General features: G+C 40.1%; 2 protein-coding genes across 2 annotated transcripts in view; both read right to left on the bottom strand.

The window, feature by feature from the left end:
* Positions 1 to 357, bottom strand: part of TSPAN13 (tetraspanin 13) — a 17,885-nt gene extending 17,528 nt beyond the window's left edge. The window contains exon 1 of the mRNA XM_005418544.2: positions 15 to 357. Within this exon, the coding sequence (XP_005418601.2) occupies positions 15 to 357 (343 nt within the window). The remainder of the gene's footprint in view (positions 1 to 14) is intronic.
* A 16,982-nt stretch (positions 358 to 17,339) lies between these two features.
* On the bottom strand, positions 17,340 to 53,573 carry BZW2 (basic leucine zipper and W2 domains 2). Its single transcript, XM_005418545.2, has 11 exons — positions 53,509 to 53,573; positions 47,218 to 47,394; positions 46,022 to 46,125; positions 42,873 to 42,938; positions 36,852 to 36,987; positions 32,753 to 32,862; positions 30,806 to 30,976; positions 30,263 to 30,409; positions 25,969 to 26,107; positions 19,426 to 19,548; positions 17,340 to 17,797 (listed from the first exon to the last, which is right to left on the bottom strand). The coding sequence occupies exons 1-11, from the start codon at positions 53,564 to 53,566 to the stop codon at positions 17,769 to 17,771; spliced, it is 1,260 nt and encodes a 419-aa protein (XP_005418602.1). The 5' UTR covers positions 53,567 to 53,573; the 3' UTR covers positions 17,340 to 17,768.
* Positions 53,574 to 56,808: the final 3,235 nt, after the last annotated feature.

The following is a 56,808-nucleotide window of genomic DNA, read 5'->3' on the forward strand; positions in this document are numbered from 1 at the left end:
CGTCCCCCGCTAGCCGGCGCCGCGCGCCGCGCGGGCGGGGTCCGTTGCTCCGTCGTTGGGCCCCGTTCCCGTGAGGACACCAGCCCCGGTGCCCTGTCCCCGTTCCCGTGACGACACCAGCCCCGGTCCCCTGTCCCCGTTCCCGTGACGACACCAGCCCCGGTCCCCTGTCCCTGTTACTGTGACGACATCAGCCCCGATTCCCGTTCCCGGTTGCTGTGACGACACGAGCCCGGGCCTGGGCCCCGCCCGCCGGAGCCGCCGCGGTGCCGTTCTGTTCCCCGCACGAGCGGCGGCGCCTCGCCGGTGACGGCGCACCCCTATAATCCATGGCCTGCGTGATCCCAAGGAAAACATCCAGGGATCTACCTGTACAGACTGTGAAAGTGTTCGGAGTGCTGGTAGTTCTGCCAGCGCTTCATAGAATCATCAAGGCTGGAAAGGACCATCAGGTCCAACCGTCAGCCCAGCACTTCTGCTGTCATCTTATTTCTATTTTTAACATATTTTATTTATCTATTTATTTATTTTTACTAAGTCATCTTTCTACTTCGCCTCCTTACATGTGTATTTCCTTAGTTTGAGGGTTAAATATTTTCAATTACAATTATTCTACTTTATAAAACCTTCCACCTGTATCGAGAGTTTCCTGCTATTCGGTAGCTAGTTTTTATTAAATGTTCGTACTTGGCTTGCACGGTGTCCTGGTTCACTCCAACCATCCAAAATCCTGTCTTCACCATCCCCATGGGCTGCAGCCTGCTGAGTGATGCTTTATAATAAATAACAACAGATCTAGTATCTGCCAGCTCTTCCAGTGTGGACATGTGTTGCAGGATTAGTGTCCAAGATAGCTTCTTGTCTTTTTTGCTTCACAAAGAAACAAGGACATGCTTGTTCCTCCCTCGGGATGTCCCTAAGGGTACATGGCACAGCAGTTTTACTTTATCAGGTTTTGGTGCCACAGAACTTGTGATGGTCAGTTCCTAGTAAGCGAAGGAAGCTGCATCTACTTTCTGACGAATTCACGACAATTCTTAGTAGGAACTTGTCATCAAAACAGTTCAGGGAGGAAATCCCAAAGTGGGGGGTTTTTTTCTGTAATTTGGCTGCCCTTCATCTGCTAAGGAAGCCCCAGCAGGCGAATAATCCTTGCCAGCAGTGAGACATTGAACAGCAGCACACTTTGTCTTTCCTAGTCTGTTGCTCAGATCTTTTCTTTTTAGTTTTAAACATCTTTTTTCCATGCTCTTTGGTATTTTGCTAGACTTCTCCAATTAAATACGATACACCTTTTTTTTCTCATGCAGTAACAAAGACTTGTTGCTTTTCTATTCATGTATATCTACCTTTCAGCTGCTAGATGGACATCAAATTCAAATTCTGCAATATTTGTGACCACAAATTAAATCTGAATGCTCAACAGCTGCTGAAGTTTTATGTTTCTTTGGTTCTAAACTTGACATCCCTGCTGCTGAAGCTTTGTGAAGTGACAGGAAGCATTAAAAATCTGTGGAGAATTTTTTTCTCTGACAATTAAGCTGACTTAATGTTGTGGCTAATTTGGCCTATTGGGAATGCAGATTTACTGACTGGAGCTACTGCATTGCCATGCTTCTGATCCTTTGGGCCCAACTCTGGCAGAGCATAAACCCAGTATAAAAATCACTTGTTTCAGTGTAATTTTACTAGCAGTTTTACCAACCAGTAAAGACTGGTTTCAGAAATTGTCCACGTGATAGAAAAGTGTATTTTGGATGTATGCCCTTTCCTGAACACAAGCAGCCATCAGCATATCAAATGTTTTTGTTGGATTTTGTTGCAAATGCTAGCATCTAAAGTTACTGTGCCATTGTTTCTTTGGTTATAGTGCTGAATTATTCAGTATGATCATCCACTGCCCTTCATTTTAGAAGATCTCTTTCACTATGAATTATTAAAAGCTGTACCTCTCTTAATTAATGCTGGTGTTTCTAATTAAAGGACCCACCTCCTGCAGCCTGTGGTGGGTGGGAGGTACCTTTTATACATTCCCTGCTTCGTGTTCAGGTAGGCATCTGACCATGTGTGATGCAACGTGTTCATACCCACCTCTTACCATAAACTCTGGGACATAGTTGAGCTGATGTAAGCACTCAAAGGCTCCAATTAAGTAAATAGATCTTTGGCAAATGTAGCAGGGGTCCTCCCTCCATTCCCCTTCCAATTTTGTTCACAAGCTATAGTACAAACTTGGACTAATATGGTTTGGATTTAAAATAACACTCCTGGTGATACAGCAGTCGGCTGTGCTGATGTCTGTAATTTCTGATGGCAGTCAGCAGTGTGTCTGTGCTCCCATTTCACATCAGGCTTCAGCACTCAGCTTGTATTCTGGCTAGAACTAAATTGGCTCAGTTCTCTTAAATGGCTAATTATGACTTGCTAGCTGTTAAAAGACTCTCCTGCAGTTAGAGGGAAATCTGTCATTTTTTGTAGGGAAAATATAGATAGCGATACTTTGATATTTTTTTAAGATTGTTTAAGTACCTGGTCCAAGTGAGGATCCTGGGTATTTGTCTTCTCAGCCCTTGTCTTTACAGGGGATAAATTCTGCAGTCCCATCTGTTACACAAATCTTGAGCTGTCTGACATAACCAAGAGCAGAATATGCCTTTTCCTTTTCTTTCCTCGCTTTTTTGTCTTTCTGGTGCTTATTCTCCGCTTCCTTGCACAGTCTTTGTTCTCCTGCCCTTCTATGGTGTGTTTCAATGGCAGTGCTGGTGGCAGGAGGAGCTACAAACAGTGTGGATTAGTTTTTCTTTCATGGGAAACTGCAGTGGGGGGAGAGTACACTGGGCACTTGTGATGCTGCTGACGTGTACTTACAAGACAGTACAAAAAGTAAATGCTTCTGCAAAGGGAGAGGGGAGTGGAAACACAGAGTTACTGGGGCTCAATGCTGGTACACTTGTTACTAGTCCAAAAAGCTTAAATTGAAGCTGTTTGGGTGGTTTACTCTTCATTTCCCAGTAAACTCACATCAGCTGGATTGTTTCCTGGAGGATTGCTGCACGAAGCCTTTTACTGTAACACACTAAATGAAAACTCAGCTTATAGCCAAATCTGTTCTGTGTCTGTAGACTGTGGATCATGTGGGTACTGCTGGTTTCTGTTACCTATTATGTGCCTGAAATCTAAAGGCCTGTGCCACTGCTGAGGCACAAATTTGAAAAGTGAAGGCTTAAGTATGCACAAAGTTCTCCTAAAGTGTAAACTATTGTCTTAAAATTGAGGCAATGTGACCTTTTTTGTTACTCTCTACTATTATGGAGAGTCTAAAATGTTGTGAGTGAAGCATTGTTTCCAGAAATTGATTTTTATCGCATTATTTTTCCCAGGTTTACAATAAGTCGTTGACAGCACTTTGGGTATTTCATTTCACTCTTTGTTTTGTAAAGTAATTTTTCCTCTCCTCATTTGTACAAAGTCTCTCATGCACATCAAAATCAGGGAGGGGGGAAATAGGGTTTAAGAAAGCCAGGTGTTTCCAGGAGTATATTTATTGTGTGCAGTTGACAGATTTAGATGTTAGTCTTGAGGTGAATAGTGTACACGGACAACAGGACAGGGTTACAGCTGGCTTTACTTGGAATAAATAAAGTGCTTATCCTTCCTTGGCAGTTGACCATTAAAGCATGTTCCTGTGCCAGTTAAGTATGCCTGAAGTTTGGTCATGACCATAGAATCTGTCAATAAAGGCTGTGAAGTAAAATGCTGCTTATCATCAATCGTTTTTCTCTGTGGATGTAGAATTTCCAATGTCCAGTCCTTTCTTGTGTCACTGGGCAGGAAAATCTGAGTCATCTCAGTCACCTGAACTGCCTCAGTTATTGAGTCATGTCAGTTAGTCACCTTAGCTGTAACCTATGACTGAACATATGGAATCAATTAAACATACATTTAAAACATTATCTGCTGTAACAATCAAGATTGTTTTCTCAAATTCAGCACAAATGTCCTGTGGACATACCCCAGTTATTTCCTGAGGTGTTAGTAATGAATTGGCTGTGCCGTGGTGTTTGCTTGCAGTCATGAAATTCTCCCTGCTTCCTGGAACAAAACCAGTTCCCAGCAGTGCTACTGCACTTGTGCCATTCCATCACCAGCCTTAAAGAAGCCCTTTCTGGCACTAGGCAGTGAGGAGCAGCATGAGTAGGCGTAGCTGTTGCATGGATCTTTGCTGTCTTACAGGTTGACACACAAGGTGTTGTGGTGCTGTGTCTTGTCAATGATCATTACGAGCCAGACACGGTGGAGAGGCGAGCCTGGCATACAGAATAAATTTGTCTGTGTTCTTTAGAATCTTCTCTATGGAGAAAAAAAAATGTACAAAACTGTTTGGCATTTTTATTTATTTCTTTAGTGAAGTGGAGCATTGTAGATTGAGAAAGGGAAATTAGGACAGGAAAATAGGCCATTTAAGTAGTGTGGCTAGAGAAACCCACAACTAGGTCAGAAATTAGCTCCTCCAAAAGCACAAAGACATAGCTGCTGTTCAGTTTAATAAATCTAACAAGTGGTTACAAAGGAAGGAATGGTTTGTTCATCTTTGCTCTTGGAGAGACAGATAATGAGTGTATTCTTTGACAAACTTCTGACCAAAATCCAAATGGCATAAAGCTCTTGGATTGAGCCCAGAAGTTAAATTGCTATTAGGAAACTACCTAGAAGGGAGACTTACTCAAGCTGAAGCAGCTACAGGCAAGTGCAAAAATGTTGTCCTGGATGGGGTGGCTGTATGCCCAGCTTTGCTTTTTGAGCCATTCTTTATGATTCCCACCAGATATACCATGCAATGGTGGAAAATAACATTGGAGAGCAACAATGGCATGTCTCCTTGTTAACTCGGTTGATGCCCATGTCTTTTGAATTGTCTCATGAGTAGTGCTTGCCAGAGAAGACAGCTTGGTGACGTTTGTCCCTCTAAAGTTTGTGGACAGGTGAGGGGGAAAAAGCAAAACTACAAAACAAAGAACTAAAATAGCCTCAGAATGCAGACTTTAAAGGGAAACTGTATTTCAGAGGCCAGCCTGCTAAAAATAGTAAAAGAGGCAAATACTTATAAGTTCAGAAGCTATGTCTTGGGATTTCTAAATATCTTAACGGTAAGAATTGCCTTTCATCACAATTAAAATCCATTCTGAATTAAGCTGATAGAGGATTAGGATAAGGACAGTTTGTTACATCCAATGTATTAAAGAAACAACTGGAAGCTGAAAATAGCAGTATAATGGTATAGTATAAATTAGCAGTATAATTTTGAATAGTAATATATAAAAGTCCTCCCATTCAGGATCAGGATTCAGAAATGTTCTGAAACTGGCTGCTTTTAGTTAAGCCTGGAAGAAAAAAAGGCAGAATTCTAGATCCTGGAAGTGAAGTGGTCTAGGGCTTCCTTCAGACAAATCCAAACTTACTTGGCCTGTTATGTATAAGGCACTTGTGTGTCCCTCTGGAGAGGTGGATAACTAGCAGGAAAGTAGCTTCTGGGAGACTGTGTGTATCATACTTTATTTCCATGGGAAGGGGATGATGGCAACGTGCTGGTACCTGACCCACTGCCACATCTCTTCTTCAGGTCTGAAATAAACCCAGGAAGCTTCAAGGGCAAATATAAGTTAATAACTCTGCAATTAACAGAACATTTTTTAAATGCTTGTGGACTAACACTGGGGTGTAAACTATGGGAGAATAAAAAGCTTTCAGATTAATTGCAGGTTTTATTTGGTTTATTTTATGTCTGCTGTGGGTTCTCATTACCATTGCATCCTGAAGAGTTCCCATTTATCACATTCAGGTGGGAACTATCACCTCATCAAGGGAAAATGGATACCACCTGCTGCATGCCCTTCCAGGTGATTCCCTGGAAGAAATTCTTAGAAGCAGAAATCCTAACTCTTTATAAGTACATAGCAGAACAGAAGAGGATGGTTTAACCTGAAGTGTAAGGGTGGGGAGAAAAGCTGTGCAAAGGAAATTTGAGCACCAAGGTTCTGATGTAAGTTGATTTGTTAAGTTATTATCACTAGGTGTGTGTTTTGGCTGTGTCACTGTTCCTCCTGTGCATGTGAGCTGTGTGATGAGCTGTGTTGTGCCTGTCACAGAATCATGGAGAACACAGGTTGCAGGGGACTCCTGGGGACCATCTAATCCAATATTCAGCTTGAAAGCCAAAGCAATTTTCCCAGAGAAACATTCAATCAAATTTTGAATGGCTCTAAGGATGAAGGGCAACCCCAGCTTGTTCCAGTGGTTAAGTACTCTCACTATGAAAACCTTTCTGTTATCAGAATTAGCCTTGTTGCCACTTGTGGCCATTGTCTTGCTCTTTTGCTCTATCAGATGAGAAGCTTGGCTCTGTCTTTATTTTAAGTCCTTTCTGGAGTTAGAGGAGTCTTCCGCTTTCTGGAGTGAAAGACTGCAGTAAAATCTACCCCCAGGCTTCTTCTTTGTAGACTAAATAAACACAGTTCCATTGTCATTCCTACTTCATTTGTCCAGGAACCAGAACAGTAATTTTTTTCCCTGTGATATCACAACTGGTACTTTCCTTTAATATCCTGCTAAAGAACAGAAGAGAAACAGAGACATTTCATCCAAATCAGCAATCCCCCAGTGAAACAAATTCACAGTGCAAAGAGAAACACCAAAACTTGGTATTCTGTCTATCTGTTATATCTTTCTGTGGTTTCTGTAAAGCACAGTCAGTGTTCTCACCCTGCTCTATTAGCATGTGGTAAAGGTATTAACTGGGGTAAAGGTAGCTGCTGTGCTCCTTTGGTGAGGTAAGAACTTTACAGAAATAGATGATTTGGTTATGAGCAAAACCTTGAAATCATGAACAGTAAATGAGTCAAAATTCAGAAGTTATTTAAAGAACCCAATTTCTTTCCCAATACCAAATCTTAAACCAGTGTCATAAGTAATTTAGACACCTGACATACATTTTGAATCAGTTGGTTCAATGATAATGCTATATGCCTCTAGCAAGTAATTTTTCTTTAAAATATCTCATTAGAGTAGCCTAGCTTCTTTTCCTGCAAACAGAAGACCTATAGCTGTGAGCTGCCAGTAATGTGAGTTCAGCCCTTTTGAGCGTGCGTGAGGAGCATGTAGAAAAAGCTCCAGCCCTTTAGTTAGGAATTAACCTGCTGCTGCTGCCAGCTCTGCTGCATCACCACCATCATCTGTGTGCAAGCTGGGGACAAGCTGGGAAGTAATTTCCTCGTCTGGTCTTTTCCCTTGATGGCACTAAAAGTGTACCAGGTCCTCACTTAAAAATTTAAAGCAACAAGAGAGCTCACGAGTGTGTTCATCTATAAGAACAGCTCTTTATTTTCTAGTAGTCTTCTTGTAAGCAGATGACACTAACAGCAGAATGGGTATCTAGTAACATGGAAATAGAAGAAACAAACCTTGTTTGTTACTTGAAGTGTCAGATGGTAACCCAGGGTTTGTCAGTGAAACCCTGGATTCTCATGCTTATTCTGAATTCTCTGCTTTGCTCTTGAGCTAGATAAATTCAGCTCCAGTACAGTGGCAGACATATCACTGTGAAAATCAGCCCATTTGTATTGGTGTGGGGTGTGTTTCTGGCTTTATGTAAGCTAAGCAGTATATAGGCTTACACATTTAAACTTAGCTTCCTATTTTATCCTACAAGTTAGCTGCTTATGGAATCTACTGCCAGTGCTTTTTGCTATCAGTGCCCAAACATGTGCATTAGGGACATTACACAAGCTGACAGTCAGATACTGGTATCTGCAATAAGTAATTAATCCCTTAAGCACACAGGAATTTTCTGTCAGTCGAATTGTCTTGGTACAATTTCCCTAAAATAAAGATAAAGCTGATAGGTCATGGCTTATCTTTCATCAAAGTTTCTTCTTGGTGTCACAAGATTTGTCTATTTTTACCATCTGCCTTCCCAGTTTAAGGTTTGCCCTTTTGAAGCTGTAGGTTTCTGTCAGTGCTGATCAAGACAGCCATCAGCTGGAAATGGTTTTATATTAATTGGCCAGGTTTGGTTTGGTATTTTTTTAATATGCATTTGTTTTTACTATACAGTTTATACACACAAAGAGAATTGTTCTGTTGATGTGGCAATACAGTTCCTAAATACACATTTAATTGTGTATTTCACATAGGTCAAGAACCCTTCTACAAGAGGGTAGGAGAAACAAACAGTTAGGAATGAAGGAAGAATAAAGTGGGTTTTATACTGTTATTATACTGTTATTACTGTTTTTATACTGTTCTACTTTATTTTTTTAAGTAAGTGAAGAATTCTAAAATAGAGTATTTGCAGTTACTGTGCTTTACAGAATGTACACTGAAATCTAAGCAAATCTAAAGGTAGTATCCTAGTATCAGCTGGAAAGTGTTTTTGACACCATCCTGTGTTTTATTTACACCTTCCATATATGAGTGAGAGATGGCAGCTCGGGGAGCTGCCAGCCTGTTGCCACAGGGGTGGCTTTTCTCCTAGAGGTGTAATATTGAGACTTGATGGCACAGTTTCTCTGGAGCAGCCCAAGTCCTGGCAGCTGGCAGTGCACTTGGTGCTGCTTCCTTGTTGATGCCACTGAGACAGACACAGCCACTGACAAAGCAATAACTGGGGTGCTGATGGAAAACAAGGCTGCTTCAGCTGTAGGAAACCATTTTAAATATGAACCAGTCTTTTTAGAGGACTCAGCCTTAAATTAATACATACTCTGAATAAAGTGCTCTTGAAGGCTGCTTTTCCCCAGGAAATATTTTTTCCAGTGATTTAGGGAGAGCAAGCAGTCAGTCATGTTAGGGGTGGAGAGATCTGGAGCACAGGCACCTCTGGGTGCACTGTGGTGCTGCCTTGCACCTGTTCAGTGAGATTGCTGGGATGAGGGATAAAAGATTGCTATTAGGTAATACAAGTGGTGATAGAAACATGCTGACAAAAGTGGAACAGACTTTATGGTCCTCTTGTCAACAGCAGCAGGCCAGGGTTTGTTTCTAGTCTCAATTCTGGCTATGGGTGCAAAGAAGCTTTTCTTTGAGAAAGAAAGGAATGGAGCTCAGGTCTCTTGCCTGTTTCTCATCGGTGTACCTGTGTTGGGGCTGAGACAGAACCACTTCACCCTGCTAAGTCTCTGCTGCCAGAACTCATCCAGCATTTACAGCCATCTCAATGTCTTCCTAAAGTGTCATCTCCATTTCTGAGTCAAAGGACAGTAAGGTCACAGGTCTGACGGAACAAAGATCCCTTAAAGGATTTAATACAAATGCTGGGTAAATCCTTAACTACTAAGACAATTCCTCATTTCATTATTTTATTTGACACTCTTGTGTCAAAGGCATGTGCCCTTCACTAACCAAATGCTGCACTAACCAAAGCACTTCCACATTTAGGGTAGAGTACGCTTGATATTTTTTATTTAGCAGTAATTTTTTTCCCCAGTGCTTTATCACTTTATCTGTTTAATATTATTTTCCTGAGCTGGATGATTTCTTGGGATTTTTTGCCTCTGAAGAATTTATTTCTATCCATTACAGACTAGCACAGCAGTAAAAAGTGATTGGTGAGAAGTGGCTGAGTAATATAATGATCTGTCTCGAAACAGGAAGGTGTCTCTGGCTGTGATGAGAGAATCCTGTTCATCTTGGGGATTATCTGGATTCTTCCATTTTAAGGGCTGAACTAAAACCCCTGAGGAATTCAGAATATCTCTGAGTTCCTGATATTTTAAGTGACTTCTGGTGAGAAAAGTTAACATGAATTTCAGTATGGAAACAAATTTCCAGCTTAAAGGTCATCTACAGCATGTTCAGACCTCCCACTGTTGCAGGACTGGCAGATTGTTGCTCTGCTGTGTGTTATGCTTGTAGAAGGCCATGCTTTTGTGGTTTTCCTCTAGTTTACATTTAGGTTCCTATCTATACTATTAAAATTGTCCCTAGTGGATTCTTCCTTTGATATGGGAAGATGCTGTCCTTTTGCTTCCTCTCTGAGGATTCGTGTTCCCCAGAAGACCACACTTTTCCTCTGTGCTTTTTTCATGTTAAAACTCCAGGGTTGCTTTGCAGCATCAGCACCACCATGTGTTTCTCTTTAGTCAGTTGCCCATACAGCTTTCAGACCTCTTCCCACACCCTGGTGAAGCCATTTGGAGTTTGGGGTCATGAGAACCAGTTGCTTTAGGACTTCTTTAGTAAATATATCCTTGTCTTTGATTTATCCATGCTGATTCTTCTTGCCTACATCTGATTCTTGCATTTTATCCATCCTGGTCAAGTTTAGTAATGCAAGTTAAGTAAGGTGAAGTTGCACGCAGGCAGAGCATAAACAAACATTTGGGTTTTTAGTACTTGAAGGGAGGATAGTTTTATTCAGTTTAAATAAATCATCCAGATGTGTGGCTGTATCATCTGAGCTGCATTTTGCCTGAAGAATCCTTCAGTTTAAAGGATTACCATGAGCTGCTGTTTCAAGAAAGTTTCTGAAAAAAGAAATTAGTTGCTGTTACAGTGACTAAATTATGGCATAAACATGACAAAAATGCTACAAAAATCACAAAATTATAGCCAATTATTATAAAAATACTAAAACTCACTCCCACAAAAAAAAGACGTAAGGAGAACTGTGGATGTGATTATGCATAAAATGCTGTTAAAAGCTGAAATAGAAAAAAAAAAAGTAGAAATAAAGCATTCTCTTCATCAGTAACGGGGATCTGGTGTGACTGTAAGAGGGGCAACACATGGGAGTGTTACATAAGTGCTGTTTAGTGCAAGAAGAGACAACATATGACCTTGAATGATGCAGGTATCCTGAATTATCTTTCTGTCCTGTTTTTTGCGTCCTATACTTCTATTGGGATTGCTACCGCTCTATCTGTCTCTGTCTTTGGAGTGCTTGCTGGCATTTCTCCTGACAAGCTGCTGGCCTATTTGGGATCTCTAGGGGCTGCATCCCTACAACTCTGGCTGCTGTGATTATTTTAGTGCCGTTGCACATTTCCCTGCAGAGCAGCAGAGCTGTGCCAGATGTGGTCTATGTGCTTCCCCTGGGCCCGGCAGGGAGGCTGTGTGCCAGCTGGAGGGACACCCAGAGGGGGCTGAAGCCATGGCTTTGGTGCCTGCCTCAGCCCCTGGGAAAGGGGGGATCCCCTTCCTCCAGGTGAGGGGCTCAGGACACAGGCTTAGAGCAGACAGCACTGGTTGCAGGTCCAGAAGTTCAGCTGAATGTGACAAAATGCTTTCCCACTCTTTCTGGAAATCTAGGCCAACCTGTGAGGTTGAGGGAAGGTAAGAAACCACAGTAAGTGAGAAGTGATCTGTCTGGGAGCAGAAGACATTTCCATGTTGGATTTATTGAATTATGTGTGGTTTGTGATGGGAGAGAGAAATCAGGACTTTCTTAGCTGGAAACAGGATGAGATAGCATTTGATTAGAAATCAGCATTAATGGGTTCTTCTGGAACAGCTTTACAGGTTCAATGAATCAAACAAAATGCAGAAGATACAAAGTTTGTGATAACAAGAAGGAAAAAAGGTTGTTTCTATCAATCCCAGAATACCATTGTCTTGATAAAATCATGGAAAACTGGGGTTTATTTTAAAAGGTGGGAGAAGTATAATCTTCTAGATCTTCCAATGCTTCCATTTCTTGATACCAGAAAAATTTCTGTTTGTGGAGTAGAGTGTCACCAGGCTCTTTCAGTAGATGTCTTTGCATTGCTGTTATCCCAAGGGCCTGGATTGTAGGGACTGAAAGGAACAGAGTTGATGTAGGGATGGGCAGCACGCCTCATGATAAATTCACCTTCTCTATCTATGTCATCAGTAAAAGAGAGGGATTCTGTGACAATTTTTTACCTTTTCTTTCACTGACTGTCCTACTTACTCCACAAATTGTAAATTATCTGCCTTCTCATTTCTCTTTAGAATATCCTTCAGTGCCACAGATACCATCTATTTTCTCTTGGGTGGTCTTACTGGTACAAATCTAACTAAATTTTAGATCAGTTTTTCACAGTCAGTTTTTATTTTTTCCAAAGCTGCTGCTTCTATTTTGGACCCAGGCAAGGAAGTATAGTTGAAAGCTTATTGATTTTTCCCAGCTAGACTAGTGGGTTTAATAACATAGGTCTGGCTAAAAACCTTATTTTGATAATATCCTGGGATACATCAACAATACTGTTTTGTTATTTCTTCTAGCATAATTTGTGGCTGTCAGTGCTATGCAAATATCCCAGCAATAAGTAGTAATGATATGGAGAGTGCTATGTTAGCCCATTTCATCAGGGAAAAATAAACAGAAAAATCTCAGGTAATTGATGCACTTTGAGATGCACTGCAAAACAAATGTATCTTCTTGTTATGAAGTTGCCATGATACAGTCTTTTGTTCACTGGATTGAATCTATTTTTTTTAATTCATGTGTGTTCCTAAATCAGCGAAATTTGGTGTTCAGGGTGTGTTTCTCCTTGCTGGTGATGTTCCAGAGCAGTTTGCACTTTCCCTGCAGTCCTGTGGGGTGAAGGGTGCTGAACAGCACTCGAATCTTGTAACACCATCAGTAGAAGAGCTGTGGTGAGTGTAGGGCACAGCAAGCAGTTGTTAACATTGAACTCTTATCTGAGGCTATTGAGTTTCTGGCAGCCATGGGAGGGACAGATCCAGGTACCCAAATGTTACCTGTCAGTCTGCAGCTGGGTTATATTAGCAGCTCCAGCACTTGCCTCTTCCCTCTATACTGTCCAGCAAAGCCTGTCCATGAGTGGGGACACATCCTGTATGTCTGAAAAGAGAGCTACAAGTGGGTGCTGCTTGCTGATGGCTGAGAGTGACAAGTGCAATTCTGTCCTGCCCCCGTGTGGGACAGGCAGCAGGAAAACAAGCACATCCCCTTCACTCCCTAATCCGGATCTCCTGCCATGAGCACTGAGGACACTGCTCTCCCAGCATGGCCCCTGGGGCCCCAGGGCAGCAGGCAGCAGTGCTGAGGTGAGGCTGAACCTGCATGGCTCCTACTGAGGTTTTGTAAGCTCAGGACTTCTTTCTCATCAGGGAATCACATTGGGAAACTGGAAAGGAGCATCTGAACCCCCTGCTAGTGTGTGGTGTGATGTGAGCTACCAGGCCTCTGTGGGAGGAAAGTGAGGCTGTCACCGTGGTGTTAATCAGATTCCTGCCAAGAAAAAAATAGCAAATGAGCTATTTTAGTCATCCAGGACAGCAGTGCAGTGGCTCTGTGACATGTACCAAATATAGATTACATGCACAGCCCAGGAGTGCTCGCCTGCCTGAATCGTGTCTTCTGCAGGTGTTGGCAGAACTTCCCCTCCTGGGATTTGTTTTCATTTACATGAAGCTATAAAGGCCCATGGGGCTGGTAAGGAGCAAGAGATAACTTTAACTTAAAATATATTAGTAAAAACAAAACCAAAAGCCTGGTGGTAAAGTGGAAGAAGTCAACTCTTACATTTTTTCCCCCTCCAAAATCAAAAGATGTGGCTTTTTTTGGAAAATACATACTTATGTAATTTGTCATAATTTTGGTTCTTAATAACCAGCATAGCTCAGTGAGAGCTGAATGGTTGCTGCAATTAACCCATGTAATGTTATTTGTGGCTCTTTTTGAGAAAGGACTGGTTTGTCCCAGCCCACAAGACTTATTTTAGATAATCACCATTTTTAAGTGCAAATGTGATTTTAAAGGTAGTTATTTTTGTCCATGAACATGACAGGAGCTTAAAAGCTTGAGGCTTACCTGAGCTTAAAAGCCTCAGTTTACCAGTGCCTCAGTTAAGGGCATGCTTGGGAGGTTTTATTCTCCAAATGCTGTTCAGACAAACCTGGCACGACTGATTCACCACACGTCCCCCATCTGCAGCCACTCTAGGCTGAACCCACTGGTTCTGGTCAGTCACATTTTGAGCAAGGGGTTCAAAGTAGAAATCCGAGTTCAGCAACCCTAAACCCTTACATTAGTAAACATAAAGGATTGGGCTACCTTTTCTTGCCCTTTGCTTGCCTTGAAGTGCTGGCCTGTTGCTGCTGAAATGCACAAGCTGCCCTGAAATAAAGCTGTGCTGCTCAAATACAAACACAAAGCAGTTTGTTTCTTGCTGCTAATGAAACACCAAAGCTGCTTGTCAGTGCCCTGACCCAGGCAGCGCCCCTGGGGAGCTGTGCTGAGAGAGGGAGCCCCACAAAGAGCTGCTCCAGCCACCCTCAGCCTGTGTTAGCTGGAGTGGGCAGAAAGGGCCTCCAACACTCCCTGGTCCATCAGCCCCTCAGTGCTGCTCACTCAGTGCTTGGGTGCTCGTTCTATCAGAGCTCTGCCTCTTAAACTGTGGATTATGGCAGCACTGAAGGAAAACACGACTCCCACACCCATTTATGAGGCATTGTTTAATGCTACCTTGTCACGAAATGGACTGGGGAGGGAGAAGGCTTTTAAAGACTTGAGAAAATGGCTCTATGTTGCTTGAAGAGCCACCTTTGTGGAAAAACCTTAACTGTGTACACACACAAGACCACCTACATATGCCTCCCTCTCCTGAGTGTGGTCATGGAGTGGACCCTGGCATCCTGTAGGGGTTCTCACCTGGCAGATGCTGGTTTCCCTGGGCGTTACATGCCTTCCTTGCTCAGCCAGCTTGCAGCTCCCATAGGGATGAGTTTGGGGAGTTTTCCATCACTCCTTTTGGCACAGGTCTGGCTGCTGAGTTTGGGATGTGCTGGCCAAGCAGAAAAGGGGGATGCTGGCACAGCAGGTCATCACTTTCTTGGGGGTAAATCTCTATCAGCCACAGCATGGTAAGGGTGAAGTAGGATTGCTGTTGAAAACAATGCAGGGAGCATCAGCTCAATGATGGTTTGTGATCTGTGGGATTACTGACTGCAGTGGGCTTGACATAGTTAGACAAGCCTGCAATGCAATAAGGTAGCTGGAGTAGCAAGAAATAGGAACTTTGTCAGATTCATAACCAGTGCTTTAACCACTGTTGCATCATCCCAAGGATGATGTGGTCTCTCTCCTGGAGAGCATTTGTACACCAGAGGAATGTTTTAAAGAAATGTACTTGGCTTTCTTAGTTAAAACCTCAGGGACAGGCCAGAACAGAAGAATCACCTTCAAATTCAGCAATACCCATTTTAAAGTGCACTCTATTGCAATTTATTGTAAAGTAAAAGATTGTACAGTTCTGACCTTAAAACTGCAGTTTCAAAATTGAATGCAATGTTATGTGCAGCACATTTTCTATGAAGTATCTTTTTAATTTTACAAGACAACTGAGTCCATATTAAAAACATGTATTTGGTGCTGACTGTAGCTTTGATTTCTCTATCAGAGAAACGCTAATTCAAGAGCTGTGTTGAAGAAATGCCTTGGGTTGGGAATATTTTTAACTGAAATGTAGCCTCTCTGAAGGCTTCAAGGGAATGGGCACTTTGCCTGAAGGGAGTCACACCAAAAGCTCTGCCCAGCTTCTAATCTACAGGTTTCCTGAAAAACCTTATCATTACACACTTTTGTACTGATATTCAGTCTGATGCAAACCGGATCTATTTGTATTAGTGCCCCTACCTAGCTCAGTTACCAGCATATATGTGAAATGCTGGATGACAAAATACACATGTAAGTTCCCATCTGATCTCAGAGATTAAGTGGGGAAAAATTCCTGAAAACTAGACTGAGAAACTGTTGGTGCCTAATAATTTTCCTGCGGGAGGGCAAGCTGAGAGGGGCTCCCAGGAGCCACACATTAGGCCTGATATGAACACAGAAGATGTAGGGTTTTGGGCATCGTGTGACTGAAAAGTGAACAACTCCTGTCAGCCAAGAGTGAAACTCCTCACCATGCTTCAAATCACAAGTCTCAACTTGGCCAGCAGCCCTGTGCTAAAAACACCCATTTCTCTCCAACACAATGTCTATAAGTGGAGCTAGGACAACTGTGTCAGTAGTCACAGAGTATCTCAACTTGGCAGGGACCTGAAACCATCACTGGGTGCCTGGCTTGGAGGCACGTGAACTTCAGTGCAGTGAATCCACCCAGCTCTGCCTGCAGCAGCAGGGTGCTGGAGGCACAGTGGCAGCAGGCACCCCGGATCTGCTGCCCTTGGCGTCGCAGAGCCTCCTGCAGCTGATGATTTCTGTCTCCAGCAGATGGCCCTGCCTGGCTCTCCCTGGCAGTCTCAGAGCAGGGAAATGGCATTGTGATCTCTGCACTCTACTCGAGACTGGCACCTTCAAAATCAGCCCAAGTTTAAGATTATACAGAAAAGTGATTTTACGTACACCAAACCAAATATTCATTAGTGCCTCAGGAAACAGCAAATTTGAATTTAAGATGTTTTTAGCAATAGTGGCTGCGTATCAGTGACTCAGTACTACCACGTCACAGCTGCAGAGTTTTGTGCATGTGTTTTCATGCCCAGCAAATTTATTTTCTGTAATTACAAGGACTAAAATGGAAAGTATGCAGCTAAGGCATCAGTTCTGCTTTTTAATGTGACTGGCTCTGGTCTTCTCAAACTTACTGGAAACATCACCATGACATATTTCCCCTTCCAAAGATCAATACCGGTTGGGAAAATAAATTGTAGTGGATGGAAACTGGCACTCAACAGCACTTGATTTCCACTTGCTAACTGCTGTTTACAGTAAAGCTAGATACATACTGAGAATCATCTGTGGTTTATATGAAGTGTTGGCTTTCCCTCAGAAAGATCTGTACTGTCTGCTAGTTTACTGGTTTCTAATGACAAAATACAACACTCCATTAATTGATTATGCCCTGTCATGCTTTTCTCCTGTAAGAATACAAGCCTGGCTTTTCTAAACGTGATGTAAATAAATTTCAGATTTCACACGTAATGACTTCTAGTCATGCATGTTTTGAAGTTAATTCTTCTAAAATGAGACAACTTCTGTTTCTACATTCAGCAGTCACCAATAACTGAGTGTAGTTCGAACTGAGCAGAATATATTATTCTATGTATCATTTGTATAAACTGTACCTGCAAAATTGGGACTCCACAGATTTGTTCCTGTATATCTTCTTTGAATTAAGGAACAGAATGAATCAATATTTGTTATGGAATATGGTTAATCTGTCCAAAGTTGTATGTAAGGATGGGAATAAAGATTTGGCAGTGATCCCTACACCAGTTAACTACAGCTGCTGATTTTTTGAAGAATTGGTATGAAAATGGTCTGCTGGCATTCTTGTGTAATTTTTACTTGAAGAATCATGAATACTTTGGCAAGCCAGAACTTTACATACACACTAATACCACAAAACTAAGATATAAAAGCCATTTATTCAAAAAAATGTGGTGGTGTCAAATCACATACACAAGCCAATATTGAGCTACAAACACAGACCAAACAGTTCTATAAACAGAAATTGGAGTGCTCATATACCATAGTACCTGAAAAAGACCGTTAATAAAAAGGAGTCCATAAGTATTTTTTTTTCACTTTTTCTATATGGCTCCTTGCTGAATGTCTTTGCCTAAGTTAGTGTACACTGAGCCAGAGGTAGAGTCCCAAGTAAAGCATCTAATGCCTCAGGGCTCCATTAAAAACCTTTATTCTTCTAAACAAAAGGAAAGTCTAGTCTATAGTTTTCTGTATGACACTGAAGAAAAGCCTCTTTGCTTGAACAGTATGGCATTCCCAAGCGCATTTGGCATTAACCTAGATTGAGACTGTGCTGTGTGGAACCACCTCAGTTCTCCTCCCCTTCAGACTCCGACTCTGGAAGAGAAGAGAGTGAAACACTTCATGTAGGTTGCACAAGGACATTGATTTGAGTAATTATATAAAAATAACAAGATATCCTTCAAAGACGAAAATGAAAATTTTCACCACACCGAGTACTTCCTAGGAAAGGCTGGCAAATCAAACAGAGAAAACAAGAAAGAAACACACAGCTTCAGGAGATGAAGGTTTACTCTGCTGCCCTCCATGGTGCAGCTCTTCATTTACGGATCTGCCACTGAAATTTTATCCATGTTGCTATGAATGATTCAGGTCCTCATCGACAGAGCCACAATGTGTACTGGAGCTGAGTTTAATAAAGGATCAGCATTATTTGCTCACTCTTCTAATCTCTATGAGTAGACTGTTCTACTCTCATCCAGGAAGCACCCTTGAAACTATTTGCTTTGCAAATATCAATCAGCATCACCATCTAGCTTATCTAGAAAGGTTACCCTACAGGAGGTATGAGAAACATGTACAAATCAATTTTTTAAATTATTTTTATAGCATAAGATAAAGTTCATTAAGTAATAGAAGCAGAAGAAGTAGAAGTAACCTAGAAGCAGGAGTACATATGCTTGTTTTGTAACCTAAAGCTACTTTGCATCATATTGTATTTCTGTGCTCACCTGACAGGAAAGGGCTCACTGCCAACAAACATTACACCACAGATCAGATTTCTGAGGGCAAACATGGGCGGCGTGTTTTTACAGAAACATTTTGTCTCCGTTTGTACTGGACTTTGTAATTAAGGACATCTGGCAGAGGGGACATGCAGGAAAGGATAAAAATAAAGAGCAGCCGAGGCATACAAGCAGAAAATATTTTAGAAAAGCTTAATTAGACCAAGCTTGCCCATCCAAAATCTAAGTGTGAAAGCAGCTGCCATTTTTATACTGCTACCTGAACATCTGAATTGCTGCTAAGTTTTATTTGTTCCTAGTACATATTCCCTTCAAGTTTATAAAATTAATTACATTAAATGGATGAAAATGAACCTGAATAATTCTATCCATATCTATTACACATGGATTTATCTTCCCAACTGATGGGAAATTCTTTTTCCATGCCAAAAAACCATAACTTATTCAGTAGAAGTATTCTCCTATCAAGAACATGAGGAAAACCAAGTTAGGGACTAAAGAAACTAGTTCCTCTTCTAAATAACCATTTTAAAGCAGCAAATAGAGACCACATAACGTTAACCTGGCCATTCAGCTAAAGCCAGTTTCAAGAGTCAGGGTGAAGGCAAGCTCATGCTCTGTGTCATTAAACTTGACAACAGCAAAAAAGGCACTGGGACAGAAAACTGCCTGGCTGCAGGTGTTAGCACCAAGGTACTCAATGCTGTCACCAGTGCAGAGTTCCTCCCTGCAGAAGTTGAAAGAGTTTATCTATTGACAAGTGGTACCCAATGAATAAAGGACTTCACAGGGACACCTTAATCACTGAAAAAGCAGCAAGTGTTGTTAGGCTTAGGCATGCCTGGAAACAATTGAGATGGTCATGCCTGCTGCTTTGTATTTTGAGTCCTGAATACTTCATATCCTGGCGCAACTGAAATATGAAAAAAAAAATAGTTTTGCGAAGAGACTACCATAGTTCTTGAAACGAACCCATACCTTCTTCAGCATTTTGCAGCCACTCCACAAATTTCTTCATCTGGTCAAGAAAAACACTTTTGCCTTTAGCAACATGTGCTTCTTTATACCACTTGAGGATAGCTTCTTCACTCAGAACATCAGCTGAAATACAGATCAGTGTTTGTAAAAAAAATATATTCTTTAGAGATTAGCATTTGAACATGAGAGGACAAAGATTTTTTTAAAGGCAGCATACAGCTAATATGATTGCAGTGGAACAAGCTTTGCATGATCTATATTAGGCTTCAAATACAGAATATTTGATGCATATAATGGGTTCCAGATGCAATAAAATGTGTAATGTATTAGGCTTAAAATAAAGTATCAAATATTGTGCTTCTGTCAAGAAGAGCTCTTTCTTCATCTGTTTTAAATGTACCACATAAGATTGCTGGATAAAAGAAATATAATAATCAGCCTGCACATCTTGGAAGCTACCACAATAAGAATTACCATGCTTTTTCTTGCTGTTGTATCACAGAATTGTGCATGGTTCTAGAAGTCTGAAGTGACAGATACCTCCCGACTGAACACTTAAGAGACAGCCAGCAGGGAGTTTTTGCAATCATTTTCCCCTACAGGTCTTATATTGTTTTTAGCTTGTAAGTTTTTAAGGTCACTATTCTGACCACCCATTTTAAGGGACTGGCTTGGAGGGACAGCACAGCTGACATTTTTATGTCAAGAATCAGGAACAAAATAGCTGTCAGTGAGGAGATGTGAGGCTGAGTACAATTCAGAATAAAGAAATACTAATAAATAGCAAGGACACTTATTGTTACGAACATATGCAAATTTAGGTCTAGCAACAGAACTCTAGCCCCAGGACAAAGCTCCTGTGATCCAGCCAAGTCAAGTATCTCAGTAATTGATGGCTGTAAAGGCAAAATCTGGGATCCACAATGGCATTTTGGCAGTTATGTAATACAAGAGGCAAGAACAAACAACAACATCAAGAAGAACAAAAAAATCAAACTGTATTTGTTCTATAAAAAGACTAAAGACAGCTTTCTACACCTCATTAAAATTTCCATTCTTTTTGTCTTTGAACAAACTACCCTCCCTGCCCAAAATCAACACATTTATGTACTTCACTGCTTCCCTGAGCTTCTTGGTGCTGTCCCACCCACTGGGTATTTGCTTGCCAAGGCACCAACCCTGACCATCACCTTCTGCTTCAGCCTAAAGTTAGAGCAGATGTGGCAGGGAAGGGAAGAAGACAAACTGAAATAAATGACACTAAAACCCCAAAGCATCTGATCAAATGAGACAGAAGAGACACATTTCACATATGCTGTTGAATAATAAACAGATGGAAGCAACCAGGGATACATTTGAACTTAATCAAAACTACTCCAAGACATTCAACCGTAACTGAAAGTGAAATCTCCTTGAAAATTAGGAATTTAGTAAGATTGTGTGACTGGAAATTACCTTGTCTCTCAGGAACCTTTCCAAAATAAAACCTCTTCTGCAGTTTACTGCAGCTGACAGTAATGCTGAGAAAATGCAGGGAAAAGGGGACTGAGCTAGCTCTAGGCTTTTTTCCATACATATAAATTGTGCTTGGTGAACCTACAGGAGGGACCAAAAAATTCCACCATCTCCCTGAAATCACAACCTGCCACAATGAACTTTTTCTCCAATGTTACAGAAACGCTGGAGAGAAGAAAGAGGCTTTGAACATGTTGCATTAACTACTTGCTGGTAGTCCTCAGTAGCAGCTCAAAGGCATTACAGTATTTCATGAATCTGGATTTTAATTTAGCAAACCTGAAAATATTTCACATGGACTCCTGAATCTGCAGTTTAATGAAAAGGTGCATGTGAAAAGATTACATTTACCTCAGAGTCCTGAGGTTTGCACAACTACATCTGCAAAATTACTCAGGATATGACACACAGGACAGGCAAAGAAAATCAGGAGAGATTTCAGAAAAAACCCAACAACCAAAAAAACTAAAGTAGAGCAACCCTGTCCTGAGCTCAAGCTCTGGGGCACTGTGCACATTCACAAGTATGAAGCTGTTGTATAGAAGTGCTGAAGCCCGTTGCTTCATGACAGGTGACATTATGATACTGTACAAGGAAACACCTTCAGGTAGGCACATAGCTTAGTTCAAAAGTAATAGGACTCAAGTCTGTTTTTGTTTTGTTTTTTTTTTTTTTTGATTTGAAGCCCGTAAGCTCAATGGTTTTGTGGCCAAAGGGGAAAGTGCAATTTCTCCCTCCCTTCCCAAAACCCCAATCTGATAAAAGCAGCATGCAATCTCACTGTGTGCCTCAAAGATTAAAATGTTCTCAAGTCTGGAAGATGAAAAATTTGCCTGTATTTAACTCCATGGCAATAAACCTCCTACCCTAACAGAGAAGAACAAAATGCCCTAAACTACAAAAAGGACAACTGCAATGCTCCTTTAATTTCTAAGAAATGTTATGTGTAATACATTCATGCCTCCAGTGCTCATAAGGGATGGCATTCTCCCACCTGCACAAAGATGCTCAATTCAACAATCATGCAGGGCAGGGTATAGTTAATCATACCTCTAAGTTGCTTTGAAGCAGTGGGAAGGGAAAATGGAAGGAGGAGGAAGGGAAAATGGAAGGAGGATGAAGGGAATGACTCATTTTGTATATATATAGTTATTCCTCATTAAAGTTGATTATAGATATATTTTAATGGCTGAAGCTGAGCACTGCAGTTTGTGGGCGTGTGCACATCATTCTCACTGCAGTCCCAGGTGATGTCAGCCCCAGAGAGCTGCTTTTCCTGCAGGTGCAGCCAACTGCCACTCAAACCACCCACGAGCAGAGCCTCCAGGGATGTCCCTCATGAAAGGGAGAAGCTGCAGAGCAGAGAGACTGAACAGCCCAGTCTCTTTTCTTCAGGGTTAACTGGAAAGTTACTTGAAGTTCGGGTCTCAGCTTTGCACTCAATCACCCGGTGCAAATGAATTCCTGCTTTTAACTCAAACCACATAGCCACGGGCAGTAAAGGGAAAAGCACACCCTGGCAGCTGCCAACACAGTCAATCAATCTGCAAAATTCAACTCTATTGCAGCTAACTCAGCTGGGAGAACACAGCCTTCAGACAAGGCTTCTTTCAATGCAAGGAATGTCACCCACAGTACAGTTAAGGCCCTTCTGGTTTGTTTTGGGTTTTTCCCAGGAAAATTTTGCATCAAGTACCACAAAAAGTACTTGAATAATTAAGATATTTGAAGATAATTGTAGTCCATCAAAAAACAAAACCCCTGTGTGAAGTGAAACTTGAAGATTCCTTTCTTCTAAGTGTTCCCTGCAGAATTTGAGAATCTCTGTCAGTCTGCATCATTTGGTTGCTGTATCTCTGTACTGCAAAAGAATATCTCTGAGGTCTAATTATGCTTCAAACCAGAGTCCTACTTCATATGCACTTGCAATCAGTTATTTCTTGCATTTTGTAAATGTTGTCTTGAATTCTCATGAAAAAGTACACAGAGGCTTTGTGTTTGCTACTCAAAGGGTGAAATTCTGATCCTCATGAAAGGAACGATCATTAATTTCAACAGTGTTAAGATTTCATGTTTGAAATTTCAAGGATATACACAAACTAAAAGAAAGGGATCAACAGGTGAATATGATATATAGCATGTATTCCAATAACAACAGTGCTTATTTTACCAACAGTGAAGAGACACACTGCAGCACAGAAGGAACTGGCAAACAACATACGTCTTACAATGCAAGCAAAGAAGCCAGCAAACTTCCTGAGCGCCACTCAGAATTCAGCAATTCTTATTCTGCAACTGGCTTTTAGATCTTGGTCAAAATGCAGCTGTTTGATAAACAATTGTACTGGCTTAAAGTGAAAACCAGAGAAGCAACATTATAGCTGGGAATCAGTATAGAACTGCACAGGTTATTTTTCTCTATACTGTCTCAGGAACACAAGGGTAGAGTAATAATAATGTTAAGAAGCTTTAACCAACTACAGAACTGTTTTTGCAAACTATATCTACAAGCCAGTAAGAAGCTGCTGCTACTTAAAGGAAAATAGGACTTGGGTTTACATTGGGGAAAAAATGGATGCTCTGTCTTGTTTAGAGACAGAATAATAAATTTTTAAAAATCAACACCACAGACTTTCAAGATCTTCTAGGTGCTAATGAGCCCCAGCTGTCAACATGTTTAGGTATTATCAGGCAATTCACAGGAAAGTAATCCAAGGGCTATTTCATGATGGAAATATGGAAAGCATTGAGATGCAAGATGCTGGACAGCCTGATGAGAGTAGTCACAGCACTAAATTAGTCAAAGCGTGACTGGCATTAGGTGCCTATCATCAGTGCTGACTATTTTTATGCCCAGGAAGCACTCCCCCTCATAATGAGTAACAAGCAACAAACTGAATGGGGATTCGTGCTGGTACAAAGCTGCATTTTTATCTGCCCATTCAGATATTCAGATACCTTTATTTGTCACTAGATGAAGTTCATTAGGGACCCTGAAACCTCTCCAGATCTTGTGCATATTACACTTAAGAACAACAGAAAGGGGACAAGGGGTGTCTGCTGCTCCCTCACCACTGACACAGCCAGTAACAGCTTTAGAAGGCTTTTTTTCCTCAGCTATTAGGAAACAGAAGATACATTGTCATTGGGAATTTGTCATTGTCATTGCTTTATTTATCTAAATAAAGCACATGTCTCCAAAAAGACTCGATGGCTTGTTTTTAGCGGATAGATACGAACTGGGCAGAAGGAGAGGGTGAAATCTACCAGCACTGAAACAAAGAAGAGGCAGGCAGCACAGCACTGCACAAACCACACCATGAGCCACTAAAGCTCAACAGAGTCCCGTAGAAGAAATAGGAATTGAAGGCCTAGTGCTCCCAGCATCTTCCCTGGTTGACAAAGTAGCATGTCCTCACCTAATGGACACTTTAACTCCAAAGCTGCCAAAACCAGAGGGAGCTGACGCTTCCTGCATCCAGCACCCACACGGGCCCTATGGCAGTGGCTGTAAGGTCAGGCAAACAGTTGCCAGCAGGCAGCAGGTTTGTCAAACAGGGCAGATCCAGCTTCAGCCTAAACAGGGCCAGGAAGGGCTGGCAGCTGTGCTGCCACATGACTGCATCAGATGGCAGAGGCAGGTGCTGCAGCACGCCTGCCCCAGAGATTCCAGGCAGGAATACAGGCACAGCACATATTGGACAGACCATACGGTAGCTCCAAATACTCCTCTAGACATCATGTGAATACCAAACAGGATTGAGGCACCTGTAGTGCTGAGGCTGAAGTCTTCTCAGCCCTACAAACAAGCCTGCCCAAGTAATCTCCTGAGTCAGAATAAGAGCACATGGGGTGAGCAGAGTAGATGGGAACTAGGTTCTTCAAACATATTAAGTTTAATATACAATTCAGTGATTTATTTTCTTTTTGATTTTAGAATGCTTTGGAATTTCAGGACTGCTCTTGCAGGCTAACACTGTAATGAATCTACAAAAATTCTGAAAGCAATCCTACACAAGACTATTTCTGGCTTGACCATCAGTTATGCTCTGAGTGCACAGCAATTACGCCTCTCATTCACCATGTCCGAAGCAAATGTTCTTTTCCAAAGAAAACTGAATCAAGTGACTGCTGCAGCTTGCAGGTTCAAGTTGTTCTACGGTCATTAATAGTATTTACAAATTGTAGAATTTGAGGGCAGAAGGACAAGGTGCATTGCTTTTTCATTTATCATGGAGGCCACACTATATTGAAAGAAGGATAGAAATAAATCCACATGACTCACTTCCTTTTGCCTTCTGAAACCATGAAATTATTGTAACAACTGGAACTCATTTGCCTTGAACATGTACCTGGACTCAACAGAGTGAACAAAGATCAACGTTAGGTTTCTACTCCTGCTGATTTTTCTTCTCCAACTATTTATAGCAAGAACAAACTGTTTGGCACCCACCCATCACACGCGGTGCAAGACCATTAGTCTCTATGACAACCTGATCAGAATAAACTTGTGAAGAAGTCAATTTCACAATAAAAATAAAATCCATCAAAACTATAGCACCTGCAAAAAATTGGCAGGAAGAGAAGAATAAGAAAAGCTCCTTCTAGTAGGAAGTGAGTAAAAAAACCCTCCAACTCCAAAGCCCTGAAAAATCTTCCTGCTAGGAGGGTTTGCGTGCTCAAGGTTTCTTAAAACCAAGCTCTGATCTGCTGAAATCTGCCAGAAATTTATAGAAATGTCCTCCTAGAATTGATTTTATACAAGGACTAAACTGCACATGAAATGACTGGACAGTGCTTGATCCTGCTCACATCTCTTGAATGGGATGAAAGCAACAGAGGGAGACAAGGGCTTGTTTTGGCTTTTCCTGCTGCCACACACTCCTTAGAACTCTCAAAGCACAAAGTATTCCAGAGTTCAACACCAGCGCAGCCTTCTCATATGCACTACTTGGTTAAACATCATAAGAGAGTGGTTGACACTGAGAATTCAAGCACAGAATACAACAGTGGATTCTACACTTTTACCTTTATAAAAGAGTACCACTATCTTCTGAAAGGCTTTCATGAAGTGGATGTTGTCATAACAGTACTCCTGCACCTTTTGGAGTAGGATCAACTCTGACTGGCCTTGAGTGCTGAACACAGCAAGTAGGGGGGCATATTGCTGAAAGGAAGAGAGGGTAAAAAATAAAATGCATGTCAGTATTCTAAAAAAGTTTATTTTTAAGTATAAACATAATGAATTTCATTCCTGAAAATGTTTCACTGAACCCTTAGATTTACTTGCACACTACATTTTCTAAAACACATACAATGCATACACACAAATATCCACGGTTTTCTGTAGCATGTTCTGCATGCTTAAAGTTAAAATTCAGTACCACTTAGTTACTGAATTCTTAAAATCAATTTATAAAGCCCACAATCTGGCATTACTTCTGTCATACATTTCACAATGCACCATTCTGTTCATTCAGGAGTGATGCTTTACAGATGTTCATAACATATGACATCCCATGATGAAATACATGAAAAAAAGTCTCTAGTTTCACAGGGGTTTTAGAAGTCCCAAGGAACTGAAATAAAGTAAATTATTCCAAGTTAACTGTGATCAACTGTCCTTATTTTTTCCTCATTACCACAATCAAGAATATCATGACAGCCTTTGGTAAACAGCAACATTTTCCAAGCACAGTATTAACTGCTCATGTTACTCTGACAAGACAGTAGTGGTACATTTCACAGTCTTTTTTTGGTGTTTGTTACTCTCATAAAAATAAAGCAAAAACTTACTTGTTATGCAATTTCCCCCTCTTATTTCAGATCTTAAAACTAAAAATTACACTGAAGGACCCTATCTTTCCTTAAAAGCTAGTGTTTATATCCATATCTCTCCAATTTCCTGCCATCTTAGCCTCTGATGAGTTCAGCTAAGACCACAATCTTAAAATTAAGATAATATTAAGAGCATTCTTCAGAGATGAAGTTTAATTACCTTTGATCATCAGAGACCTTAGCCAAATATACATTGCATACTACTATTTCATCTGCTCTTGCACTCATCAGCCTTTCTTCCAAGTTTTCAGTAACCCCCAGTTTGGCATTTTCCAGCTGGACTTGCAATGGCCTGAGATCATGGAGTTGTGATCTGAGTGACCAGGGCTACTGCTGGTCTTAGTCAGGTGACAAACCACCCATCACCCACAGCACTGATGGGCATGTTTAAAAATGGTACACTTCAGCACTTCTCCACAAAGGGCTAATCCTGAGGGTTTTATCCAATATGGTCCATGGAAATAATTAGTAAAACACATGAAAATCAACTGAAATTTGAAAGGTTGTTCCAAAATGGGTTTTGCAATAATTATCAGCTGTTTAAGAGAGCATGAAATCACAACAGCCACAAGCAGCTCAGCAGGCTGATGGTATTTAGTACTTTTGGAAGGAACTCCCTTAAAATGGCTAGATTTAGCTAACATCAGAAGCCAAGTTTTTCCACTTCTGGCAGGTATAGCCACATCTTTAGAAACAATGTCAGTGCTTTGGTAAGGGCACTGAAAAACTTGTGCAGGCTGTGAGTAGCTCTTTTTCCCCTTTTAGCCCTTGTAGCATTGAGCTAATCCTACAATTTAGGCAGATTGTAGGAAGGCAGGGCAATATACAGTGCAGTTGGTCTATTTAATACCCTCAGCAGATCTCACCCCCATCTGCATGTTTGTGAAGTGCTGCTGTCTACAAACATTAATAACTTCTAATAAAAATCCAAGGTTTTCAGTTTGGAAGTAAACTGTCTTCATTTTGCCACATCTAACTTCAGCCCCTCCACATTCCTCCCTCACTTCTCAACTGGTACAGGCTCACAGTTATGAGTTTTATAGATGTCTAAATGACTAAGGAACCTTCATATTGCTGGCTGAGCAAGTGGCATTATTTTCCATTTGTGTCATGTTAGGGAGCAGGGGGTCAGCACCCACACTGCTGTGAAGGTCACCAGAACCTTGCCTGCAGTGAGGATTGTCTGGAAGATTTTCCTCACCCATGGAGAACATCTCTTCTCTGCACTGGAGGAGGCCGAGGCACTAAGCCCCTCCAGTGTCACAGTGAGGTTACTGGGACAATGAGGAGCTTATTCTGTGAGATCCAGGGCTGAACAGTTTGCCCTGTCTTCTCCTGAGGTCAGCTCCTGCTGGTCCTGCCATACGGATGGCACACATGCCTTTTACTGCACTGGCCAAGTATGCTGGCTCATGGCTGCCCACCTCAACCCTGCTTAGGTAGCCACACATCCAGCAAGGCTTTGTAAGATCTGTGAACTAGGTCGATACTATGTGTTCTGACCCATTTCATCTTTTCACCAGGGGTGCCTTGTGTACAACTTACTGAAAGAATCTGGGAAGTTAGAGATTGGTTAGAAACAGATGTGAAAGCTCTGGCAATGTGGTTTGTGAAAGTTACCTGTCATACAAGAAGAGAGCCACACAAGAATAAATCCCACCATCTGACATGTCACACATCAGGTATGTATTCACACACAGCCTGATCACAGCACCAGGTCAAAGCCACTCCCTGACTGTTTCCTGGGACATTGACACACAGCAGGGCACAGAACTGAGCTCTGTACCATCCTAACACTGCTAATCCCCTTTCTGGAGCTGGCTCAAACACTGAGGTAGCTCAGAGCCCTAAGAGAAGGATCCAAGATCTGTCTCTATCCTAAGAGGAAGGATGTGAAAAATGCGGTTTCATTTTCAAAGACTGAACTGTAAAGAAGCAACTATCAAAGTCTAAATTTCTATTTCTATTGCTTCTATTAAAATCTTAGTCCTGAGTGCAAATAGTATATACCCCAAACAAATTTTCCTCTGTTTTTAAAAAGTGGATGTACCTAGAAAGATGCCTATCTTATGCAGGCAAGATGCCTCACCTAATTAATTGGGGTGATGCATAGGACTAAACATCCAGTCAACAGGATTTGCACAAAGCCAGCTATGTTTCTCTTTTCCCAGAGTTCAAATATTCCACAAAGTGTTTGTTAATTTGCCCTGCAGTACTAGACAATAAATCTCAATGGATACTTTGTTACAACTCAAAGAGAGATAATCAAATTTTACATCAAAAGAACAAGAAAAACAATGTCTCTCCTCCTTCTGGAAACTATCTTGTCTTTCTCCTTCTATTTGAGCCACTTGAGAAACCTTAAAGGCATTCAGTCTTACCATCAAAGACTACACAATATCCCAAGAGACAGCATTTCTAGGATTACTGATTGGGAAACCAAATTTAGACAAAAGGACAGCAGCAGTAGGAGCTAAACCAACATGGGAACACCCAAGTATGGAGAGACATCCAATATGAAGGAAGATCTATTTTACCATAAAGAATAAATCCCAGATTGCTTCTGTTTCAAGGTAAACCTTTGAAGCCCTGGCTATGAGGGAGTATTATTCTGGTCACAGATTACCTGCTTCAAAGGCTAAGTCTTCTTCTGTGGAATGAAGAAGCTTCTGCTCTCACATCCAGTGTCTTGCACTGCACAATTACTTCAGACTTAGATGAGGAATACCAACGGTGGCAGTGATTGATGCTTCTGCATTGCTTTGGTGTTTCTTTTCTATCCCAAGGTCTTTAGAGTTTTAGTACCAACATGCAGTGGTAGTACTGCAATACTGCAGCCTGTCTTTCTATATATTCAGTTCCCTCATCCTTAAGGACAGTAGCTGGATCAGAGAGTAACCACACTGTATGTACACACAGTCCAAGCCAGCTCCTGGCTTATCACTTGGACAAGTCACTAAGTATCCAGCTACCACAGCCAACATTGGCAACAACCAATTCACAGATTTTGGCCTTGGCATACCTGCCTGGATCTATGCAGCCCTCTGCACAGCCAGCACAGGTGCTGCCACACCATGCTCCCAAAATGTCTTTGCTCCTGGCAAAGACATTGCAAAGGCAGTTCCTGCAGGTTTACTAGTCAGGTCTGAGCAGGATGAGTCCCAGCAGTCACTTAGCCCTGCCCCAGTGCAAGGAGGCTCTCAGGGCCCTGGCACCCTGGGAAAGCACAAGGGAAGAGAGGTTCAGGCTGTGACCACCTTGGCTTGCCCTGGCACTGTGGAACTCAGGGCAATCAATGATCTGAACTACTTCAGCCCTCAGCATGCATTTGACAGAAGTCACACTATACACAATGCTTGGTATGCTCAGCATCAGCCTTCAAAAATCTAAATCTCCCAGATTTAAACAGGTAAAAAACTTTGACAGCCAAAGAATGTATTCTGTAAATTCACAGCACTCTTCTCCTCTTCACCCATGCACACACCTTTAGATGTTTGAGGGCCTGCTCTGCAACCAGCTCTTCTTTCTTGTTCCATTCCACAGCATTCATGACACAGGTCCAAAGGAGACCAATCACTGCTGGCTCTGGCAGCTCATTTCTTTTCATTTCCTCTTTTACATAAAGCACTACCTGGAGAAGGAAATAAGGGACATTTCCAACGAACCAGAAATGATGCTGACTTTCCAAACACTTGTAGTCATTTACAACATCATGGTGTAGAAGCAATAAGAGACAAAATTAGAACAAGATTTTGACCGTCCCCTCCAACCTAACAGTTAATGCAGTTAAAGGAAATACATGCTCAAGGATAAATGAAGGAAAGCCACTCCCATCCCACAGACAACTATGTTTGGAAATACAGAGGATATTTTGTCGCTTTAGTCTTAAAAGAGCACAGAGTGAACAGATGAATAAGTTAAAATAGTTTGAAGAAAAACAGAGGAAATCTGTTCCTCTCTACCTAATGTTGATTTAAGTCCTTGATTATTATTATATAAACAGAAAGTTGTAAAAAACCACTTTTACCTCCTTAATTGGGCATACCTGAGAGAGACGTTCTTGCAGTTCTTTTTGAAGTTCTTTACGAGTCCCCAGTGACTGCTGAACTCTAAGGAAATCTGAGAGCTCTTTTAGACCTGCTTCAGTAAAATACTTGGCAAAGTGGTCCACATTTTGCCGGTTGGCTGGAAATAGTTCCTAAAAAGACAGGAATGCTCTCTGTTAAATGACCATCTATGACTCTTGACAGAATGGAAAGAACATTTTTTAAGAATGAACAGTGGGAATAACCTGTTACTTGACTTAAAACACTGCTTGTATCCACACTTGAAAAGTCAACACTTCATTCATATTGCAGTGCTTCACTGTAGTGGAGGGAAAAAATGATGTCCAGTTACACAAATAAGCTAACACCCACTCCATGTGAAATGGATGTACTTATGAACAGCCATGAGCCAAATGTGTTGCTCAAAGAGGAACCATAAGAGGAACCATACTTTTTCCAGATTCCAAGAGCAGGGAAAGTACAAAGGAATAGATGGCAAAGCACATTTGTCATGCTCTCCCAGTGCATCCACACATTTATCTCTTAAGAAAAATACATTGAACAATACATAAGTGGCCCAGGCACCCTGACATACCACATTTAACAAAAATCACAAAATCCACTACGTACTGTCAACATTAACTCCTGTAGGCATTTCTAATTAAAAAGCACTGTCAATTTATGAAAGTCCAGCTACTTAGAAAAGTTAAAATTATTCTTAAAAATCACTATAGCAAATGCCCCATCTTGGAAAACATTCAGTGGCATTTGCTTACCATCCATTCTTGGTGTCTTAACCATGATCTGTGGGATGAATAACCCTTTTCTTAACAAAGAAGCAGGAGACTTTCCATCTATTTACTTACTGACCAATGAAATTAAGAAATTTTCATGAAGGCATCTGTGCTAAGCAACTTTATCTGATACTTTACAGTTGTTTAAAAGAGCAGAGTAATGAGAGCCAACAGCTGAAAGTTTAAGTCAGTCAAGCTTGAAATAGAAAGATGCAGTTTTCTTCCCTGCCTCCCCACACAAAACCAATGTAATTAGCCCCTTTCCCAGTTAATGGCAAATTATTTAAGACTTGACACTTAAAATCAAGTACAAATTGAAGAGACAGAGGGGCATGGGAGGCTCCTTACTTGGGATACTTGCTTAATTACGTATTATTGAGGTAGAAACAGGAAATACTGCTGAGTCTCCAGGCACTGCTACGCAGGATGTATATCTGACTGCATTATCACAGCAGCAATCTTTCTGAAGGATTAAAACACCCCAAATGATCTTCAGAAAGACACTGGGAGAAAAAGGCACATGAAATTGCTACATATTCATCTATTCTCTGAATACCTTGCTACAAACCCAGAACACAGGTTTTGAGTCCTAAGGCTGAAAGCCTTCTGCACTGTACCTACTAGGTCTGCTTCCACCACTGCAGGACCATTTATGCTACCTAGATGGCTACTGCTGCAGAAAATTAGCTTACTATTCATTTACTATACTATTTTAACACTGCTGCTTCAGAAAGCTCCATTCAAACCTAACTCCTTATACTTTATATACCATTTGCAGAAGGAAAATGTATTTAAAGAAATAGCTTCTTATGCCCATATGCTGGTATGTTTTGTTAGCAGTGGTTAGGAAAAAAATACCATTTATTTAATTCCCAAGCCCCATGTATACAGTCTCTCAGAAGGCATCTGACTACAGGAAAAATAGAGACAGAATGTAAAACCATGTGATACTTAATATTCCTGAACCTGTATCAGTGCTACAGCCATAACAATATTGCTGTGTTTCAAAACATTTTAGAAATGCTAGCGAGTCTGAGGGGGAGTTAACAGGCTTACAGCAAACTACCATCTGCATTTCATTTCCTTCTTTCTCCCTGGGAGAGATAAAGATTATTGAAAATATATTGTACTTACTAGCAATCTCTTATCGAGGTTGGCTTTTCTTAAAGCAGAGGTAACAGAATTGGCATCTTTCTCTGCCATCCATGCTTTAAAAAGCTTTACAGCGAAAGAGGCTGCAATCCCTATCAGAGAAAAGCACAAAACCTGTTTCAGCAATTTTCAACATAAATGAGAGTTGACTATAAGAAGTTCAAACTTACAAAAAAGTTACAAGACTGTGGAATGAAAATGCATCTAGGACAGCAGAAACAAACACACAGAGCTGAAATGCCTATTTTCTTCTTTAATGCAAAATTAGTTTTCGGAATTATGCTAGATTGTTTGAAAATCTTTTCATTTGATATTGCCCATCTCCATTTAGTTGTTCAAAGATTTTCTTTGCAATTACTTTTCCTACATTCCTAATTCACAGACTAAGTACAATGCAAGAGGAAAAATTATGCATTAAATGGATAGAAAACAAAGGCACAAAGCAATAAAGAATAATCAAGAACAAGAACTAAAAAAACATATATTCAAATGTCTTAGCAAATCCTGGAATAGGGTTAAATAACTTTGCAACTTCAAGGTAACTGATTGTACTATGTTCTCCTAGGAGGCATTTAGTAGCCAATTTTACCAGGCACAAACACTAGTTTAAGTGAAAAAATTCCTTCCTCGAGGCAAAACTTAGTATTTTGTGTATTAAATCAAACCAACTCTACCTCCACTAGCTGTGGATTTCCCAAGGGAGTTAATAAACCATTAGGCCCACATCTCCCATTTCCTAGAGTAGCACCACCACCACAACTGCTCCAGGTTCTCCACTGCAAGTGCAGGGAGCTGAAGGAAGCTGAAAGGTCTGGGAGATGGAGCTCATCCTTGAGGAATGCTGCCTGTAGGTCAGTTATGATTCTCCCTACTACACTCATACCCACATCAGGGCTACTGAAGGCAGTCATAAGGGTAATGCATAACAAGTACCACTAGCCTAGGCTACAGCTGGCCGCTTTAGTTTTCTGTCTCACCTCCAGATAGTCCAGAAGCTCTCAGAGCTACATGGGACCTACTGGTGAGAAGGAGCTTTATCACTCTTAGCCACTTTATAGATAGATATTCATTATTTTATTTCTAGGATACTTTGACTAAATGAGTCACCAAACAAGAACAGAAGAGACTATTCCCAGACCACTGTAAAGTTCACTGACAGTCTACACATCTTGACTGTTATGGCAGTTTTGGCAAGCTTATTTCAGGAGCTTAATGGTGAGACATGATCCTTAGAGAAATATTGGACAGAACCAGGGATACACCATGCCAGACCAAGAGAGGCCTCAAAATACTTCCTTGGGCTTGTTTTACATGTTGGACATGATGCAGCAATCCTAAGTGCTGCAAGCTGACTAACCAAGACTAACAAAGCCTGGTCAACCAGCAGGTGACTTTGGCATAACTTCCGTTCCAAAGACACTTCAGCCTATCCATGAGCTCATGTGCCCAATACCAAAATTGAAGGGAATGGTCTCTGTCACCAAGCATTGTCCCAATCCAACTCACATCCTACACATTTTTGCTGGTTTTAGCTTAAAACAAAGTAAGTTTTATGCCAGTGTCACTATTAGAGGGTGTGCTGTTTTCAGCTGGGGTAGAGTTAATTTTTTTCACAGTGGCTGTATGGGGCTTTATTTTGGATTTATGCTGAACACTGGGTTAATAATACAGATATGTTTTTGTTATTGCTGAGCAGGGCTTACAAAGAGCCAAGACCTTTTCTGCTTTTCCAACTGCCACGCTGGCAAGGAAGCTGGGAGGAGACACAGCTGGGACAGATGACCCCAACTGACCACAGGGATATTCCAGACCATATGACATCATACTCAGTATATGAAGTGGGGAGAAGAAGCAAGAAGGGAGGAACATTTTAGGTGTCTTCCTAAGTACCTGTTATGTGTGATGGCACCCTGCTCTCCCGGAGGTGGTTGAACACCTGTCCATTGGAGGCAGTGAACTAATTCCATGTTTTGCTTTCCCTGTGTGTGCAACTTTTGCTTTCCCCATTAAACTTTATTTTAACCCATGAGTTTTCTAGATTTTACCCCTCCCATTCTCTCCTTGATCCTGCTGGCGTGGGAGTGAGTGAGCAGCTGTGTGGGGCTTGACTGCTGGCTGGGATTACACCAAAACAGGGAGAGGCTGTTCTAGGGCTTCACTACCCACATATTTTCAACTTACTTCTCATTTACAGCCCAAATTTATCACTGGCCTGTTCCTATACTCTGTGCACGTGCTGCCACTCTTTTCCTTTAAAATAGCTCTTCTCTTTTTGTTTGCTTCGTTCTTTTTCCCCTTATTTGCAGAAAGTAATTTCAGTCATTTATTTTATTGACCAACCCCATTAGCTGCTCTTTGCATTTGCATTACTTTGCCAGCACAGGGGACAGGAAGGGTACACTTAACCTTGGCAAGATTCCACCACTACCTAGACCTTCCTCTGTCTCTACTCCAAGTATGCAATCCATGAAAGAATATTTTGCAATCCATGAAAGAATATTCAGCAATCCATGAAAGAATATTTTGTTTTCCATCTATACATAACAATAAAAGTAGCGACAACACTGAAATAAGGTAATCTAAAAATAAATTAGCTATTTGCACTCAAACTGGACAGACCTCCTGTCCACACAATCTACCCTTATCTCACTTTCAGCCATTTCTTGGCCCATGTTACAAGTCCCAGGCTGATCAACAAGTCCCTCAGCTCACCTGTTTCTTTGTGTATTTTAACCTCACCTGCCTGCAGCATTGTTTTTTTGTAAATCAAAGAAATCTTTGAGTTTATTCATGTATGATCTACTTGTTTTGCCTTGCTTTGATCCCCATTTTAAAACTATCTTTGGATCTTCAATTATTCTTGCATAAAATATCTACCCCAGGATACTGACTGAACAATCTTTCCTCAAATGATGTCACGGATGCATTTTTAGTATATATAAACCAAGAACTAAAAGTATATGTAAGCTCTGACAAAAGTTTAGGGCTCCTAGAAACATAAGTTCCTAATGCAAATAAGAACTGTATTCTTAAAATGCTAAATTTAACAATTTCCATGATTTCTAAACATTTGCGTTTTCCAATGCTTCTTGTCTTCCCATAACTAGGAAGACTTTCATTTAAATGCATTGCAGACAATCATCCTAAAAACATGGATTAGTGCTTTTGTTTGAGATTTTTCCTAGTTTAATTCTGATTTCAAAAGCCATGAGTGATGACAAAGCAAAGCTGCAGCTGTGGCTTTTCTTTCTGCAGCATTTAGAAAACAAATGTAATGGTTAGCATGCTGCAAATGAGAACATGAAGTTAAAATAATTTTTTTTTAAATGAAAATTAGAATACATTTTAGCTAATACATAACTCTTTAACAAAACAAAAAAAAAAGGTCATGAAAACTGTTCAACACAGTACATTTGCAAACGGGCCAGATAGTCAGAACTGTCAGAGAAAGAAATTGTTGAGCAAGCAGTTGTAAAATCAGGACTCCCAAGGTACATGCCATAAATATATAACAAAATCCTTAAATAAAGTAATCTCAAAAAGGCCTTGTACCCTAAGACTGAGAGAACTCATTTACTCATCATATAATAAACACAAATGCATGAGAAAGTTTATCAGTCACTAATCACTACTAGTATGAAGGCAAAATGAGGGATTGATTTTTCTTCTGCAATAACCCATTGGCCTGCACAGGATCTGTCTCACTTCTCACTCACAAGATAATAGCGACACTTGAAGAAATGCCAGATCTATCTCAGGAACACATATTATACTTCACAACTTTACAGTACCACAATAATACATAAATTCTACAACTTTGCATACCCAAGTATGACTTCCAAAAAACCATAAATCCTCTGGGGTTTTTGTTTTGTGGCTTTTTTCTGTGTGACTGGCCTCTTACAAGATTTCAAAAAGTATGTTGGGCACTGCTGTCTGTATATTCTTCTGCTTTAAAATTCTGATTCTGTTGTACATTCACAAGTTTCCAACTTCCATTTTATTGCAACATATATAATACATTGCAATAAAATACATCTCCTATAAAAAAGCTAAGATAAGAAAAGATATGAAACATTACCTTCTTTGACAATATTGTCAGTGAAGAGGCTTGTTAAAATTGTAGCAGGAAGAGTCCCATTGGCTAACAGGATGCCAGAAAGCATTGCCAGTTTTGTCTGCTCCGTCTCAGTAAAGGCTTTAAGAAACAACAGGAGCTGGGGGCCAGACAAGAAAAAAAGTATTTATTTGAGGCACAGGTAGACAACAGGCAGTAATTAACAGCTTTATTTCTTATTTCTTGAGAAGTCTCAATACAAATCACAGCAATCACATCAAAATCTACCCAGAACCATGACAGTGTCATTTCACTGATCCCTTGTTATTTCACTTTCTCTAAGAACACAAGACAGTACCTGAAGGGAGCCTACAAAAAAGATGCAGAGAGACTATTTACAAGAGCAGGTACTCACAGGAGAAGGGGGGATGGCTTCAAACTGAAAGAAAGCTGGTTTAGATTAGATATTAGAAAGAAATCTTTACTGTGAGGGTGGCAAGGCTTTGAGATAGGTTGCCAGAGAAGTTGTAGATGCCCCATCCCTGGCAGTGTTCAAGGCCAGGTTGGACAGAGCTCTGAGCAACCTGGTCTAGTAAAACATGTCCCTGCCCATAGCAGTTTGGCCCATCTAGTTTGGAGCTAGATGGTCTTTAAGGTCCAAAGCCATTCCGTGATTCCTTAAGGTCCAGCCTAAACCATTCTATGATTCTGTGAAGAATAAGGCCTTAGTCAGGTATACAACACCTGTCTTCTCCAAATATATGTATGCATGTGTAAAGAGAAAACTACTTGCCACAGGCTTGAGACACACAGAAATTACAGGATCACAGACAGGAGCCTGCCTATTCCCATCTTCAGACTTCCAGCCAAGCCATGCAGAGTTACAATTTGTTTTCTAGCTTTCGAAAACCATTGCTCATGGAAACAATGAAAGGATGGGAAAATTTCCTGGTTTTCTTTTAGGGAACACAGCACAATTACAACAGGTTTTTTTACTGGCTAAAATAGGAAATATATTTCAAGTTCAGACACTATTGATAAAGCTGACAAAGGGCAGACAGGAACATAGGCTGATTTAAGACCTTGCCATTCCCGGTACTAATTACAAGAGAAAACAAATAGCTTGAGAAAAAATTACAAATCTCCTCATCTTGGAAGATCTGAGCTATATATACACCTTTTAACTCTAAAACTGGCAATTAAGTCTATTTTTAAAATCTTAATTTTGTATGTTAAAATTACTGACTTGAGAGTACATTGATAAAGTACATTATGCCCTTTTTCCTTTATAGCAGAAAAAAAGCCATGCCGAATCAGATTTTGTCAATGGCATTACTGTTAACAATAATGTTTTCTTAATGTGTTGTTAGTTACCCACAATATGGGTGATGGGAAAAAAGAGCTGAAACAATAAAGGACAGCTTCATTCAATGCAAAAAGCTGCTGATTCCATCAGATGCTAGCTTACAAATTTACCATTACCACAGAAGAAGGGGAAAAAAAAGTACTGCAGATAACCATTTTCTGCAGTTGAAAAGAATACTCATTTTTTTCTTCACAAGGAAGAACAAATGGCACCCCTCCAAAAGGATGTCCTGACCTTCTGCTGTCAGGACACCCTTTTTTCTTTTCTACATGAGCAACAAATGCAATTAAAGCAAACCAGTTTGTTTTGATAGAAAACTCTCACCAAGTTTCCACATTAGGGTATTTCTTAATTATCAGATTCTATCCTTATAAAGGGACAGCATATGACACATGTCCCTGAACTTGTTTGTTACCATGGACAGTGAGAGATCTTCTCTGAGATATCCAAGCAGTTTATCAACAAATGTAAAACTTTCTGAATGCAGTGATGTTTTAAAAACCCAGGTAACTAACAAAGTTGTTAAATCTCATGCAGTGTTTTATGAATAGGTCTGCTTGCATCAGTGAACAGAACTGAAAAAAACCCCTCATTCATACAGCACTTACATAATAACATCAGCTTTAAATTACAGCTTACACAGGACTGAATGACTCAGCCACAGACAAATCACTCAGAATTTTTATTTTTTTCAGTGGGCTTCAGCCAAATGACTGCAACACACACTTTTAGCTTAAAAAAAACAATTATGAAACTACCAAATCTCAAGGTGTAATTTTATTTCAGCAAACTGTGGCTCAACCACAAAATGCATGAAAATTTGGGACGCAGAAGAATGGAGTTACTGTTTCTAAATATATGCCTGAGAAACAAGTGGTGAGCTGTATTTCCAAATGCAGCAACTAACTGGTGTGTATAATGGTGTAGGCAAAGGAACTCCAGGGGCCCATTTAATGGAAAACAGAACATTCTTACAGAATTTCAATATAATCCTAGTGTAAACTGGAAGCCTGTGGATTTAAAGCTTTCTTTATCAATAATACTGTACTAAAATGAGATCTGCACAAGAAAAAAGATCAGAATTAGACCTCTTTCCTGGAAGTACTGAGACTGTTAATAAAGAGGAAACAGCTTCAGATTTCTGTGTACCCCATTTAAATCTTTTTTCTTTTGCTTCTAAATAACAAATAGAGGAGGAATTTGATTAGAAAGTGGTCACACTGACCCCTTTAATGTAACAGACCAGTTTGATATACTTCTGAGCTCCAACCTCCATCCTTTTATCAGTAGCGTGTAGATCATGAACAGTTATACCCATTCATGTAAAATTCTGTTTTAAACAGAACCTTTATCTTCTACACATCAGGCGCTACTTGAAGTATTGTTGGTGCTACTTGCCTAATTTTTGTTTTACTAATATTTTTCAAAAGCTGCTCAAACCTAGACTTGTCCTTTTCTGCTGCTTAAGGATACTATTCTATACTTTCCAGCAGTTGTGAAACATAGTTTAGGGGAAGACTGGGCAATAGGAAAACCCAAATCTTTCATAAACCCATTTTAAGAACCATGAAACAGAACCTAAATTTCAGTTCAAAGTTGCTACTTCAGATTTTTATTGCTGATTAATTTAAACACTCTTCTTTTAGCATCACAATTACAAACCTCAGCAGGGAAGTCACAAAATGTCCAAGACACTTCAGAATAGTTCCCAACCACCCACAGAACATTCTCCAAGCTAATGCTTCCCTGCTGCTAGCCAAGCACAGACATTACTGCTTTCCTTAGATACAAACTCATTCCAGGCATAAAAAGGGCAGCTCTGGCTCATTATTTTGTATTTCTGTGATATCTGTAAGAACTCCCAATGATATAAACAGAAATTCAGAATACCTAATAAGCACAAGACCAGGCATCATGTGATGTTCCATGTTGTTTTTGTCATTAAACAAAAAGTCTCTTAAGCATAATTTCTGGGCATAGAAGATCCGCACAAGTAAACACATTCATGCAACACTAAAAACCACACAAGAAAAACAAGTGCTTCTGATCACCTCTTGTGATCCAGAAATCTTAAATGGTGAAAATTAAGGAACTCTACCACACAGGGAGCATGGTGTTTTTTTATGTCTTCATTATCTGAACTGGTCTGCTGCTGACAGTTTGTCACATCTGCAGCCAGCACTGAATTGTTAGCAATGGAGACGGCAGCTAATATAGCAACAGATACTTGCTGACTGAGTCTTGTCTTTCATTTGGCTGACTTAAAGCATTTCTGCTCACTCCCTATCCAATCTCAGAATGTTGGTCTCCTCTTATTTCCTAATTCCTAGCTTAGTTTACAGTTCTTTCCTTGGGAAACTAGGAACACAAATAGGGAATGTCGCATCTCCCAGCACTTCAGACATCCTCTTATGACTCAGTAATATTTACCACTGTTAAGACAAAAAAAAAATTATCTGTACTTTATCCCAATTCTAATATTAAAAAGTTTATATGGAAAATTGCCTAAACATGCAAGCACACTAAATAGACAGATAATAACTGCATTCTTCATCCAAGGAAATATGCACGTAGAGAAAGAAGAACACAAGTTTGAACTTAGAATTTTACTGAAATTATTGCAAAATGTCATGGGCCTATACCAGTACACTGGGCCATGCTCATATAAATTTAAGGTGCCTACATCAAAACACAGCAAGTGAGCAATGCATCTAAACAACATCTGTTGAAATTGCTTGCACAAAATCATTTCGATGTAAAACTCAGATATATGGTTTGCTGATGCTATTAGAAAAATGAGTAACTGGCAATTTTGGGGAGACAGAGTTAAGAAACAAAACAACTGAAAGCTAGAAGCAGACAAAAAGGGAAAAGATGGCAGAAAATAATGTCCTAATGAGAAAGTTGTGATCTAGAAGACATAAAGCAAATACTTGTGCAAATACTGCTATGGAAAATAATCTCTCTTGAAAGAAAAGTCCCATTGATACCATCTGCTTCTTTAGCGTGAAACTGCTGGTATTGCCTTGTTTTTTTTGGTATGCCTTTTTCTATGAGAAGAGCTAATTTTCCCCTACGTGCTCTATCTGCCTAATGAGTCTGCCAGAAACATCACTTTCACTGCTGGGACAATGACCCAGAAAAAAAATGTCAACGAGTCACTCTCTTACATTTCAAACCACTGACTAACTGCAGCCATCCTTGGGCTAGCAGAATCACCTTCTGGAAATGCAAATGTATCTATTTTCTGGACCTCCATGGGCAGCTAGTCCTGTACAAATTTCACCACGCAGGGATTAAAGGATTAAGTGGTTAAAAACCCTACAGCCTCCTAAATGAGAAAACAGCCACTTTGTGGATTCACACAAGCAGGAGGAGGGAGAAGGTAAGCAGAAGGCACCTACAAGTAGTCCTCAAGGGTTTTAAGGGCAATGGCAGTGGAGGTGCCATAGTCTCATCTTGTCATTAAGAGTGCAAAGTGAATTTTTGGAAGCTTAAAAGGATGCAAAGCCAAGCAAGTTACAGAAATGAGTGGAGGCGGCTTGAATTGACATGGCATTTACTTAATATGCTGAGCACTCTCTGAAACTTGAATGCTGTGAGTCAGCGCTTCTCATGTCAGTGATTACAGTAATTAACAGCAGGAACATTAGATTTGTGTGGGGATAGAGGTAAATTTAGGTCTTTAGAATGATGTACTGAGTAATCAGCATCAGTTGATAGGCATGCTGGCCACAAGTGTAAAAATAATTTCCTGTATGAGCAAGAATGTATAAATCAAAGCCAAATTAATTCAGGCACAAGAAGTGCTGGTGAGGTACCAAGCTCCAAATGTGCCCTCATTTGACCCTTGCAGCAACCTTTCTAATGTTTAAATAATATGGAAACACATTTTTATGTTTAACAAACATGATACTTTAGTCATGGGACAAGTTTTGCCACTACCAGCATGCCTGTTAAGTTACAGAACAGTACAGTGTTTATTACTTATTCAGGCCATTAGAAAAAGATATTTACATCAGTTACTAGGAACTCAAAATTGAAAAACAACATACAGATTTATTTTGTCTAACATTTTTAGCCTGGCTTTTCCTGTCTCCTTAGAATTCAGCATCACAAAACAAAACAGTATCCACAAATAGCCACTACAGTCTAACAGACAAATCCTGAGCACTCTGCCACTGGTGAGGACTTTCTCTTACACATATCTGTGGTCTCGAATACAAAAAACTTGTGGTTAGGATTCATTTCACAGTGCAGGAGTGGTTTAATAGTCATACACCAAGAGACATTCTGCAAAGCAGATTGGCATTTATTTTTTGGAAAAAACCAGACAGATGTTCTATTTGCCACTTCACATGTTCATAATACCACTTCTCATTAAGAGGTATATCCCCAAAGTGTATCAAACTTTTGCACAAAAAAGTCTGGAATAAGAAAGTGAGTTTGGTCACAGCAACCAAAGGACTCATTAATTCAGAAATATGCTACATCAAGTGCTTCCTGCAGTATTCCCACAGAGCGGAATTTGCAGAGCAAAGCTGCCTCCTGTAGATTCCAACCTCTTTTCCAGTACAGCTAAATAAAACACCTAGCAGCATCACATTTGTACATATACAATTACATTAGAAATATATTAAAAATATTATCATTACAGTAAAGACTGCAATCAACATTACCTTTTTGATTTCATCTTCAAATGCTTTCTCCAGATATTTGTATCTCCTGATAAGTTTATTGAAGACCTAGAGATAAACACAGATTAACTTAAAAAGTGTAAAAATTACAGCCATCTTTCTTTACAAAAAAAAGTGAAGGGAAATAAGCAGCTTGCAGAATGATTTCTCTAGTGTTGTCTGCCACATGGAGAGCATGAAACATCCTTCTCTCAATTCTGTGATTCTTGCTTCATAGAGCAATGTTTGAATGGGAGAATTTATTGCAGTTTGAATCTTTTCATATTTTTCAAAATTTTTTTCCCTTCTCTGCTTTTCACCCTATCCATAGATAAAAGCAAGGGGGAGGAGGAGGAGGAGGGTAACTGCACCCTTCCTCCAATAATGCAGCCCTGGGGAAGCACTCAGCTGATGGAGTAAGGGTGCTGGGCATCTTCAAATGATGCAATATCTTGACAAATCAACTAACAGAAATGTTTACAACAAAACACACTACTGTCAGAGAAAGAGGAAGAACATTTGCCAAAGCTTCTACAACAATTATGTTATTGGAACCACTTGTTCTCCAGTTTTGACCATTTGTTTCCCATCATGCGACCACAGATTATGAAACCAGAAGCAGTACAGGTGCAGAGCTCATTCAAGGTGAAGAAGGAAGAGACAAGAAATTAAATAAACAAATAATCACTTCCGCTGCTGCACGAAGGCACAAAGCATATGACTCATTGTCACAGGTAAAAAGGTTTATGTGGGGAACAAATGACATTATTGCCACACTGGATGGGGAGGAAGGAAAATTAGGTTTAGAAGGCTTCAATTCACTTTTCATAATATAAAATACATCCAAACATCCTAACTGGTAGTATTTTGGCTCAGAAAAAGCGGAAAATCAAGTGTGGCCATGCTGAGAAGTAGACACACACAGAATCCTAATAAAATAAGATAAAGATGAAAAAGTAAGATTCTTGTTAGTATTTCCAAACAAAATTCTGCATGTTTTTTTAAGTCTCTGTAAATGACAGAAGCATGACTTCATATGCAAATAATCAGCTAAAATATCAATACCAACTTCAGTCTGTTGAGTTGTAGACTTTTCACTTTTAATTATTTCCATTACTAAATCCATAAAAAAACAGCCATATTATTTGGGAGACAGAGTAAGAAATTACCTTCTAGGTATCTTCTAGATTAAAAAAAAATCTAAATACTATTTTAGACTAATTCCACATTTCCATAATACAGTAAGAGCTCTATTTTTCATTATGCACGAAAAAATGGCAAGGTCAATAAAAGGACACAACTCTTCAGGCATTAATTACAAAATGTTGATTTATTTTGGTGGCTTTTGGTTTGAATTGCAGAGAATCCATTGAAGATTCCACTTCTTCAAATCCTGAGGTGAATCCTTCTTTTCCATTTTTCAATATGCAATCTTTCACTTTGAAATTCTCCTTGGAGGACTGGCACTGCCAATTTTGTTCAAAAGATCGTTAAAATGTTAAAATTTAAGAAGACAGAACCAATGGATTTACTGATAACAGAGATTTTCCTGAAGCAGAACACCCTTTTTTCAAGAGATGATAAAGCTGACACGTAAGAAATACTGACTCCCTTTCCAAAAATAAGTATATTTCACTAATTTAGATTATTAAAGATGTTTTTTAAAGGAGATTTCTGCTATTAAGCAAACATTTTTTACCAATGCAGATTTTGATCCCAGCACTCTTTAAATCAACTATGCACCTTTCACCTTAGCAGGGACATCAGCTTTTATTCTTTTAATCACTGTCTCCAGCATTCCAATAATACCCAGTGATTTAAAAAGATAAACACATACTTAATTAACAGTAAGAGTTTTGACATAGGGGAGTTGCAAGGGTATTGCATTTTTATGCAATCCTACTGGAATCCAGAATTGCATGGTGGCTTTGAACTTTCCATAAAATTCTTACTGTAATTTCTCATATAACTACTACCTTCCATTAAGGAGTTATGCAAAGTTAGTTTCTATTCAAGAATCTTTTAGGGTTCACTGGCTTTTTGCATTAATTTCACATAGGCCTATTTATGCAAGCCTTATTCCTGCAGGAAGAAATCATACATCACATATGCAGGAGAAATGAAAGCTCTTGGAATATATACCCAACTTCTAACAAGTTATGAGACTAAAGGTTGGAGGCATGAGCTTTATATTTTTTGTCATTCATGCACTTCATAGAATTGTTTAGGTTGGAAAAAACCTTTAAGGCCACAGAGTCCAACTGTTATCCCAGCAGTGCCAAGTGCCACTAAACCATGGCCCTAGGCTACCATGTCTACAGACCCCTTAAATATCTCTGAAACTGGTGACTTCATTTCCCTAGGCAGTCTAATACAATGTTTGACAACTCTTTCAGTGAATAAATTTTTCCTAATATCCATCTAAACCTCACCTGGCATAACTTGAGGCCCTTTCCCCTCATCCTGTCACTTGTTACGTGGGAGAAGAGACCGATCCCCACCTGGTCACAGCCTCCTTTGAGAGAATTGTAGAGAGTGATAAGGTTTCCCCTGAGCCTCCTTTCCTCCAGGCTAAACACCCCCAGCTCCCTCAGCTGCTCTTCATAGGGCTTGTGGTCCAGACCTTCTCCAGCTCCACTGCCCTTCTCTGGACACTCTCCAGCATCTCAATGTCTTTCTTGTAGTGAGGGCCCCAAAACCAAACACAGGATTTGAGGCGTAGCCTCACCAGTGCTGAGTACAGGGAGATGTACACTGCCCTGATCCTGCTGGCCACATCATTGCTTATAAAAGCTGAATTTCTGATACAGTGCGTGTGTTTCTTTAAATATGGTCATATAAACATTTCAGTCTGCACACAGAAAAGTTCAACAAAATTAGCAAGGGTGGTATCTAGAAATAGACTCAACCAATGGTAGACTGTGATAAGCAAGACTGCTTTTTGTAAAGAAAGCATTGCCAACTGCGATCAGCTTATCTCAAACATCCTATTTTCTTACCTAAAATGTCTATGTTAGGGCAGATTAATGATTAACAGGATTTTCAATTGGTCTGTAGCTAGCCTAGTGCAGCCGAGACAGTCTGCAGATGTTCCACTCTAATCCCTTTTGACACATAAATGGAAAACAGTAATCAGCTCTGCCTTTACTGACCTGAGCATAATTTCGGATGGCATCATGATCTTCATCTGCAAAAAATACACAGTGGTTGGTCATCTTGGTCTTGTCATTGTCGTCTATGCGTGTTCCTCCAGGAGCTGTGAGAAAGGAGAAAAAAAAAAGGCCAGGAATTATTTCTTACTTTAAAGAATGTAAGATTTAATAAGTCTGGTAAGTCTTATGTTAATATCACAGAGGCAAAAGACCACAGTAAAAGTTAGCAGGGGAGAGGGAGAAACAGAGACAGACCAAACTTTGCTGAGATATGGTGGCACCTGACAGAAGGAACACCTGGCTGATATGCTGCACTGTAGATCACACAGTCCTCACAGGACTGAGAGATTCAGCTCACCCTAAGCAATCTCAGCTGGTCTTGAGAACACAGAGTGATCAAAAAACTATGGTTGGAGCACAACCCTTACACATTAATTTAATTCTTTAAACACCACAATAATGTAAATCCTTCCCAAAGAGAAAAGTATTAGCACTGTGTTAGCAATCTGAGTACTTGGAATATCCTGCTAAGTCCCTCTAATGCTTACCAAGCTCATGTAAACATTCAAAACACTGGCTTATTTTGTCAAGAGTTTTTCCTAGGTATTTCCTAGGTATATAGCTGCTATTTCCTGCATTACGGCAAATCTTACAAAAACATCTTTTCTTCTTACATACCAAAGAGCAGGAAGCAGGACTCAAAGCAATGTGACCAGTAAAAGGAGATAACTTACTCAAAATAAAGAGGAAAGTGAAAAGTATGTTTTTGCCAGAAGCTGCCACTGATACCTAGTAGAAAAGTCCCATGAACATCCACAAAGCACACCTCATTATCCTTCACTTCTCTGAGCTACCTTTTGTTGCACCATCTACAAAGCAAGATTTGCAGCAGCTCCTAACCTGGAGTGCACCTTTTTATGCTAATAAATCCTTCTGTTTCCCCTAGTTAGCATCTCTCTTCTCTTTGCTGTTGCAATTATAAGCTGGTTTAGCTCAGACTGAAGGCTTTTCAGAGCAGTATCCAGAAAGTGCCGAGGTATTACTGCACAACAAACAACAAACAGTGCTGTGATATGAGATGCAAGCAGCGAAATTGTAATAGAGGCTATAATTTCCACTGTAGAGGAAGACAGCATCTCAAAAGAAGCAAGCAAGGCTCATCCTCAAAATCCTCTGTCAGATATTCTGCAGGTTACCTAACATGCTGCCAGCAACCAAAATATCGAAGAGTGTGTCAGCATAGCGGCGATAATCAAGTCGGGAGCCTGCTGCATCCAGAAACTTGGCTATAGCCTCCAGGTCATTCCCAGCTTCATTGAGGCCTTGGACAATTGTATCCCTGAAGACTGTGGGTTCAAATTTCTCCTTTTCATCTGAAACAGAAAGAAAGAAGGAGAAGAGATAGAGTGTCAGTTTTAAAACTTGTTAAAAACCTGTATCAGTCAGCAACTGAAAGGACCATGGCACCTAAAATACTCTTCTCATTCTGGTCAACACACCAGAAGTTTCTTTGGCTTGTATAATTTCTGGAAATTCTGCAATGTCTACCCTTGCTTCCCCTCTCCTCATCATCTCCCAACACCAAAACGGACACAAACATATAAGAACATAAATAAAGGAAAAGCAACTATTGTTTTCAAACTTCACACTCTTCTCTTGTTCTGAGAGCAGAATAATGGGAATGCCAAGGTATGAGTACATAATCTCAGTGTATGCACACTTCACTTTTCATCTCTTGCTATTTTTCTTCTAATAACTATGGTCACATAACTAAAATGTTTTCAAAAAGAGTCTTTAGGAAAAACAGGAGACTGAGTTATTAATAAAACTAGTTTTTGAATAAACATTTAAGGCAACACAATGCAACCAAGAATTTATCTTTTATATTCATAGACCTAAGTAGCACTATGAACACAGCACTCACATTGCTTTTTCCACAGCTGTCCCTTGTTGAATGCCATTAAGGCACAGCCTGACCCCCAAAGTCCCTGTGTCAAGGTCATTAGTCACAACAGAAACAACTGCAACCTCCAGATAACCCTTATGTAGATTTACCCATACCTCCTGCTGCCTTTTTGCCCACGCAGTTAACAGCTCACTGCGGCCGCTTGAAGCTTCCTAAGAAAACCTGCCCTGCCTTTATAAAAGGGCACAAATGAAATGCCTGTTACTGTTAAAATAACTTGAACTTCAGAAACAAAATTGCAAGCTGTTCTGAGCACTCATACCCAGGGTTGTTATCACCTGCTGACACAAACACGGATACAAGTTCTTGAAAAACTGGAAAATATCCAGAGGATCAATCCACAGATTTTTACTTACTAAAATGACTGAGGATTGGTTAAACTTCTGTCTAAACATATGCTAATGCAGTCTGAAATATGCCAGCTGCAACTCTTGCAGACTTTTTGTGAGAGGTTCTGGCCTTTATGTATCCTCTGGCTGCAAGCTTCTGTTTCCTGCTACTCATAGTGCAGCTTTTCATCCCAGGCCTTGAACAAGAGACCTTGCTTTTTAACAGCCTCTCTTCCCTTATCTCTTCCTTCCTGCCACGGTACTTTCATGGCAATTGAATAACTATTTCAGAGACAATTCCTGCTTTTGATAGCTTTTCTATTTCTCATACAGGAAAGTTCTCTCTCCTCTGCTGCATGTACCTGGGGAGCACTCATTCTAGCACCTTCAGTACCTCACTTGCACATTCTCTTCCACTTTCAAAGCATCCCCTTCTTCCACAGCAATTGTACCTGGAAGGGAGAAAGCAGTCCATTTCCACGCAGTGTCCCAGGCCACTGGGAAGCTCAGGGGATTAGTCCACTTGTCCTTTCAAGGGGCCAGCTGCAGTTCAAGGGCTATCTCTCAAGCACTAAGCACTGGAGTAGAATCCCTTTTTCCAGAAATCCCCGGATATGCTGAGCTTTTCATGACTGAGCCTACTAACCATCTCTGCATGGATTGCTTCTCCATCCCCCAAATCTGACCTCCTCAGACCAAAACTGAGACAACTCCATGGACACCCATACATATGCTCAAGCAACCATCTGCTCCCAACTCTGGCTCCCCCTGAAGCAATGCACACAAACATAGGCCCAACCTAGATTCGCCACCACCACGCTCTCAGCACCCAATACACTCACTACTCAATAATGCCCCTTCTCTGGACTGCAAATGACTTCTTCCCAGGCTTTTACTTCACACCAGACTTTGGATATGTTCAGGCCCTCACCCATGTTATCTTGACTTTGGCTGTGATGAAACCGTGGAGTCTGTGTTTTGAGGAACCCCCTCTCCTATCTGCAGGGCACAGCCATCAGGGACAAACCAGGAGGGTGAGAGGAGAATTGAAGTATGTGCCTTTGCTCCAAGGAAAAACTGCCCACAGAGAAGCATGCTACTGGAACCCCTTCCAAGCCACCAGACCTGTTACCAAACACTCAGCGGCAGCTCTCCTCCAACTTGAAGTACAAAACCCAACCCAAACCAAAGAACAAAGCAGCCAACCAACCAAGAAACGAACCAGTTTTTTACTGAAATAAGTACTTCAGTATGTGTACTTCAGGCAGTTTTACTTGTGCACAAGAAACACAGTTCCACCCATAAACAAGCATCTGAGTGCAATTATTCTCTTTTGGATTGCCAAATAAGTATGTATTATTTGAAGAGTAAAAAAAATTTTTAAAATGCTTGATGACACATCAACCAGCAAGAAGACAGACCTTTGTTTCAAGACCTGAAAAAAAAAATCCTGTTTCACTTTTTCAAATGTATTTCACCTAAAAATTCAAGATCTCATCTAAACTAGAAGGTATTATATGTTTGGTATCATGGCTACACAGTGCTCAGTACAAACACAAATACCGTGATTAATATTTCTTAGCTATTTTAAATAGATTCTCCCCCTGCCCCAGAAGTCTTCCTCTCACCTGCAGTACCCTATTATTTTCTTGTCTATCACAATCTAAAAATTTACACAGGAACAGGAGGTGAATTCATTGCATGAAAAATTATTTATAATTTTATTGAAACATTTTCCTACCAAGCTAATGTACTGAAGAGGAATATGCTGATGTATTACAAGAGGGTGAGTAAGAAGCCATCACCAACAAGTGGTGACAGTCTGTTGAGCTGTCAACTGCACAATTACTAAACAAGCACTGATCCAATCATGGGCTAGCAGAGGCAGGTGTAGCTTGCAGATGTGATGCACACAATATCCACTGCAGCAGTGCTATACACAGCTCATCATTTTCAGCATGTTCCTAGATCCTTATTTCCTATCTTTTGCTTCTAAAAAAATCACGAAGTACATTCATAGCTCTGTCCTTAACTAATTTTATCACTTCAACAGAAGGCCCACAACTGTAACTCTGTGGAAGAAAAAAGATAACATGAAGTAAGAAGAGGGGCCAAACAAGGTAACATAAAGGTCTAATATTGACTTTCTATTTGATGATTTTCTTATCTCCATAAATATAGCTCCATAAACACACTGGCCAGACACCAACTACTGCTGACCCTCACTGAAAAAGGAATATTCAACAGGTACAGAGATTACACCAAGAACTTACCAAACTATTTTATTTGCCTAGATTGATAGGAACTGTAAGATGCCTCCTTCCCTTGGAAGGTTCTTCCCTTAACAGCATAATTTTTCTTCCTTCAAATCTTTTTAAAGTGATTTGAATGTCTGCCAGTATATAATGCTGCATGCAAGGCTTACTTCTTTCATTTGGTTAATCAATATAACTAGAAAGAGATTTACAAGCTCCTCCTCCGTGGTTCTCTGTCAAAGATATTTTACAAACTAAGCATACTTTCAAACTTCCAATTGAAAAACATTGTATTATTCTTTTTTGCTCTCTGAAATCTCAGAAGTTGTTTACAACCTGAGATTAGTTGCAGCTAGCTGACCAGTGGTAAGAGTTCACTATGCAGTAAGTTTTATTAGATGCCTGACTGCAGTGTCACACCTTGCTGAGATGGGAGTGCCCCAGGGATCTGCAGAAGGGAAAAAGGAATACCATGGGACACAAATGGGTAAAAACAAGCAGCTCACTGTCCCCAGCATGTGCATGTTTCATACCCCCTACCTGCCTACCTGTTACACACCACAGTACAGTCTCCAAAAACCAAAATCTCATGGTCAAACCACAGCGACTGCACTCTGTCCTACCTGGGTGACATTTTGGGACTCCCTGATACACTGAAACTCAGCACAAAGAAAGCCTAATAGTATCGTCTACTCTTAAGCCAAAGACCTAACAACCTGTGGCACTGCTGTGATACAAAAGTCTTTGGAAACCTAAGGGAATAAACATACTTGGAAGCCATTTCTTTTCCTCAAACACTCTGCCTCTAGAAAGAATCAAGTATCTACACATTTCTAAGCAGGCTATTAAAATATTAAGGCAACCAGGATGATATCACTTTTTAAGAGATTTTACGCTTTGAGTACAAAAAGTGTTTGCATGTTAAAATTTCTATATTAAAGCCACTTAATATCCACAATCGCATTTAAGTAACCTCTCTCAAAAGAAAAACCACAACCAATCTTTCAGACCACCCATGTCATTTCTTTCTTCCACGTAATCAGTGAGTTATCTAGGGCTACTTCCAATCACTGTAAAGAGAAATCCAAGGGATAGGCACAGAATTGCAAAAAAGAATCTTTATTTATTCTAATTATTGCTGGCATTAAATAGGAGTCAAAGACCAAATCTGTACTATGACAGATTATGCCAAATTCAGTGGAAAACATAAGGTGAAAGTCTCTATGAGAGAGAGATTATTTTCTAAGACAAGTTTATCAAAAAACATATTTACCACAACTGACTGACCTAGACTGAAAAATACATGGGATCAATCCAGCGGTGTGTGTGTCTGAGTGCTTCTACTGGCTGATCTGACAGACAGATTTCTTTAGGGATTGCTAATTCCACTCCTCTGGCTACATCTATATGGTTGTGAGTTACTGCAGTGTATAGCTCCCACTGCATAATGCTCTCAACCACACTGATAGAAAGTTAATCCCACTAATTACTGGAGCACCATGATATTTAATTACAAACAATACCAGTTTCTTTTTTAATTAATTATCCTTACAAGTGTTGCATATGCACTATAGGGAAGACATTTTGCACTTAAGAGACTGCGCTAGTGAAACAAATTGAAGAAGTGCTGGGCGCAAGGCAGGAAAGACGAGAGAAAGCTGGCACTGCTTTTTAACATGACTAAACTATTTTGCAATTCCTACCTAAGCTTCATGATCATCCTAGATCTCTAGACACTCATCATTCAGCTCTTCAGAGTTGTGACAGAATTTGAAATTTTCTGAGAAAGGTTACCAACTCTACTTGTTTCTCTCATCGACACTAAGAAAATGCTCATATTTACATTTTCTGTCACAAGACATTTAGATAAGCTTTTAAGACATGTTAGCTTTTGATCAGAAACAGGAAAGTCAAGATGGAAAAAGTCTGTTTCATGACAGACAGGAATCCCACCTGTCTGCTGTAATAATCTACTATTACACACCAAAAAATCTAATCCTTCTTTTCACAAACCAGACTTGTTTTTTTGGTGGGGGAGCAGGAAGGGAATAAAATAATCAACTACATGTATTTTGTCACTCTGCCTCAGACTTTTGGGCATTCATCCCAGCCACCTAAACTGCAACAAATGAATTCTGAGTATGGTCTAAGTGAGCATGTTAGGATGACACCTGCTGTGCCAGATACCTGGATGGTACAATCAGCACCACTCAGCTTTCTTTAAAAATGGATGCTCTACTGTACTTAACAAAGTGTTGGTCATGTTTACAGAAAATCAGTATCACAATGAGTAAATTGGGACTCACACAATTGTTTTATTTAAACAATAAAAAAAAAAAAAGACTACACTAACACAGGAGAAATAAATATTTGTGAAAGAGGAAGTTCCTGACCTCCTTCTGACCTGAAAGCAGGGCCAATGAGATGATCTGACCAGCTCATGGAGAAGGAAGGTGAGAAAATTCCTTTTTAGATAAGAAAGGTTCACTTACAGACATGGCATTAATATGAGTCAATGAAGTAAAAACGAAAATCAAACCAAAAAAGCCCAGGAAGTTTTCTTTACACAACCTTTAAATAAAAGCTCATACTTTGCCTTCTTAGTTGAAAAGGACATTTTAAGAAACACCCAAACCAAACATGTAACAAGTTTTCTTTATCATATGCAAATATATTATAAATTCATTTAGCATCTAATCTTTAACTGAAGCCTCCACAATACTTCATAGCTCATAAACTCAAATGTATATCAAGTCCTAGAGTATATGGTGAAAATAATATAATTCATAGAGCTTAGTTAAAAGTAACATCTTCAATCTTAACATGGCTGAAAACAAGGGGAGAAAAATCCTTTAGCTGAACTTTCAACCATTCCACCTGCTCTGTTTTTAGTCATTTTAACAAAGAAAATAAAGCAAAAAACGTAATGCAACCTACCCCTCTTCCTAGTTTTGAACCGCTGGCCTGTTAGCACCGGCTTCTGATTCTTATTCATAAAATTTCTGGAGAAAGAAAGAAAGAAAGAAAGAAAGGAAAAAATATTTATACTCTATCATTTACAGCAACAATTTAATCTAAAGGCAAAATAAAGACTCAGTGTAGCAAAATCCCAACATATGACAGGTAAAGAAAATTCTTAACACGTTTTCCAAGAGTAATTCACATTATCTTTAAGATGAAGAGCACTACAATCCAAGGATAACTTCAATGAGATGTGTTTTTCTTAAAACCTGGCTGTTGGTATCTCTGTAAAAAACTGTGAGGATTCAAAACTGACCAGGAAGGTTATGGAGTCACTGCCCTTACTCCTGGGGTAGGGGTACAAACCACTGCCCACATGCAGCTCATGGAGATGCTGGGGGCACAGAAGCCACTAAGGCAGAGGACTGGGAACCATCCTGGTGAGGCTCAGGATGGCACCGGTCCCACCCTCTGGCACGGTCACCAGGCAGTGCATGCCCAGGCTTACGCACTGTCCAGCTCAAGACAAGATTTTGTGGTCTAACCATAAAGACAGTGCTTTAACCATCAAATTCTAATCAAACATTTCTTACAAGCATCACTGTATCTTAGCAACTTTCAGTTCTGAAAAGCATGTGGGTGTTGTAAAAATAATAGAAGATAAACAAATCCCTCACCCCATCAACTTTGAGTATAAATACAGAGTTAAGGGCCTACATCATACAACAGGAAAAATACTCAGTGTGTATTACTTCAGACTTTTACAGCAAATCTTAACACACAATGTCAAAAAAATTGGGAAGTGATAATATATTAATGTATTACTTCAGACCTTTACAACAAATCTCAACATACAATGTCAAAATAATCGGGAAGTGATAATATATTAATGTCATTTTATCTAAAGAAAACAAAACTATTTTTAAGTTTTGCATACAATCAGTTTCATCGCACAAAACTCAGCTTATGCAAAGAGCAGCTAAACCAAGAGCTGAATGCAAACAGCAGCAATTAAAAGGAAGCTTTGCAGAACTAGGAATCACCACAGGTCATCACCCTGTCCTGCCCACAGCACCTGCCAGCCCTGAGACATAGAGGCCACTTCACACCCTGCAGGCCATTAGGTCACTGTTACATATGAGTTGCTTGTCCAGAATTAAGCCTTCTCATGCAAGACTTTGAGCATGTTCTTCTAATAACTATAGTTTTACAGAAATCTGTATTATTTGTATTTCTTCATTGTGGACTCTGCAGGCCTTTTTTAGAAGTACACACAATTGCCAACATTCTTCCTACCACAAATGAAAAGAAACTCAAGCTCCATGGCTGAGAAAGAAGCCATCAGTCACATGTTACTATCCAAGCAGTGTTTTCTCTACCCCTGAAAGTTCATTTAACTCTCTTAACAATGCTCCAGCTATAGCATTGTTATATATAATAGCTATTAACAGCTATACAATGTATTCCCATTCACCAGACTTCTAGTGGCAGCATCCCTAGCTGGTCACCTCTGCATCATTTCAAATGTTTTACTTGGCAAATCACTTCCTTCTAGTCTAGATTTACCATTTATCCACAGTCAAAAGCTCTGCATGCAGGCACATGAACTAGAAATAGCCAATACAGTTTAGAGTCAAGGTTTGCTAACTGTAAGTCACAAAACCACAAACACACAACAAGCAGTTCAACTGAGATTCACACTCATCACTGAGATTTAAAGCTGCAGTTGTAACAGACCAAGGAGCATTTCAAAACAACTGCAACACTTAACAGCCCTCTGGAAAAACGTTCTGCTCATCTGCAAAGAGTTAAACATGGCCAACCAGGATATCATTGGATCTTTCAAAGTGCTGTAGGATCCAGGAGTGCCTTCAGAGCAGAGCTCAAAAGGCTCTTTCCCCTGATGAGACAGCTCAGTGTTAGAGGAACAGGAGGTGCTCTATAAGTTAATTAGGCAGATAACCTAGCAATCTACAGGGATGAGGAACAGCCCAGCCTCTAGCCAGTGACTGCCTAGATTTGACATACTTATCTGTCTTTCTCTCCTTCGGTTATTTCTAAAGAGAATGATCCATAACATTCACCTAGGTATTTTTGACTTGTTTGTATGTTTTGCCTGGACTTTCATCTTATTCTAAAAACATTCATTTCAAGAGGTGGCAAGAGGACCCCAAGAGGTTTGCAAAGAAAATGTCAAGCAAGCCACACAGCAGGTAAGAACTCCACTTTTCACAGCTGTTCCAGAGCACAAACACGCTGTCAGGCTGGGGTCACAGTGCCCACTTCCTTAAGCAACACACAAAAGCCTTCAACCCAGCATACTAGTACAGTTTCATAGTTTCTATAAAAGACAGAAATGCATACACTGAATTTCTAACACCAGACTTTTTTCCTTGGATGTAGTGTATTTTTAAACTGCAAAAAAACCTGCACGCGCCTGAAGCTTGACTATGGATTTTAACTGTTGCCTGTGAACAAAATAGATGTCCTTTAAGACAGCTGGGAAAAAGATTAAAAAAAAAAACAGTTAAAGCAGGACTCCCAACTTGTGGAAGATTTAATGACTAAAGGTTCAGTGCAACAGAAGAGACTCTTGAATAGTTAATTACTAGGAACACAGGATATGCCTTCTTCTATATTTAGCTTTAAATGTACTGTGCCTTAATCTGCTCGAATGAGGGTCTGGCTTTATAAGGCACTGCCTCAAGCAATGGCCCAGGATCCTTCATTAAGAAACAGCATCTTGAGACTGAGCAAAACCTACCCAGTAATCTATACAACAATCAAGAATGGCATCAACACCTGAAAATGAGATTTTAAAGTGCTGTTGCTACCACAACAGATGCCTGGATAATAGCTTAAAATTTACAAAAGTGAATGCAACGCAAAAACTTTTTTTTTAATCAATAAGAAACCAACAACAGTACAAAAGTGGTGGCTGAAGGTTGTAAATTCAGGGTGGAAGCATATAAACTTGCACAGTACATTTGATTGCACCAGAGAGTGCAGCCTGACTCCCAGGTGTCAGATAGCTGTAAAACCTTGAAATCACTTAAGACCTTGAACTATTACATATATTCTCCATTTCAAAAGGTACAGCATCTGGGCTTAAAGCCAATAGCCAGTTTTGAAATGGCAGCTAAAGCAGTCATAGTGGTTTCAGTGGAGCAAGGATCTTAAGGATAGATGTGGGTAGGAAGGGAATTGCCTCCAAAAGAAAACTCAAATCACTAGGCAAACTTGTATCTTGCAGCCCAACATCCTCCAGGATTTACA

Source organism: Geospiza fortis, unplaced genomic scaffold (assembly GCF_000277835.1).
Source record: "Geospiza fortis unplaced genomic scaffold, GeoFor_1.0 scaffold138, whole genome shotgun sequence".
NCBI classification, from domain to species: Eukaryota; Metazoa; Chordata; class Aves; order Passeriformes; family Thraupidae; genus Geospiza; species Geospiza fortis.

What these genes read in the sequence shown, in the direction of transcription:
- BZW2 (XM_005418545.2), bottom strand. Translation starts at nt 53,566, where the DNA reads ATGAATAAGAATCAGAAGCCGGTGCTAACAGGCCAGCGGTTCAAAACT. An exon ending in TTGAAGATGAAATCAAAAAG is followed by an intron (nt 36,988 to 42,872) that starts GTAATGTTGATT and finishes TCTGGCCCCCAG; the next exon opens with CTCCTGTTGTTTCTTAAAGC. An exon ending in AGGCCCTCAAACATCTAAAG is followed by an intron (nt 26,108 to 30,262) that starts GTGTGTGCATGG and finishes TCTTCCTTTCAG; the next exon opens with CAATATGCCCCCCTACTTGC.